Below are 72,089 nucleotides of genomic sequence, written 5' to 3'. Positions count from 1 at the left end.
AAGATTTATTTTTGGCCAAGTTATTTTATTTTTTAAAATACATAACTGATTCAACCCCCTCATTAATTGTATTGGTGGACTTTACTTTTTGAAAATTGGTCTTAGAGAACCAGGTCATTTATTAGGAAGCTTAACAAACTAAGGAGATCCATGGAATTCCAGAAGGAAATCCTAAATAATAATAGTTGGAAGGAGTAAATGAATACACATTTTACATGCATGGGGATTGACTACTAGTTGGTCGCAAAGGATATGAAAACTATGGTGGAAGGGAAAGATCTAGGATCGTGTTCTTCTTAATAGAAAGAACTATTCATGTTTAATATGTATGCAAGGGAAGCATTAATTAGTGGACTACCTAGATCATAAAAAATTCAGGTAAAGGGTTTACATCTTGCTCAGAATATTTTGATTAGTTTGATAACTCTTTTTGAAGGTGATTAGTATGCAAAGAAACCTAAACTATAGAACTAGAAGGATATGCTTTATAGTGCTAAAATATAGGAAGATGAAACTATAAGGTTACATTTTCAAAGAATAGCATAGATTGTTTTAGGAATCAAAATGTGATGGAATTATTATAGAGGATGAGGTAGTATGAAAATTTGTGAAGTCATTTCCACTTGCTTATGATACTTAGGTAATACTTTTGGAGGAAATCATTACTATCATATATAATTTTAATAGATATAACTATTGCTTTGAAAGATACAAGAATTTGAGAAAAGATTGAACAAAAATCATAATTACACAAGAATAGAGAATTCTTTCTGAACCAATTTGCATTTGGACAAAAGAGCCTTAGCTAGAAATAGAAGCACATATATAGACTATGCTAGATTGGGCTACTAAGAAAGAGGAAGATAGGAAGATAGATGAAGGAATTTCATTACTAATTAAGAGAGAATCTAGAAGTGTGCAATGTTTTTCTTATTAGTCTTGTAAATAATTTGGTCCTTTTTCATATCAATATCCTAAGAGAGAAAGGAAAGTTAAACCTAAGAAGCTCTACAAGAGAAAGATTAGAAAATATTTCTTCTTTGTTGATGAAGCTGATGAGCTTAATTTGAAAGAAATAAATCTCTTAGAAAATGATGATATAGATGATGAAATTGGATTTTTTGATATTAAGGAAGAAAGCCATGGAAAAGAAGGAGAAACATTATTATCACATGTAAACAAGAAAAGGTTAGATTGGATTATAAATAGTGGATGTTCACATCATATGACTAGTGACATGATTAAAATAATATACTTTAACAACTATAATAGAGGAGTAGTAAGAGTTAGTAACAATGCACCATGTCCTATTAAGGGAAAATGATCTATTACACTTGATGGGAAAACAAACACTAAAGATGTTTATGATGTTGATGGACTAAAACATTACTTATTAACTATGGAAAACTTGTTAGAAAGGGATATCTTATGCAATTCACTGAGGAGACATGCATAGTCAAAGACAAGGATGGTAAATTAATTGGAATAGTTACAAAGACTAAAAGTAATATTTTTTAATTGAATCCTACAAAGATGACATGTTTGATTGCTAAAGTAGATGATGATTGGTTGTGGCATAAGAGGTTTTGTCATATTTCTTTTATAATATTATGATTATTAGTACCAAAAATGCAATAAAATATTTACCTAAGATTGGGAAACCTTATAAAATATTTTTCAAGGAATATGTAGTCGCTAAACAAAGAAATAAGTCTTTTCTAAGAAAGACATTTATTAAATTAGTAAAACTGGAGATTGTGCACACATATTTATGTGGTCCTATAAGAACCCAAGTATATTATGGTAAAAGGTAAATTACTCTTTTTGTTTGTGATTTTACAAGGATTATATGTATAGCATTTATTAGAGAGAAATTTAAATTGTTTGAGAAATTTAAATTGTTAAAGAGTAGAGTAGAGAATGAATTGGGATTGAAGATACTTGATGTTTGAGATCAGAGTTCAATAACTTCTGTGAAGACAATGAGACTAAAAGGAAAATTTCAGCTCCTAAAAGACCACAATAGAATAGGATGGCATAAATGAGAAAAAAATTAGTGACATAGCTAGAGCTATTATGCTTGAAGTAAATGTCTCACATATCTATTGGAGAGAAGCATTGAAAATAAGAATATACACTATGAACAAAGTACATAAAAGAAAAGGTATTGGAAAGACACCTTATGAACATTGGCTTTGGAATGAACCTACTATGAAATACTTTAGAATATTTAATGGAAGAAAATTTTATATCAAAAGAGAGGTTGATATTGGAGATTTTTATCCTAGAAGTGATAAATGTATATTGATTGGATATTCATTGAAAGAAAAACATATAGATATTTTAATTAGAGATTGAGAACAATAGTTGAAAGCACTAATGTAAATGCTGATGAGAAATTCTAAATACAAGAAAGGATGCTTGATTATGATTTTGATGATGAAGAAAGTACTATTCAAATGCCTTAGAATCATAATCTGTAGGAACTTTTTTATGAAATTTATAATAATAAATAGATTGAAGAAAAAAGTGAGGAGCCAAGATTTGAAGTCAAAATGGAACAAGGAACACTTGATCAAAGAACACGAAGATATTTAGAAGGAATCACCCTAAGAAGAAAATTATTTGAAGTGAAAAGAAAGGTTTCTTGAGGAGAAATTAGGTAAGAGATTAAATCTATTTCATACCACAAGTTGACACTAAGACTATAAATGAAGCATGTAAACATGAATTTTGGATAAAGGGTATGAAAGAGGAACTTGGGAAAATTGCAAAGAACAAGACATGTGGATTGGATCCCTAGACCTAAAGAAAAAAATACCATTAGCACTAAGTGGCTTTTCAAGAACAAAATGAATGAACAAGGAGAAGTGGTTAGGAACAAAGAAATGTTAGTATGCAAAGGTTATTCATAATAAGAATAAATCTATTTTGAACAAAATTTTTCCCCTATTGCAAGACTTCAAGAAGTAAAAAAATTTTTGTCATATGCATCTAATAATAACTTCAAGGTATATTAGATGGATGTCAAATAATAATTTTTTATATGGAAAACTTGAAGAAGAGGTTCACATTGAACACCTTGATGGCTTTCTATTGATAGAGAATAAAGATATGGTTTGCAGACTAAAACAAGCACTATATAGATTAAAGCAAGAATGTAGAACTTGGTATGAAAGATTGGACAAACACTTCCAAATTTTGATATTCAATAAATATTTGCTATTGAGGCCAAATTTTTTATCATTGACTTAGAACTTAGCTAATTTATTGCATGCTACTGAGCTTATCATTTAGTTTTCAATGTTAAACAAGTGATTCAATTGTTCTTTAGGTAAGTAGTTAGTTTGTAGTGTCTACTAAGGTACATAGTGTTTACCAAGCTTCAAAGACAAAGTTTAGTAAAAATTGAGTAGAGAAGAAGCTATCGAGCTAGTAAGTGGAAGTGAAGGAGATCATAGTGTTAAATCAGCTTTGTAATGTTAACCAAGTCCAATAGTGTCTACTAAGATCACAAGGTTAATGAAGTGAATCTAGGGTTGATCGAGCCTTACTATGTCAAGCCAATAATCTAGTTGCTACCAAGTTACTCAAAGTTCACCATGTCACATAGTGTTGACCGAGTTCAAGCTACTTGGATGTAATTAGTATGGACTAAGCTTCAAGTTCAACTAAATGCCAAAGATTTCTGAGTGTTGATAATATTTTCCATGTTTTAGAACTAAAACAAATTTGTCTTCAGAACTCGAGTTATAATAGTTGGGCCAACTTTATGGATTATGATCTAATTGGTAAGGTAGCTAATTATAGTGAGTTTTAAATTGGATTGGCATACATATAATGTATTTTATCACGTCCATATATATGGAGAATATATGACGAGAAAAAGTAAAAATTAAAGAAGGCTACAAGTAGTATAAGTTACAGCAAAGTATTATCTATCACAATTAGGTGACCATTTTAATACAAGGAATCTCAACTAGAAAATCAAAGTTGTAGAACACAGATCAACCACTGGTTGATCCTAATTAACAGTTGTATTAGTCAAATACTTTAATAGGGTATACTTAATAGTCTTTGCTAAATCTCTTAACCAAGTGCATACTTCATTGTATTTTTGTAAATCCTTTTACAAGGTGGACCTCATAGTCCTTATTGCTTCTAAAAGGGAAAATCACTAGAAGTTGTCAATTCTAAGCCTGGTTAAATTTATACTATAATACTAAAGCTTGTGGGTATCATCCCCACCCCAATTTTACTTTCCAATTAGAAGGTTTTTGGGTCACAATATCTTGTGTCAAATTGTTATAAATGTTTTTTTTTTCATTCTTTAATGTATATAATTATATTAGAATATTAAATATGAAGGATTAGTTGGTGAAATGAGATAAAGTTTTATTGGTTCCTAATTCACCCCTCTCCTCTCAATAACAATGCCTACCTTATATTTCCAACAATCAGTATCAAAGCTTTTCAAGTTCTCACATCAGAAGTTTAACAACTTGAGAAAATATAATAAGCAATAGAGGTTTATAGGCTAGGTAAGGCTATTGATAATGAAAAGTTGGATCTTGAATTGGCCAAAGGGAAACTAAAGAAAGAAAAGAAATTTAGATGAAGCCAATGAAGTAATCAAAGATCTATTAGAAAATAATTCTAATCTTTAAGAAGAAATACAAAAAATGAAAACAAAACAAGAAATTCAATTAGTCAAACTATGTGAAGTCATTGAGGAAAAAGAAAAAGAAAAAGAAGAGATAGAGGAAAAGAACAATGAAATCCAACAATTATCTCTTCAAAAAGAAGACTTTATTGATCACATTACGAATTAAAATGAAGAGCTTATCAATCTAAGATTAGAGAAAGAAAGACTACAGAATGATCTCAACAATGAAAACAAATCTATTGAAGAATGATGAAATCTCAAGAAAGCATGAATCAATTGAATTAAAAAAGTTAGTGCAAACACAAAGTAAAAGCTAGAGTTATTGTGGAAAGATAGATCATACATCAAACAATTTTTTTAGTAATGGAAAAGAAAAATTTAATGCAAAGTGTTACAATTCCAATAAGCATGGTTATAGAGCAAGTGAATGCATAGAGAAATCTAATTTTGAAGGTTAATGTTATAATTTAAAGGAACAAGGAGACAAATCTTCAAAGTGAAAATCCAAGCAATGGAGCCTAGCAGAACAAATTGCAAAAGCAATATTTGGATGGGATTACAATACATGGTGTAGATGTCACCATTGTGGTGAATTTGGGTACATTGGAGAAAACTATGTGAAACATCATATGATGAAAAGAGACACTACAAAAAGTTGTTTTATTTGTATAGAACTTGGACATCTTGCTAAGAACTATATGAACATAGGTAGAATTGAAGATGAAAAGGAAGCCAAAGATTATAATATCATAACACAAATGAGGTAGCAATGGGTACCAAAATTTCCAAAGAATACAAACTAAGATCATGAAGTGAATGACACCCAAGTCAATGAATTGGGTGGTACAAACACTTTAAATGAGTTACCTATGGAGATCATTGGAGCTTGATTTTGGAAGAAGAAATATACCACTAGTTCCAGCTAGCAAATAGAACAATCCAATAAGCATTCAAGATGTACTAAGATCACTGAGGATAATAGAAAGCAAGAGACCTTACTAAGAAATTTTGGGTTGTAAGAACTTACTAAGCAAGGCTAGGTTACATATTGTTGCAGACTCAAGTTAGTAGATCCTACCAAGTTGTTAGTGACTCTACCAAGATGTGAATATATTGTGAGCATTAATAGCCAAATTGAGTAGAGGATAGCCTATCAATGAGTGGATATACATACTAAGAATTATGTTAGAAATATAAGAGGAGTAACCAAGAAGGGAGGGGTTAATAAGTTACCACAAAAATAAATCCTAGATCCCTTAGATGTTAATATAAATTGAAATTGAAATCTGTTGTAACTCGGTAAACACACAAGAAAAATGTTGTAACTCGATAAGCACTGAAATAGCTTGACAAATGCTTAACATAAAAATCTTAAGATATTATCTGTGATTGATGTTACTTTTATCATAGTTGCAAACACATAAAAAAATAGCATGAATATGATTGACATCAAGATTTTAACATTGAAAACCAATTTGGGAAAACCCACCAATTGTAACTATTTACAAGATTTTCACTCTTTTGAAGTGAGCCCTGTTAGGAGGAAACCTTGTTAAAGTTTACAAAGCATAGTATTAGGAGTGGCCTTGTCAGAGTTCTTTAGACAATTTAGTAGAAATGTCACCTTGTTAGAGGATTTACAAATAGCTATTTAGCCAACTCTGTTAAGAGATTTAGATCACTTCTATAATGGTTAGAGAGTAACAATGAGATGACCTAATTTTTGATGCAATTAAATTGTTGATTATAGATCTCAATTCTAACTTATATACTTGATCCTTCTAGATCAAATGTATCTTTGCATCTCAACAAGGATATTTTGCTTATCCTTCTAATTCACTTCCTCTAAGCATCATCAAATCTTTAATTTTATTCTATTTTTACTTCCCCTTCTAATCCTCAACATGACCTTATATTATTATGTTACACATTGTCAAGTAATATTGAATATAACTTACAATAATTAATATTCATCTGCTTAGTCACCTAGAACCAACAAATAATTCAATTGAACTCAATATGCTAAAACAAGAAAATCCTTTGTTAGATGACCTTGCTTGGTAGACACTAACTCAAAAATAATTTTCTTGTGTTTACCAATTGAACTCAGTTAACATGTATGTTCACAAAGTTCCTTTAGTAACCATTTGATTTTGGTTAACTCTAGTTCCATCCAACATTTCCTTAATTAATCAAGTGAGCTTAGTTAACACTCAATGTCTACAAACTTTCCTTTATCACTTGAGTAAACTTAGAAGAAATTGTCTTGTGAATTAGTAAAATACTCGAATACTTGGTAGACACACGAAACTATCTTCAATGCCTAAGTGAGCTTGGCATACAATGACTAGCAATGATATGACATTTTGTGTAACATCAAAGATCTCTTTGGCATTGATGGCAACCCAACATGTCATAGTACAATAAATTTTTAAAAGAAAGAATAAAGTAAGGAATATATCCTTAGTTTCATTATGATTGTCATCCATGAGAACTCCCTCTATCGGTGTGAATTCCCTCTACCTTCAGTTTCTCCCTTTGTCTGTAAACCTCTGCCTTTGATTTCTCCCTCTTTGTCATCTCTTGAAGTGATAAAATTTCTATGAGATATGAAAAAAAACTCAAAAAACTTCTCCCTCTTTGACATCTCATGTCAAAGACAATGTTAAGTAAGTATCGATGTACCTCATGTATTGATTCATTTGCATTATTCCTTTGTCAATACTGCATCAATTAATTCATCTTCAACATGCTCTAGTTGATGCATCACTAAACTTCATTTAGTGAGCATCAAATAGGGGAGTGACCCCTAACTTACCTCTTATATACATAAATGCATCCTTAGTTAATGGCTTATTGAATGTGTGTTCAATTTTTTCTTTTGTATTTACATATTTAAATCTTACCTCTTTACCTTCTACCAATTCTCTCAAAAAATGATATTTTATAGCAATTTTTTTTTGTTATGGTATGTATCATTAGATTTTTTGATATATTAATTTCACTAGTGTTATCGCAATATATAATGACTAAATTCTTGATCTCTATCTTCATACCTTCATACCAAACGTAGAATCTCAAAAAATTTACTCATTTCTTCTAAAAATGCCTTTCACAAGTCATCATTTCCTATCAATAAAAAGCCATACCCAAATATTTCAGCCAACACTATCTTCTTGTTTGGTCCTTCTTTGATATACAAACTATTGTTTCCATTTGTTCTTTGAAAACATATCTGTATCAAGTAATTATGAAGTCTTTCAAACCAATCTCTAGGAGCTTGCTTGAGACCATATAATGTTTTGTGTAATTTTTAGATGATATCTCTTTTGTTGGGATTTACAAAACCTTGAGGTTGCTCTATGTAGACTTTATCATCAAGAATTCCATTCAAGAATGTAGAGTTTACATCCATTTGATAAACTTTAAATCCTCTATGAGCTACATATGGTAGTAAACTTATAACACCTTCTAATCTTGCAATAGGAGCAAAAGTTTCATCATAATCAATACCTTATACTTGACAATAACCTTGCTTTGATTTTGGAAACTTCTCTATTTTCATTTAGCTTATTTCTAAATACCCACTTTGTGTCAGTTACATTTTTATCCTTGGTTCTAGGAAAAAGAGTCCAAGTTTTTCTCTTCTCTATCCATTCTATTTCCTCATTCATTGCTTCAATCCAAAGAATCTTTAACATTTCTAGGTTCAAATTTAGCAAGAAAACATGTACCTTTCAATCTATTTCTTGTTATTGTTCCATATGACTTGTCACTAATGATTTGATTAGGTGCATGATGCTTTCTAACATATCTTGCTAACATAGGTACTTTGGATTTAGATTTTATTTTAATGACTTCTTCATGATCTTCTATGTTAAGCTCAAGTCCCATTGTCTGTGACTCAGGTCCATTAAACTTAGTTGGATCAAGCAACAACTTGGTAGTTTTTTACTATGACTCAGGTCCTTCAAACTGTGACACAGGTTGCACTGATTGCAACTTAGTAGCTTTTGGGGATTTTGGGGACTCGAGAGGTGAGACCTTCCAACTTTGAAATAGATTTGGTACTATATTAGGTTTAGATTAAACAAATCTTTTGTAGTCCTCAAGTTCTTTGTTGCTCTCTCCTTCACTCTTTTCTATAAACTCATCAATTCTCACATGTGCACATTCTATGATTTTATGAGTTGAAAAATTCAAACATTTGTATGCTTTACTTCTATAAGAGTATCATAGGAATATGTCTTTATCACCTTTGACATCAAATTTACATTTCCTAGATTCTTTCAAGTAACTTACATTAAGTCTGTAGCCATACCATCATTTATAAGGAGTTTGATTTGAATATTTCTTCAATTGTACTCTATTCAAGGTATGCACTCCAATACTAATTGCTTCCTTCTAGTATATGATTGCAACATTCTTTTCTATCATCAATATTCTTGTTCAATCTATGATGGATCTATTCCTTCTTTTAGTTATACCATTTTTCTAAGGTGTACTAGGGGCTGATACTTAGCTCTTAATTCCTTTTTCAATACAAAATTCATTGAACTCATTGGAAATGAATTCACCACCTACATCTGATCTCAAACATTTCAGCTTCTTTCTATTTTCTTTCTATATTCTTGTCATATACCACATAAATTTTTGAAAAGCTTCAAATTTTTCTTTTAGGTACATTATAGTCATCATTCTAGAATAATCATCAACAAAAAGAATGGAAAAATTATCTCCACTATAACTCTCTACTCTAACCAATCCATGTAAGTCTATATGTATAAGTTCTAAGACTTCTTCTGAATGATAATTTTTGTTTTTGAAACTTGTTTTTTCCATCTTACCAATTTGACAATTTTTGTATAGATCCATATTAGGTTTTCTCAAGCTAGGAATACCTCTTACTCTTGTGTTTTTTTTTACCTTGACTAGATTATCAAAGTTTACATGACATAATCTTTTGTATTATAACCAACTTTATTCTACTTGAGCAAGAAAAAATGAACTGTCACTATAATCTAGATAGAATATATTACCTTTTATTTGTTTGCTAGATCCAATTGGATTTTCTTTACCATCTAGTAGTTTGTCCTTCACATACATAAATTATACCTTGAATCCAATGTTATTCAACTCTGCCACACTTAGTAGGTTATGATTTAGTCCTTCAACCCAATAATAATTGTCACATCTAAGTTCATTGGTTAATGAGATACAACCTTTTCCCTTTACACAACAAGGTTCATTGTTTCTGAATCTCACACTACAACCATCATAACATTTCATGTGTTAAAATTTTGTTTTATCACCAGTTATATGATGTGAGCAACCACTATTAATAATCCATGTATCATTTTTCCTAACATGAGAGATAAGTACCATTTTATCTCCTTCATCATTAGATTCACCTTTTACAACAATATATACTATTTCATCTTCAGTGTTATCAAAATCTTTAGCCATAATATAAGATTTCTTACCTTTGTCCTTGGAGTCCTTGTAGTTTTTGAATTCCTTCTTTCCTTTGAGCTTATTTCTTTTCTTTTCTTCTTTGTCTTCTCTATTTGGGCACCTAGCAGCAATGTGACCAATTTCTTCACAAGAAAAATAGATTAGAGGAATCTTACCTTTGTACTTTCCTCTACCTTTGGAATATTTCCTTTCAAGTAGAGCTTAAAAGACTTCAAGATCGTTGTCCAAACATTCTTCCTCTTCTTAATTTTTTGATTGAATGTGTTTTGATTTCTTACCCTTTTTCTTGAGTGTAAGCTTGGCTTTAAATATAGACTCAATACCTTTGGAACTATTGACATAGTTATCATAGTTATCTAACTTAAAAGCTATCAATCTCCCAACTAGAGAATCCAAAGTTATATTTCTATTTGGATCACATCTCATTTCTTGAATAGTAGATACTTTAATTGCATGGATAGCATGAAGGGTTTTGAGTACCTTACTTATAACTATTTTTTCATCAATGTCTCCTCTAGATGCTTTAATTGTGCTTCCACTTGCTTTAATTTTTTCAACGTATTTTGCAATGTTTTCATCTTCTCTCATCTTCATCTGATCAAACAATCCTCTAAGACTGTTGGCTTTAGCTCTTCTTACATTATCATCTCTTCCATAGATATCTTTTAGTTTGATCCACATATCATATACTATAGTGTAACTTTTGACTTCATCAAATTCAGCATAATTAAGAGCAGAATCAATGTCAATCATCATGATGTTATGATTTTTCTTTTCAGCAATTTCTTCAATTAATAATGTTCTAGTAGGAGTCTTGTATTCAATATCAAGATATTTACTTCTTGAATCACTGATAGTTTCCAAATGTAACCTCATAAGTCCTTTCCATGATGCAAAGTTGTCTTGGTTTAACTTGGGAAGCTCTCATTTGTAAGACATCCTGATCTTTAGCTTTGGTCCTTAAAAACCTTCTCTACAAGCACCAAAGCTCTAACACCAATTGTTAGAAATATAAGAGTAACTAAGAGGGGAGGGGTAAATTAGTTAGCAAAAAAAAAAAAAATCCTAGATCCCTTAGATGTCAATATAAATCAAAACTAAATTTTGTTGTAACTCAATAAATACACAAGAATTTAAATGTTGTAACTTCGTAAATAATGAAATGACTTACGAAATACTTAACATGAAAATATTTAGATATTTCTATGATTGATGTTACTTTTAACTTAATTGCAAACACATAAAATAAATAGCATGAACACAATTGACACCAAGATTTTTAACGTGGAAACCCAATTTGAGAAAAATCACCAATTGCAACTAGTTACAGATTTTAACTTTTCTAAAGTAAGTTAAAGGCTAAAAAACACACTATTAGGTGTGATCCTATTAGAGGATTTAATCACCCTATTAGGAGTGGCCTTGTTAAAGGTCTTTAGAAAATTCAATAAAAATGCCACCTTGTTAGAGGATTTACAACTAGATATTAAGCCAACTATGTTAATAGATTTAGATCACTATTAGAATGATTAAAGAATAACAAGGTGATGCCCTGATTTCTGATACAACTAAATTTCTAATTAGAGATCTCAATTTTGGATTGTATACTTGATCCTTCTAGATCAAATGTATATTTTCATTTCAACAAGGATATTCTTCTTATCCTTCTAATTCACTTCCTCTAAGCATCATGAAATCTTCAATTTTGTTCCACTTTTTCTTCTAATTGTCAACTTGACCTTATATTTATATCTTACGCATTGTCAATTTGGCTTAAATATAACTTATAGTAATCAATATTCATATCCTTAGTTGGCTAAAACCAACAAACAATTCAATTAAACTCAATATGCCAAAATAAGAAAATCCTTTGTTAGCCGACCCTACTCAGTAAACATTGACTCAGAAATGATTTTTCTATGTTAACCAAGTGAACTTGATTAACATTGCATATTCACAATGTTCCTTTGGTAACTGAGTAAGCTTTATTAACACTAGTTCCATCCAACATTTCCTTCATCAACCGAGTGATCTTAATTAACACTCAACTTTTGTACGCTTTCCTTTGTCGCTTGAGTGAACTCGATGGACATTGTCTTGTGAAGTAGGAAAACTCTGAAATGCTTGACAAACATAAGAAACTATCTTTAATGCCCAAGTGAGCTCGACATACACTAACTAATGATGATATGATATTTTGTGTAACATAAAAAATAATACACAATTAATCAATTGTTTCCAACACATTAATGACTATTGAAAAGGGGAAATTCATTAAAAAGAAGAAATCAAATGCATTTTTTCATTGCAAATTTCTAGATCTAGCTGAGAAGAGTGAATTCAAAGCCCTTGATAAATTTGAGTACTTTATGTTGAAGATATTCAATTTTTTTAGCAAACCCTACTAAGAAATGGCATCTTCCAACAAAAAAACAAGCCAGGATTTGAAATGTTAGTTTGAGGAGTTGATTGTAAAGCACCAAACTTCAAGTTGAGTCCAAAAATTATAGAAGAACTTGGTCTTGTTTACACAAAATTAAAAACACTTCCTAATGTATTATTAATGCATGAAATCTATTCCTTTTATCACTTCTCAATCTTAGAACTTGGAACCCTAGAAATGCATGAAGCATTTAGGGCTTGTTTGGTTGCAGGCATAGGAATTGAGTATTAGATTTGAAAATAAGAATGGGTATAGAAATAGGGAATGAGAATGGAAAATATGTATTCCAGTCTTGTTTGGTTCACTAGAATTTGTTTGAGAATATGTGGGAAGATTGCAACCTACATGCCTTGTGGTAGCTATGTAGATTACCCTTTTGAACATTATTTGAAGAGTATGGAGAAGGCTTTCAATTTTGAAAACAACCAAATACTATAGATTTATGGTTTTCGGCACTAGAAGTTGGGCTCAGCCAAAGTCAAGTGAACTACAAGTGAGTTTGCACTACCTCTTGAACAAAAAATATCTTCATATCTGACACTATGGTTCAATTTAACTGTTGATTATTTTAAAACCTTGCAAAATTGAGAAGACATCATAAATTTTGAAGAAACTATAGTAGAACAAAACCTAACAATTCCAAATAAATGCATATCCCTTGGCATTAAACTACAAAAAAAAGGTTGTAAATGCTAGTTGAAAGCATCTGCAATGATTACTATTTCTTTTAACTGTAAAAAGAAGAAGTAAAATTGCACAAATTCCTCACTTATACACAATGCATAAAGTAAAAGTTACTAATCTGTAAAAAATATTGAACTATGAAACTGAAAGAAGAGGTGAACCTTCCATAATTCTGAGTAACACATGAAATAAAGTATAGTTTATCTTGCATAAAGAAAATAGTAAATTAGGAAAATTATAAATATGTACAAGAAGTTCAGTGGTTCCACACAATGAATAAAAAGTATAAGGCCTGACAAAAAGATTAAGCAACCTTGTGAAAATACAATCTATATATTTGGGGAAAATGCCAGAAATACAACATTGTGATATTCCTTTCTCCAAATGCTATCTCAGAATGTTGTATAGTTCTCACACTATGTAAATAATCATATAGCCAACAATAAATGGCGGATAGAGAAATGGCAGAGATAATAAGGCAAACAAATGACAGAGTTCAAGAATGAGTAATAGTTCAATAATGAGTAAGAGTTCAATTGGTGCACCTTCAATAATGAGTAAGAGTTCAATTGTAATATTATTCTCCATTCCAATTACAAGTATTTTTAGGATTAGATAAAAGCTCATTTTAGGCTATAATGGGAATACATAATCCTATTCTCCATTCCAATTCTGCCAACCAAACAAAGAATTAAAAGTGTGTTCTAATTTTCAATACCTATTCCTGTGTTATTCTAGCAACCAAACGGGCCCTTAGAGAATTATGTATAGATGGTGCATTAAAAATTGAACATCAACATTTGGAAAATAAGGGCTTAACACACATATCTCATATGCCAAGAGACTTCTAGGTCAAATGGTTGAGATATATTTTGAGTTGTGTACATAATGGACAATTATGGTTGGAGCAACCTATTCAGATAACGAAGAAATTAATCCATAGAATCACTAGGCTCCCAATACTCAATAAATTAAAGACAACCAAAACCCTACGTTAGGTCAAACTAGAAAAGAAAAATCTTTCTAAGTTTAGCGGAAAAGGAATGAAGATTAGTAATGTAACTAAAATGGAACTAAAATTTTGTATTCATATCATTGCACATAAGATTTACAGTTCAAGTAGACTAAAAAATGTATGATGCTAAGTTGTTGATCTTTCTGTTGGAATTACTTTAGAATAATTTAGAGGGGGGATAAATTAGTTATTCAAGGTCCATATGTATAAAATATAACTTTTTCACAATTAAGTGAACCCATAAAATATTCATACCCATGCATGCATTAATTATGTATTTACTAAAACTTGTATGTCACTGTCAAATCAACTAGCAAAAATCTAAAGCATGAAACACAACACATTCATCAGCACATTTGACACAATGATTTAAGTGGAAACCCAATTTGAGAAAAACCACCAGTAACATGCTACTCCTTTTCACTCTTCTAAAGTGATTCCTTGTGAAAGGAAAACCCTCTTAAAAGTTACAATACACACTGCTAAATGTGACCCAGTTAAGGGATTTCAATCACCCTATTAAAAGTGAGCCTTGTTAGAGGACTTTAGGCCATTCAATTGGAATGCCATCCTATTAAAGGATTTTCAAATGATTGTCAGGTCAACCTTAATCCAAAAGATTTACTAGACTGATGTAATTGCTAGAGAGTAATAGTAGAGCTTTGATCTGATACAACTTACAACATCACTTGCAGATTATAGATCTATGTTCAGTCCTCAATTCTGCTTGAATTTCATTCTTTAGAGCTCTGACATCTTGTTCACCCTTCAAACATTCATCTCCTTAAGCCTTCTTTCTTGGTATGCCATTACAAACTCTTCTCTTGGGTCACTTGATGAAGAAAAACACTTAATTCCTTCTCCTCCTTAGGTTCTTGCACATGACACCAACCTCTCTAACCTTCTTGCTTCATGACCAAACATTTATGGTTAAAGGAAATTAGAATATTTTCCCACTCATTATCCATCATTCAAATTAGTTTTTTTTATGGATTAGGTAGGATACAAGGGTGGATGCACAAACTTTTGTCACCCTTCATGATACCAAAAGGTATTTTGGCCGTAAGTGTTTCGGCCAGAATAGTTTCGGCCAAACATATGTGGCGATTTCTTGCACCGATGTGGCACATACTATTTTGGCCGGAAGTATTTCAGCCAGAACAGTTTTGACCAAAACCCCCATGACATAATAAAACCATTGTAAATGTCTTGCGGCTATCATTTTCACTATTGTGGTTCCTAGGTTCTCGGAGAGTAGTTCAAGTGTTTTGGCCATAATGGGTTAGTGGTTTTTTTTTTCCCATTAAAAAAAAAATTTAACGTGTTTTTTGATTAGTAAATGTTAATCATACTTAAAGTAGTTATTTTTTACCTATTTTGGGAGTGAAACATTTAGAATTGTTTTTTTTTAATATATTTAAATTATTTTAAATAATTAAATTATTTTAATTAATTAAATTATTTTAATTAATTAAATTATTTTAATTAATTAAATTATTTTAAATTATTTTAGATTGTTTTAAAACGGTATCTAAATTAATGTGTTAGCAAGAATGTAGTTAAACATGAGGTAAAAATGTAGAAAAATAGTAGTTAAAAGTGTAGAAAAATATTAGGTAAACATATAGAAAATCAGTAGATAATAATGTCAAAAATATTAGTTAAAAAATGTAGAAAAACATGAGGTAAAAATGTACAAAAAGATTAGTTAAAAATGTAGCAAAACTTTAGGGCACATTGTTCAGTTTCTAACATAACCTGATGGATCTAGGTGAAACAATAATCTCTTATGGTGAAATTAATTTTGACATTAAATACACCTTCTAACATAACCCTATATCAACTACAATCATAACCTATACCACATTCTAACCACAACATAGGCACTTTACTAACCAAATGAACCACACTTAGATATTCACGATGTTCATTTTAACAACTAGTTATTGCTAGGTAATAATGAGTCTTACATTACCAAACAACACATAATAGGTATTTTTAGGTAATAATGAGTCTTACATTACCAAACAACACATTAAGATCACTTATGATACATTTTTAGGTATGTTATCCATACATGTGCGTCTTAAGAGGAAATAGGAGTTGTAATAGGTCATACTATTTTTTATAGGTTCTAATAAGTCTTAATATGTATTATGAGGATATAATAGGTCTTATTAGGTAATGATGATTTTTACATTACCAAATGACACATAACGACCTCTTATGATACATTTCTAGGTATTTTTATCCATAAATATATTAAGGGGACCTAGGGACTCCTACTAGTTCATAATGTATGTTATAGGTTCTAATAGGAATTCATATGTTTACTAGCACATAGATTACCAAAAAACACATTAAGATCACCTATGATACATTTTTAGGTACATTATCCATACATGTCTGTCTTAAGGGGACATAGGAGTCATAATAGGTCATACTACTTTTTATAGGTTCTAATAAGTCTTGATATGTATTATTAGGATATAATAGGTCTTATTAGGTAATGATGATTCTTAGATTACCAAATGACACATAACAATCTCTTATGATACATTTCTAGGTATTTTTATCCATATATATGTTAAGGGGACCTAGGGACTCCTACTAGGTCATTATGTATGTTATAGGTTCTAATAGGTATTCATATGTTTACTAGCACATAATAGGTATTGTTAGGTAATAATGAGTCTTACATTACCAAACAACACATTAAGATCACTTATGATATGTTTTTAGGTACATTATCCATACATGTGTGTCTTAAGGGGACATAGGAGTCGCAATAGGTCATACTATTTTTTATAGGTTCTAATAAGTCTTAATATGTATTATTAGGATATAATAGGTCTTATTAGGTAATTATGATTCTTACATTACCAAATGACACATAATGACCTCTTATGATACATTTCTAGGTATTTTTATCCATAAATATGTTAAGGGGGCCTAGGGACTCCTACTAGGTCATAATGTATGTTATAGGTTCTGATAGGTATTCATATGTTTACTAGCACATAATAGATATTGTTAGGTAATAATGAGTCTTACATTACCAAAAAACACATTAAGATCACTTATGATACATTTTTAAATACATGTTATCCATACATGTGTGTCTTAAGGGGACATAGGAGTTGCAATAGGTGATACTATTTTTTATAGGTTCTAATAAGTCTTAATATGTATTATTAGGATATAATAGGTCTTATTAGGTAATGATTATTCTTATATTACCAAACGATACATAACGACCTCTTATGATACATTTCTAGGTATTTTTATCCATATATATGTTAAGGGGACCTAGGGACTCCTACTAGGTCATTATGTCTATTGTAGGTTCTAATAGGTATTCATATGTTTACTAGCACATAATAGACCCTACTTACTATCAACCTTAATAAAACTATATCCCATTTACTTTATTAACATTCTTAACTCTAATTCAAACTACTAAATTAAGTCATGAGTTCTAAATTGTAAACTAACATTTGCTAACTAAACTCATTTACTTATCTAGTAAAAAATTTTTCTATCCCTATGTCCTACCTCTCAACTACACTCCCCATAATCATCAAAGCATTTACATAAAAATTGAGAATTTAGTCAAGAAATATATTCTTTTATTGCATATACATGTGTACACTTAGTTATCATTTAATCAAGAAATTTAATTTAATTTATTGCATATACACATGTACATGTACGAATATTTATTTTTCACATTTGCATGAGCACATTACAATGTACATTAGATATGGTCTCTAAGATAATTTTTAAAAATACATACATGTTACATGATTGAATAGAACCATACATTTAATGTTGTGTATTTATATGTACATATGTTTCAAATTAAATTTAACTTTTAATTATTTTAATTTAAATACACTTGTATGTTTATATTTGTATATATATATATATGCATGTGTAGATCTCTAGATATTTATCACTCTTGTAGCTTCACATTCATATCCTCATATTTATATTCATATATACATTATGGCATCTGGTTCTGGGGATCATACTCCTGCATCCTCAAGGGATGCCAGTGTCTGTGGTGGGGGTTAGAATACTGAGTCTAGTACAACACATAGATCAACCTCCTCCACTCACGATAGATAGTAGTTATTTAGAGATGTAGTTGCAATATTATCTCATGCTATGTAGGTTTTGGATATGTCACTTTTCTCTTATACCAACCTCCCTAATAGGGAGAAGGTCACAACAATGCGAGAGGAGTTATTTTGTATGATTCAAAACATTGAATCATACAACCCTTTTGATGATATGAGCATTGAGACATTTTATTCTTCTTTATCTCACAGTGTCACTAGCACTGTGAAGTACAGACATATTGACACTAAGGTTTGCATCGACATGGTGAAATCCATGTTTCCATCTTATATAGATCGTCACTTAGTTAGAGGCTATGATGCGACAAAGTGTACTGATCCACTTGTTGCACCATTGATGTATCCTCATTGGTTGGCCACTCATCATAGATGGCCACAAAAGGATGAGTTTGCTCTATATTTTTGCAAACAATTGTTTGCAAAATTTTATTTACACTACAATTTTGACTATAAAGATTATCCAAGACATGTTGGGTAGGGTTAGGGGAGACTTTTTGATAGATTTAGACCCATGGACACTCCTGAACCTGTTAACAAATGGGAAATGGTGGGTCCAAACCTTTTGGTTATGTCAAGAGGTACACAGATGGCTGTTGCAGGTGAGAGTGTTCCTGATGACATAATTAGGATGTAGATTTTTTTAAGAACTGCCACCATCACCACACAATTACACAAGATTTCTTCTAATTGGTGTGTTAGATATATGCTATGGTCTCGAGGTAGCACTCCCATAGCTACATTATCTAGAACACCTGTTGATGATGATTATGGAGTTGTAGACATACCTTCTCTAGTAGACATTTTTGTAGTCTTAGAGGTGGATGCATTGCATCATTTGGGATCATATTTAGCATTTGATCTTTTAGATGCATATCAAGCACTATCTACACTCACAAGGATTATACTTTGTGACATGAGCTCTCAGATTAGTTATATTTTTCCATGTACAGTAGTCCCAGAGGATTCACAGAGGCAGGAGGACATTCCTACACCTTCTACTGCTCCTGCTACTACATAGGCCCAAGCTACAACACCAGCCCTAGCTACTCAGGACCCTACAACACACCCCCCTACTCAGGATGTAAGTGCTAGATAGCCTAGTGTATTTACCTCCATGCTTTTAGATCAGGGCCACACTATTGACCTGGATGCTGATACTATTTTTTCATCGCATGATTCATATATCAGTTAGATCGGTAGAGCATTACATAATTCCATGGTAAATATCTCTATATGTTTAAATTTATTTTTATTATGGTAAATAATATGTGTATATGTTTAAATTTATATATATGTGTGTGTTTGTGTATGTGTTATAGGTTTTGAGTGATAGTATGTTATGTTTTGCTGATCTGCAGACATTGACAGATCCTACACATCATGAGTCCCATGTATGTTACAATTTAAATATATATATTCAATTTATATACATGTAGATCTTGATATAATTTGTCTATACACATAATTAAATGGTCCAAGTTATCATTTGACACAGGGTTCAGATGCAGCTGATAGACCCTTTTGGGCACAGGGCCCAGGATCAGGAGGGGGGATGTAGCTGATTATTATATGTGGCCTTCTATTTTATTACACACATGTTATGTCCAATACATGTTTATATGGAGACTTTGATGTTTTATATGTTATTTTCATATACATACATTTTATATGGACAGTTTGATGTTTTATATGTTATTTTCATATACATGTTTATATGGACACTTTGATGTTTTCTATGTTATTTCTAGATACATGTTTATATCATGGACACTAAATGATGTTTTATATGTTATTTCCAAATACATGTTTATATGGAGATTTTGATGTTTTATATATGTTATTTCCAAACATTTGATACATGATCTATTTTTATACATTTGATATGGGTACATTATATTCTCCAAATATATGTACATGTATGTTATTGATCTTTTAATGTACACATGTGTATCTTATTGATCTTTTAATGTCTTAATCTTTTATGTAACTTATGTATGTTTATGAACATGTTTCTGTATATGTTATTCATCTTAATGCCTTATATTCATGTTTTCAATATTCAAGTTTACATGTATATGTATAGTTATTCATCTTAATGCCTTAATCTAAGTGTAATTAACTAAATAATTTTAATGGTCCATGTAAATAAGAATATAACATATACATGTACATAAGAACATATGAAGACTATGATCACCTAGAAAGAATGCATGAACTACAACATTTAATTAATAAAAGGTAATACACATATGTACATGTTTTCAATATTCATGTTTATGTACATGTTACTATTTTTAATGCCAAGTAATTTAAGTTTAATTAACTATACTTAATGACATGTCTTAATATAAGTATAATTAAGTTCTATATATTTAATCTAAGTCTAATTAACTATATTTAATGTCTCATGTATTAACTATATTTAATGAGATGTGTCTAGTGAAATTAATAATATATTTAATCTAACTATAATTAACTATATTTAATGTCTTAATTAACTATATTTAATCTAAGTATAATTAACTATAATTAACAACATTTAATTAATAAAATATAATGTAGGTAATATGTAACATAGTTCATATAACATATACATGTAAGAACATATAAAGAGTATGACCTAAAGAATACATGTTACAATATTTAATTAATAAAAGTTAATACATGCAAGAACATAATGGTTATATACAAACATAAAGAATGTATCATATAAGAACATATAAAGATTATATGTACATAAATACATAACAACATTAACAATCATATGTAAGAAAACATAAAAAATGTACATATAAATACATACAAATACTAAAGGGGTTGTCTTAAGGAGAGGTTAGGTAAAAGGTGGTAATAAGGGGATGTTCTAATAGGTGGTCTTAAGGGGAGGTCCTAAGAGGTGGTCTTAAATGAGATATCCATGTTGAATTTAAATAAAAATAACAAAACATGTCTAATTTTTCATAACCAAGATAAATGATCCAATGTATAAAAATTTATAAAACAAATATCCTATCAATATTAAATATGAAAGTATAAGAGCTATATAGGAATAGCTCAACTAGAGTTCCACAATAAGTACATAGGTAAACTAGAGCTCCACAAACAATGTATTGTTAGGATCCTCTCTACTTTTTATTATCTCTAGAAGTTTTTTATTTTCTTCAATAGGCAATTTCTGATGACATGAAGAAATAGAAGTCTTATTGGCCCTTTTTGTGAACATTTGTCTATAACATACTAAACTTTATCACCTTTTAGTATAAATGTTCTGAACATTTGATGTATATAGTATAGACATAAGGCATAAAATGATAATCATAGTTATATCTAAAAAGGGGTTCATTTTGTGGTAAAAATCTTTCTTCATGAATGTTTGATATGGGTAGATCTTCCTGCAGCTAAAGAGATTGCAAAAACTATCAGTTGAATAATTAATGTCTTTTCTTTATAAACTAATAAATGTAAATAAATGTTTGCAGGAAGTCTTGTGTGTATTAAATGTTGATCATAGGAATACAAGCTAAGAAAGAGGTAATAAAAAATAAATTGTAAAGGAATAGTGCTAAGGCATTGATGGTATTAAAGAGAAGCATTATGACACCGTTGTAGCTAGAAGACTTGGCGGCAAAGTCAGAAGGGACCTATTTTAATGAATAAAAAAGTGGGACTTGATAAAGTGGCTAAGCAAGGAAGCGAGCATCAAAGTGATCGGTTAAACATGCAAGCACGATACTTGGATTCTTAGAAGTTGTTTAAAGTTAGATAAAAGAGCGGATCTACCATTTTCTATGATCTATATTTGTGGGGAATTTAGGGGATAACTAATGTCTTTACAATTGCATGCTTGCAACCTTAAGTTGTAACTGACTTTCCTTCATGAGGAAGTCATAGTTATAGGAGTTTTTTGTTTTTCCTTCCTTTTAAATAATACCTTGTCTATATCTATGAGGTTAAGTAGAGAGTAGACAGACAGAGTTGATAGACATCTTGTTGTTTTTCCCAAGTTATTGTAATACTACATATCTGAATGAATACATGACTTTGTTGAGTTCCTACACTTTTATCTGAGCTTATCTTTCTTTAATTATTTCATGGGAGCCCACGCAAAAGGTGGAGTTTACTTTTGTAAGTAGGAGTTAGACTCAATTTTCTAAGTTAAGATTAGAACTTCTATTCCTGCAGTAGTAGGTGCATAGATTTGTGGTTAAATAATTAGAGTTTCCTTCCAAGTACTTGATAGTTGTCCTTCCTTTGGATAAACTAGATTTCCTTAATGGTTATTGCACTCAAGATAGTAGTGACTTTTAGCGAAAACTAGAGCATATACTTTTCAGACATCATCTCAAGTTCACGCTCCCAGATTGACATTTAATGAAAATTAGCATAGTACTTTGGTAGTAAGGGATGTCCAATCGTGTAACTAAAAACATGTTATATTGATTAGACATATTTTTTGTGCCATTGCCAGGGATGGTGTCAATTTAGTATTCACTATTGAGTCACTTAGTTTCATTTTTAGCATTCTTGCATGCATAGGAGAAGAGACCACCTTGGAAGATTTCTTCCCAATATCAATTAAGAAGATCCTTTTTATCCTAACCCTGAAGAAAGAGAAGAGAGACAAGAAATAAAACAAGAACAAGAACTATTTGAGAATGTATTTGCAGAAGTACCAGAACAAGTACAATCACCAACCACATCTGGAGAATCCTTCCATTAGAATAATTTTTTTGCTAAGCTAGAATATCAAGATAATCCATTAGCTCTAGTCATTTATCAGCCACCACTAGGACATCCACAAATGGCAGCAGCTCAACCTACCTTTCTCTTTCCAATTCCTCCTCAGCAAGGTAATCAAAATCTAAAAAATATACCCTTAGCTACCCTACCTAAATTCTATGGCCTTATAAATGAAGATCCAAAAACTTTTCTCTTTGAGTTTGACATCCTTTGTCGAAGTTATGGCTACACAACTAATGCCCATAAGCTGAAATTGTTTCCATCAACTCTCAAAGAAGCCGCTTTGAGATGGTTCATCAATTTAGGTGCCAATGCTTTAATAGATTGGCCAACTATGAGTAACCCGTTCCTTAATAACATAAGGAATATTGTAGAGGCCATGATTTGAAAGGAGATGATATTTTTAAAATGTCACAAAAGGAGGATGAGACTTTGGAGGACTATGTTGCCTAGTTCATGTTTAACATACAATGCAACACACAACATCAGTTGAATGAGGAGTCCCAAAAGCATCTCTTTCTAAAAGGAGTGCATGATAGGAGTATGGAAGCTTTAGACTTAATGGCTAGAGCTGACATTACAGAGAAGACGTGGGCTGAAATCTAGAATATTTGTTTGAACTATACCAGAGCAACAACGAAAAAAGGATGAGCTTTGAGGGATTTACTCCAAAAAAATCCTGGGACAGGAGTATCTAAGACAGAACTATCAAACCTCTTGTCAGATTTCAAGCAAGACATCATTAATTATGTTGCTACAAAATTGGACACCATACAAGCATGAAGGAAGGAGGATGCTGATAGTATATTGGTAGAATATTGCCCCCATTATAGAGAAAAGAAAGGCAACTGCTGATGTAAGCCTATTGCTAGTTTTGAATCACAGCATGTGCCTACTGAGTTCAAGGAAGTTGATGAAGATGGGAAAGTCCTCTATGTTGCTCAACGAAGATCGTGGGCTCCAAGATTAGGTATTCCTCAAGACCCAATCCATACTTATAGTGGTAATAGCAAATGGCAACAACAACATGGTAATTATAATAATTTCTAGCAACCTAACCAAGGGTGGCAACAACCTAACCAAGGGTGGGAGCAACCTAACCATGGTTGGCACCAACCTCAGCAGGGTTGGCAGCAAACCCAGAACTGGTAGCAGCACTAACATCAATCAACCTTGACTCGACCTCCTCAACAGCAAGCCTTAATGCCTCTTGCAGCCAATACAACCCCTCTAAAATAGCCACAGTTGCCTACACAACCTGTGCCTAATCCTAATAGTGCAAAACCTTCAGCCCAGCAACTAAGTTATTCCATCACCCTCAATGATATCCATCTACAATCTAGAAAAATGCTTGCCCCACCTCAACAAAAAATTATAACAGAAATAGATGATACAAATGTTGAGTCAGTTCAAGAACCTACCACCACTATTTCTCTTGCAGCCAAGACACCACCATTTCCTAGTAGGTTAACAGAGCAAGTTCTGCCAAGTGCAAATTAAGCTACACTAGATTTGTTTGGGCAACTCAAGAAAATGATGGTAAAAATTCCCTTGTTGGATGCAATAAAGGATGTACCTATATATTCAAAAGCCATCAAAGAAGCCTATATTAAAAATTCAGGAAGGAAAAAGAAAGACCCAAAGACTATCCATGTCCTTGGGCAACTTTCTAATCTTATGCTTGATAACTACAAAATGCCCAAGTATGCAGACCCTAGAAGCCTAGTAGTGACCCTCACCATTCAAGGAGTGTAAGTGCAGAATGTCTTAATAGACTTAGGAGCATCCATCAATGTAATGACCAAGGAAGTAGTGTCCAAATTAAGCATCATTGGTCTTAGGTAAACCCCAACAATCTTACAACTAGCAGATAGTTCTACCATCATTCCTGATGGTATGCTCGAAGATGCCATTGTAACATTACATTCATGGGAGTATCTAGTTGATTTTGTCATACTTTCTCCAAAAACAAGTACTGGGGGATATCCTATCATTCTAGGATGACCATGGTTAGCAACAAAAAATGCTTATATTGCATGTCGATAAGGAAAAATGACTATTTCAAATGGAAAAAATACTAAAAATTTAACCTTGTATTCTCTTTCTCAACCCTTGCTATAGGATGATCAAGTTGTCTAGCCAAATATGGATGACTCTGATATGGACATAGATTCTATTCAACAATTGATGATGATCTCACAGGACTCATTTATAAACATTAAAAAAGAAGATGATGTTATTTCTTCTATCATACTGAATGAGTATGGAATACAACCTGAGACATCTCCTAAACAAGAGTGTGTCTTAGAAAGCATTCTGCCTTTATCTATTGAACTTCATTATTTTGAGTCTGCACAAGCTTATGCATTCACTTTTTCCATATGAGATAGATTCAAAACCAATTGTGAAAATTCCAATGACTGAAAAAGTGGTCAAAACAACAATCATTCCAGGAAGAGAATTAAATATAAGCAAGTCCTTATCTCAAGCACAACATCACAATACCCTGCAACTATTACAAAGGCACCAGGATGCTTTTTCTTGGGAGTATATAGATATGAAAGGGTTAGATCTTGCACTCTATACCCATAGGATTTATATTAGTCTAGATTGTCAACCTGTGAGACAACCTCAGTGTAGGATAAACCCAACATTAAGGGATATTATCAAAAATGAATTACAAAAGCTACTCAATGCTGGCTTCATATATCCTATTTCAGATAGCCAATGGGTGTCACCATTGATTATTGTTCCCAAAAAAGGGGGAAAATGGCAAGTCTACATAGATTATAGAGAACTTAACTCGTCTACTATGAAGGATCATTTTTCATTGCATTTTGTCGATCAAGTTCTTGACAATCTTGAAGGAAAAGATTACTTTTCATTCTTGGATGGGTTTAGTGGCTACAATCAAATCTAGATAGCATGAAAGGATTAGGAAAATACCACATTCACGTGTCCATGGGGAACATTTTCTTATGTTTTTGTACCATTTGGTATGTGCGATGCACCTGCAACTTTCCAAAGAGCTATTATTAGCATTTTTTCTGACATATCTACAGATTGTTTGGAAGTGTATATGGATGACTTCACCACATATGTAAAAACATTTGAAGAAGCCAAGGAGAACTTGGAAAAGGTTTTACAAAGATGCAAAGATTACAATTTGTCTTTAAACAGTGAAAAGTGTTTTATGATGGTGCAAGAAGGAGTGGTGTTGGGACACTTTTTTTCCCCTAAAGGAATTGAACTAGATCCAGCAAAAATAGAAGTCATACACACATTGGCTATACTAGCTAAATTGAAAGAAGTTAGGAGTTTTCTAGAACATGTAAGATATTATCAGCATTTTATCAAAGATTTCAGTCAAATTGTAGCACCTTTATATAAATTGCTTCGAAAAGATGCAGAGTTTTTATGGGATTCAGAGTGTACAAAAGCTTTCCTACAGCTTAAGGAAGTCCTCTCAACAACACCAATGCTCTGAGGACCCAATTGGGAGTTACCTTTTCATAAACACACAGATTCTTTAGATCATGCCATTGGAGTGGTACTTGGCCAAAAGATAGATTCAGTAGAACATGCAATTTACTATATCAGCAAAAATCTTCAAGGAGCCAAGTATAACTACACTGTGACAGAGAAAGAACTGCTTGCTATAATTTATGCTCTAAATAAATTCAGACAGTACATTATAGGATACCAAATATTTGTACATATAGATCACTCTACTATCAAATATCTAATGAATAAGCTAGTAATCTCGAGACAATTGGCTTGATGGTTGTTACTAATGCAAGAATTTGACATCACCATTATTGACAAGCTAGGTAAAGAAAATGTTGTAGCTGATTTCTTATCTCATCTTCAAACACTTGATGATCCTGTAGCCATTGAAGATAGATTTTTTGATGAACATCTCTTTTTTTATCAACACAAAACCCTTGGTATGCTGACATTGCCAACTATCTAACTATTGGCAAAACTCCCCCACATTTCTCTGCAAAAGAAAAATGATTTTTGGCAGAAAACATTTTTAATTTCTCATAGATCTTCGGATTCATGTTTTATACTAGACCAAACTAGGTCACATGAAGATGTCTCAGAGAGGATGAAACATATGATGTTCTTCATGCTTGTCATGACGAGCCCTATGGTGGTCACTTTGATAACAAACTGACTGCATTAAAGATCCTGAATACAGGTTATTATTGACCTACACTTCACAAGGATGCAGCTCAGTATACAAAAAAAATGTGATAAATGTCAAAGAATGGGTCAACTAACAAAAATGGGTGAAATGCCCCTACAGCCACAGATAGTAGTAGAACCATTTGATAAATGGGGAATTGATTTTGTTGGCCCTATTGAAACACCATTAGAAGGGAAATGTTACATATTGGTTTGCACTAATTATGTTACTAAGTGGGTAGAAGCAAAACTCATGAAGCATCCTCGTGACAATAATGTTGCAAAGTTTCTATACAAATGTATCTTTACCAAGTTTGGTGTTCCAAGAGAATTACAATCAGATCAAGGGGCTCAGTTTACATCTAATTTGATAGCAGGACTCATGGAGGAGTATAAAATTTGGCATGGCAAATCTTCTCTGTATCATCCACAGGCCAATGGACATTTAGAAGTGACAAATAGAGAGCTGCAAAATGCACTCACTAAAATAGTGTCTTTGCATCAGAAAGATTGGGCAACTAGATTTTCTAAATCCTTATGAGCATATAGAACAACATGGAAATTGACTACTAGGTTTATGCCTTTTCAACTCCTATATGGGAAGATAGCTGTTATGCCCATTGAATTTGAACATAAAACTCTGTGGATAGTTTTGAAACTTGATATCACCCTTCCTATAGCACAACATGATCACATTTTGCATCTCAATGAATTGAATGAATGGCAAAAGTCATCCCTTCATAACATACAACTAATTTAGAGTCAAAGAAAGCAATGGGATGACAAATTCATTAAAGACAGAGAATTCTCTATTGGTGATTGGGCGCTCCTGTATGATTCATGATATCAGCATCAACGAGGAAAATTTCAGACTTGATGGCTTGGTCCCTATGAAATCATTACAATTTTTAATAATGGAGCAGTTCAACTATTAACAATTGTTTCGGTCAAATTCAAACTCCTAGTTAATGGGCATTGCCTGAAGTTATATCATAAACCAACAGCTTGAGAAGAATTTCTTCAACAATTCACCACAATAGAAACATCTCTTCCTACAAAAATTTTGTTTGAGTCTCCCACTCAGATGCCTATAGCCCCTTGAATTTATTTTCAAGGCCTTCATAATAAAAATTTTGCAATCATGCGAAATTCATTTCTTTTCCGCCTCATTCCATCCCACCTTCTTGTCTTTCCATCATCATGCCATCTCACTTTCTCTTGTATGATACTACTCAGACCATCCTTCCTATCACACCTCAGGTCAGTCACACTCGACCCCTTTACATTTATTTAATTTATTATTTATTTAGAAAATCATGTTATTTTGATTTTTGGTATTTGCAATCTTTATGGTCTAGTGGGACCCAGTCTCTGCTAGGTTGGGGGAGAGAAAATCGAAAACATGTATGCAAATCAAGGAATTCTTAAGTTGGCATGTAGGATGTATGGGGAAGGGTCATTTCAATAATGAGTTGGCACTCCTTTGTACTTCCAAAATGTGTGAAATAATGTAAAGAAGGCTAACCATTAAATCATGATTTCACATAACCCCTCATTAATATGGCGTATGTTTTTTAGCACGATCTTTATCCTCATTATGGTTTGGTGACTAAAATGCCATCATGAAGTACTAAAGGATGTGATGTTTGGAAAGTATTAAAGTATTTCTTTTTTAAATTTCCCTTTGTTGAAACCCCTATAGCCATCACCACCCATACTCTCAAAATCACATGTAGTGAATTTTCTTGTAATAGCATTTTTTTTTCAAAAAATATGGGTGGAGAACCTCGGTGGCATGAACCAATAGACCACAGAGTCTTACTAGCAGACCCATCAACATGTAGTTTGTTTTAACAATGAGGTTGGTTGGCTTACTATCTCAGTTTGAAGTAGTTTGATCAGGAAATTGGGCTCATTCAGATAGAATTCACCAAAGAAGTGGTGGCAGAATTGTCTAGTTTTCCCACAAATGGAGAACATTGGATAGAGGACATGGATGCACGATGAGCAAAAGAGCGATTCTCAGTACCTAGAGATTCTCGGCTAGAGGAAAACAAAAAGCAAAGTACATTACGATTATCTCTCCCTCTACAATTCATCCACCCTGCTGAATTTATCATAAGATATTTTACCTGTGAAGGAAGGTATTCCTATTTGCATGTTGTTCATTTCAAAATTTTGAGTGGTTTGTAGCATGTTGATTGTCTTATAAATCTCCTGAGTTTCCTTTATAATATTATTAAAAGGCAAGCTACCTATGTACAACAAGGCAAAACCTAGTCGGTATCCCACCATTATTTAATCAGGGCTATAATTGAAAGGGAGTTGACTAGGAAACACTTGGGAACATGGGAGGATTTTGTAAAACTAAGGATAGAGGGACCTAAAAGGGGTGGACCTAAAGGGAAAGGAATGGGGACAAGAGAGAAAATTGTTGTAGGAGTTAGGAAAGTAGTATATAGAATGGCTCAAGAAGCTTCAGCTTCTGCCTCTTTACCTAAAACTAAAAAAATGAAAACTCCACCCACAAAAGCCTCAACTTCTAGAAAGAGAAAATCACACACAGTTTCCATAGAGGAAGGTTCAGAAGAAGTATCTCTAGTATCACAAGAACCTACACTCAACCTGAATAAAGGGAAATCTGTCAATAAGGGAAAAAAACCAATTTCTACCCCAACTTCTACTCCACGATGAGTCACTAGAATTTCTTAGGTAAATTTGAGAACTGAACCTCCTGTGCCACCTGCCGAACCTCCTATAAAACCGATTGATGTTGAAACTCCAGTATCCACACTTGTACAATCACCAGAGCACACAACACCTACTCCTGAACATGAAAATGATCTTGAGGAAATTCTCACAAAGCCAAATAGACCTATTAATGTTGGTAGTAACACAGAGTCCTCAGAGGAAATAGTGTCCAGGTTTGAACAACTAGTTGAGGAAACTGATAATCTACCACTAGAGGAATATCCATCTATTGCAAAAGAAATGGTTCAAGAAATTGTTGAAACATTTCAAGTTAAAATGACTATTGTACCCTATCCTACAATTGTTGCCCCTTCAGAAAAAGTTGATAACGTTGTTTCCTATCAAAATAATAGCTTTGTTGAACATCAATATTCTTAGGACAATAATAGTGCTGACCACCATCATCCTGAGCACCACCTTGAAGATTATAGACCTATTGTCCATCGTCATACAACAATTGACATTTCTACTCCATTAACAATCAACTTTAGTTTGTACCAACAATTTTAATGGGAAAAAGAAAATTGGGACATATAAAGGAAGCAATTTCTTAGAACTATCAGGGAACAAGCATAGAAAATTGAAGAGAAGGATAGTGAAATTAGGCTCCTGCAGCAACATGTCATGAAGATTATAGAGCTCATTCCAAGGCTTCTAAATTGTAGGTCACCATCTCGAGTTTACACACTATTCCTAAAGGAGCAAATGATTAATTTTCAATTGTCTTGAATTACTCAGGGACTAAACCCTTCCTTATACACTCCCTAGGAATTCTATACAACATTCAAATCAGTTTTGATGGCTCTACAGAATATCCTCTGTGAGTTATATGTTCATAATCTTGCTATTCCAGATGATAAAGATTGGAATTCATTATTATATGTGGGAGATGTATAATTTAGGGCAGTTATGTCATGGATGCAGAATGAGATTAGTTGAGAGAACCAGGCTACTCCTTATAGGGAAAAGGAAGTGTTTGAACCATTGTACATTTAGCCAGAGGTGCAAAACACTCACAGAGTATTCTTTGATTGGTTTTCTATTAACAATAATCAAAGTGTTGCTGCCAAAATTCACCCTATCGACAAAAAAGAATTTCTGGATTAGAAGCAAAATTGTTCTACAAATGCCCCTAATGCTATACAAGCCTCCCTTCAAAGATGGATCTGATTGCTAGAAGATCTGAAAACAAGGAAGTTGCACTCTCCTCAAAATCTGGAGTTGGGCATCAGCAAGATGCCTAGGTATATGATGTTAGGTAGAAGTCAGAAAAATTATTGGGTACCTCTTCGTTTCCAACCGCCAATACTCTTGCATCCTATGCTTGGAAAGTATGATTCATTTGATGAATATAACATGATTGCTGAAGAACAAAAATGGGAAAAGTTGAAACAAAATTATGGATATTTTAATTACAGAGCTCATGAATTAGGGGAGAAACTTTCCAATGATCTCATGCTGCGGATGAGGATCAGAAACCTATAGATGCTAAAGGGACCAGCCTCAGGACGGTTGGGGGGAAAAATGATGACATGAAGAAATAGAAGTCTTATTGGCCCTTTTTGTGAACATTTTTCTACAACATACTAGACTTTATCATATTTTAGTATAAATTTTTTGAACTTTTGATGTATAAAGTATAGACATAGGGCATAAAATGATAATTAGAGTTATATCTAAAAAGGGGTTCATTTTGTGGTAAAAATCTTTCTTCGTGAATGTTTGATATAGGTAGATCTTCCTACAGCTAAAGAGATTGCAAAAATTGTTAGTTGAATAATTAATGCCTTTTCTTTATAAACTAATAAATGTAAATAATTTTTTGCAGGAAGTCTTGTGTGTATTAAATGTTGATCACAAGAATACAAGTTGAGCAAGAGTTAATAAAAAACAAACTACAAAGGAATAGTGGTAAGGCATTGATGGTATTAAAGAGAAGCGTTATGACACCATTGTAGTTGGAAGACTTGGCGACAAAGTCAAAAGGGACCTATTTTAATGAATAACAAAGTGGGACTTGATAAAGTGGCTGAGCAAGGAAGTGAGCATCAAAGTGATCGGTTAAACATACAAGCACAATACATGTATTCCTGGAAGTTGTTTAAAGTCAGATAAAATAGCAGATCTAGCATTTGCTATGATCTACATTTGTGGGGAATTTAAGGGATAACTAATGTCTTCACAATTGCATGCTTGCAGCCTTAAGTTGTAATTGAATTTCCTTCATGAGGAAGTCATCATTATAGGATTTTGTTTTTTTTCCTTCCTTTTAAATAATATCTAATCTGTATCTATGAGGTTAAGTAGTGAGTAGATAGACAGAGTTGATAGACATCTCGTTGTTTTTCCAAAGTTATTGTAATACTACATATTTGAATGAATACATGACTTTGCTAAGTTCCTACACTTTTATCTGAGCTTATCTTTCCTTCATTCTTCCATGGGGGCCCATGTGGAAGTTGGAGTTTACTTTAGTAAGTAGGAGTTAGACTCAGTTTTCTAAGTTAAGATTAGAACTATTGTTCCTACAGTAGTAGGTGCATAGATGTATGGTTAAATAATCAGAGTTTCCTTCCAAGTACTTGATAGTTTTCTTTCCTTTGGATAAACTAGATTTTCTTAATGGTTATTTCATTCAAGGTAGTAGTGACTTTTAGCGAAAACTAGAGCATATACTGTGTAGACATCATTTGAAGTTCACACTCCCGGATTAACATTTAATGAAAATCAGCATAGTACTATGGTAGTAATGGATGTCCAATCCTGTAACTAAAAAGGTGTTATATTGATTGGACAATTTGCACTTTTGATTTCCATGATGTCCTCTTCTTTGTATTGCTTCAAATTGTAATTTGGTTGCTATAACATGGTTACTGTAATGTAAAACCTGTCCTCTAGGCTTGTATTCAATAAATTCAATACCACTATCAATTACCCTTGTTTGTTGATAATATGTTCTTTCAATAAAGAATAATCCAATTGGATATGACTGTTGAATAGCATCTATAGTTCCTTCTAGAAACTTGTGTTTTTCTTTTGTGCATCTTAAAAGATAATAGTCCACATTTTTTGCATTATTTGGTAAGGCTTCAACTGCAAAAATATCTCTTGCATGTATATAAAAATATAGATAAATATAAATTAATTTTAAAATGAATATACATATATATTAATTTATATATATGTATATATGCACACAAACCTGCCATAACTAAATCAGAAATGCACTCATAATCAGCTAAATATACAAGATCATGAATGTCAATGTCAATGTCAACATCTTCAAAAGGAAGCTTTCTAACTATCTCCTTCAAATCCCAATGTAAAACATATCCATTCACAATATTTTCAAATGCACTCACTAGATTGTCCTTAATGCAGTCATCACAAAAACATGTTTTCTCTCTTACTTTAATTACTAGAGGTTTATGGTTTCCTATAGTCATCACTTGATGTAAACTTCTAATACTAGGAATCGTTTGACAATTGTAAGGATTAGATTGATCTATATTTATTACAAATACAAAAAATAATTGTCATATTTCAAAATAAATATTTAATTAAAAAGTCAGCTTGATTTGAAAAATACATTAAAAATAAATATAACTTAGTTCACCTTTCATCTCCCAAAAGTAACACTTATTGTATTCATTATCTCGAGTAGAAAAATGAACTTTACACCATTCAACAATTTGATTTGTGCTCTCTATCCTATTCCCTGTATGTACATACAATATGCATGTCTATATAAAATTTAAGATATATGCTACTAGAGTATTAAGCATGCACATAAAAAATGAATATATTTACCTACAAGTTTATGTTGTTGAAGCACACATTTTATACATGCTTCTGCTCCATCATGCTCCCCTTTTTCATGTCCACTTTCAAAGAAATTCCATAAAAACCTAACATTGGTTCTCACATGTTGCATTGCTAACCAATTAAATGCTTTTGCTGATTTGAATTGTCCTATGAACATGAAACATGATAAGTATCTACAATTATCCGTGTACATATATCAAATAGAAATAGACATGTCCAAATAAATATAAGTTAAAATAAAGTTAAATAAATGTGTTACTTCATGTATACTAACCTGCACATCCATCAGACCAAATCCAGTGCTCTGAAACATTTATTCCACGATTTTTGAGATCTTCAGAGAACATTGCAAAACAATGAGACACATAACTCCTATCATGAACTCTATCATCACTAATATAGAAATGAACCTCTTTGATGATGATGCATTCATTTTCATCCAATCTTTCTATCTGATCCACCTCAAATTGTGCATGTCTATAGGTCACTTGCACAAATATTGCAACTTGTTTAGAATGATAATATTGGCCTTGAAGCTTTGTATGAGGTGCAAATGTATAATTCTCAGAAAAATCTAAAACTGAAAGTATACAACCAGGTAGAAAACAATTTTTGGAATCACAAAATTGTTTAGCTTTCCATCATGCACCATGACAATGTTGGATATGTGGATATATCAATGGACAGAGCTTGGGCATGAACTCAACATAATGCAATTCACTCTCCTTCAATACATTTTTTCTAGATTCATCTCCTCTCTTATTTTGGTATGTCTCATATTCATATCTCATCAATGAAGCTGGTGTGGATTCATTAATATTCTCAACTTGCATAATTTCAAAAAATTTGCATAAACCTCCACAATCTTCACACTAGTTTTTGATGGATTGCACTTTGAATTCATTTGAATCTTCTAATTTATCACATAATATAGACTTCACAAATTGTGTTGTATTGGTAGGGATGACCAAATTAGGATCAAGTACTGCCATAACTTTTTTAAACGATTGCAAGTGTAGACCAAATTCAACATGATTTCTACAACAACAAGTTTCACACATCTTATTTATGCATACAAAGGAAGGATGTAAACTCTCAAACATTCTCTAACATATTTTAACGTTTAAAAATTCTTGTTTGAATGTTTGATATAATTCACTTATAGTTATATCTATGAAATGTTTTGGATGTTCAATTTTTGCCCTTGTTTCTTGATCTTTAATTTGTATAGTATCACACCTATTGGAAGAAACACAAGAATGTGTGGTCCAAAATTCAATAACTTGTCTTTTTACATCTTCAAAAATTTTGTCTTTTTGAGGAACTCTACAAATATTCACCCAGTTATTCTCAATGTTATCATCTAGCATGTTTCTCCTCTTGATGTATCTCTGGACAGTTCTTCTAGATATATGTAATACATCAGAAATTGCATGTACCTATTTTCTATGTGTCAATTTTCTACTAGCTATAGTAGTCATCAATGCTCTACATGCATTACTCAAATCACCTCCTTGAGTTGTGTTGTCAATTTTGTTATAAGCATTTTGGAAGTTTTCAACTATTTTTTTATTAATATTATGCACATGGATTTTCCTGTTATCAACACCCAACAACTCCAAAACAAGTCTCATATCTTTTCTCCTAAATAACTTGACAAATAATTGTGCTTATCCAAATATACTTTTATCCTTGAAATATTCATCCCACATGTTCTGACAATGCTTTCTAATAGTGTTATAATTTATCATATCTTTAGATGGAATTTGGTTTAAAAGTAGTTCTTCATCCAAATCCATCAAATTTTTATGCCTTCTAATTTGTCTTTATCAGTAGAACTGCCAATTTCTTCCTCTTTATTACTTTCATTTTCTTCATGAATCTCATCCTGTTAAGAAATTTTAGTAGGTTGTTTTGATTATGTTTTGTATGACCTTTCATTTCGTCATCTCTTATTGTATCATATTTCTTTGATCTTTTCATTTTACTTCCCATTGAATACTTCAATCTATAGAAAGAAATATAAATAAATTTAGATTTCACTAAATATCAGCTAATGGTTCAATATAGAATATATAAAAATAAAAATAAGTAGATGAGAAAAAAAGCACCTTCAAAATATTCTATCCTTTGCAATATTGATTAAATCCACAGAATAGCTGCTGAGAATTGCTTGAAAATTAATTGTCTTTCAAAAATCTTCTTCCAATTTTTGTTGTTCTGTATATTTATTTATTTTAAAAGAAAAAAAAAACTTTATTTTATTTCAAACAATGGCATTAACCGCTGGTGGTTTAATCGATCGATAGGGATTTTGGCTAGAACAGTTTTGGCCAAAATAGTTATGGCCAAAATCATTCCAGCTGAAATAGTCTGTGTGGCATCCTATGTGGCAGCCAACCAAGCAAAAATTAGAACTTCTGTAAGCATCTCACTTTGAAGGCCAATTTGACCTACTAAATTAAAGTTTTTTTTAAAATGAAAGATATACTTTTGTAGGTCTCGGAGTTATGATTATGAACATTTTTTTTTTTTTTTTTTTGATTATGGATAATATGTTATAATTTGAAAATATTACAAGTAGGTATCTTAAGATTTAGGAAGATGTCTATTCAAAAATAAGAAAAAAATAGTAAATCATGTTAAAAATTTATTTCTTTTTAATGCTACACTAGAGGAGAGAGTCTTCTTCAAGAATATGTAATTTTAAAAAAAAAATCTAGATTTGATGGAAAAAGTTTGACAGGAGTAAAAAATTGTCAATTTCTGATAACTTTAACTTTGACCAGTTATAACTTCAAAAATATTAGCTGAATTTCAATTTTTATTTTTTGGTGCACTAGGTATACATGTCAACTCTAAAATATTCCAAAATAAAACCAAAATATGAACATTTTCATATATTTGTTTGACGGGAAAAAAACTCTATATTTTTAGTATTTTTAAAAAATTAAAAAATACACTTTAAAAATTCAAAAATAAATTAAATTTTCACTCAATTTTTTAAAAAAAAATTCTAACATAAACTTCATCTAATTTTACACATTTTGCTAGTTTACATCATCTTCAAATTTTAAACACAAATGCCACTTTTATGTCGTTAAAGTTGAAGAGTTTAAATTCTGATATCACTTTTCCTTTATAAAAGGTGACACAGGTTTGTGCTTTTACCCACAATGTATCTACCCCATATCTTTTCTTTTCTAAAAATTTTTTCTAGAATCCATTTGAATTTGCCTAAAAATAGTTTACATCAAATTTTGTGCCACTAGCTCATCAACCTTATCTTCCTCCTGGTTTACAAGTTCTAAGAAAACAAACTTGTCAGCTTAGATTTGGTGAATCTTGGATCTTTATCATAATGCAATAGCTCAGCATTATCAATTTTCTAATGCTCGACACATACTATGTTACTCAACATTAACTATAAATTCACTTGGCATCAACTCGATTTTACTTGTGCTTGACATCAACTAAAATTTACTCTGCATCAACTGTCTTTCTTGGCATCCACTAGAATTTTCTTTCACTCTACTCCAACTAACTTTCTGTTTGGCTTGCACTAACTTTTCTTGGGACCTACTATCCACTTGTTCAAGCTTGGTAGAAAAAAATTATTTAACTTATTCTTCTAAACTTTCTAAGTGTAGCCAACCATTTTGTAACCTTAATTAGATCATCAATACATCATGTCATCACTATCTTAACTATTCCTCATACTTCATTACATAATCATAACTCAACCTTTGCTCTAGGTGTTTTTGTTACATCTCATTGATAAAATCATCTTCATCAATCAACTAAGTGATAGTAGTTGAATATTATAAGCAATTGTCTTACCAACAAATAACAAGTTTGACATTAGTGACAAAACAATGATTGAAACACATAATCTTCTTCAAGAATCTCTTTTCCAATGTTCTTTTCAATCAGATTTCAACAATCTCCCTCTGTGACATTAATGAAAAACCAAACTAATCAACCAAGTCAATCAAATGATGAACATCTTGTTCAACCAATTTGACTAGGTTAAGACAATGAGGCAATAGCAAAGAAAGAACTTGTATTCCTCTATCATCAACTTCAATCTTCTAGTTAGGTTACAAAATATCTTACTTAAAACTCTCTTTGAGTTCCTTCTTGTATCTCCCTCTTCCTAGGTAGATTAGGATTTCTCCCTCTTTCTTTCTGGATTTTTTATCAATGGATCCCTCTCTTGTTCTAACTTGATTCTTGATTTTTCTCCCTCTTTGATCAATAGATCAGTTTAGGATTTTATCCCATTTATCTCTTGCACCTGATTAGTAAAAATCTTCTTTTGATGATGATCGGTTTAATGTACTTTCTCCCTCTTTGAAAAAATGCCAATGACCTATACCAAAAGTTTTTCATCCTTAAAATATGCAGATATAAGCTTTGCAAATTCCTCATTTTTTCCGTTTGTCACCTTGCTTGTGACTAATTTGAAGTTTCAACTTTATGATTACTTTAGGCAATTCCTAAAGTAAGATCCACTATATCAATTTGTATTATATGAACATCAATGTGTTTGATAAAAGGCACTTCTTCTATTTATTACATAGCCTTTGATAGGGGTATCACTCCTAGTTTACCTCTTAGATACTCATAAGAATCCTTAGGTAATAGTTTTGTGAAGATATCAACAATTTTCTCCTTTGAGTTAACATATTCCATCTTCACCTCTTTGTCTTGAACTAACTCTCTTAGATAATGATACTTGATTGCAATGTACTTTGTCTTTGTATGCATCACTGGGTTCTTTGATATATTGATAGCAGTTGTATTATCATAATAAAGTATCACTGGTTCTAGGATTTCTTCCTTCATTCCTTCGAGTAGCTATTTGATCCATACAATGTTTGTGTAGTTTACAACAACATCAACATATTTTGCTTCAACAATAGATTGGGAAGTACAACTTTTTTTCTTTCTTGTCCATGTAACTAGTCTTTTGCCTAAGAAAAATGGTCCTCCATTGGTGCTCTTTTTGTCATCAATGTTTCCAGCCCTATCAACATTAGTGTAGGCTCTCAAATCAAACCTTTCATTCTTCTTCTAGTATAGACCAAAATTTTCCGTTCCTTTCAAATATCTCATTATCATTTTCATAACCATTAAGTGATTCTCCCTGGGATTAGTAAAGAATCTTGCAACTATCCCTATAGCTAATACAATATTAGGTCTACTATGTACTACATATTGTAATTTTCCAATCATAGACTTGTACAATGTTTGATTCACCTCATCTGAATCATCATTCTTTGAGAACTTGTGTCCTATGACAATAGGTGTATTTACTAATTTGGAATCCTCTAGTCCAAATGTCTTTAATATCACTTTGGCATACTTTGACTGAGTGATGTATATACCATACTTCATCTGATATAATTGCAATCCCACAAAAAAAATGATTTCTCCAACCATAGACATTTCAAATTCTTGCTTCATTTTATTTGAAAAATGTTTACATAAAGAATCTTGTCCTCCAAATATGATATCATCAACAAATATTTTAGATAGAAAAATACCTTTTTTCTTTTTCAGCCTTTATGTATAGATTGTATTTATCATCAGTCTTTACAAATCCAATCTTCACAAGATATGTATGAAGTCACTCATACTATTCTCTTAGTCCTTTCTTCAATTCATATAAGCATTTGTGTAGTCTAAATACCATGTTCTTGTTGTTTTCATCAAAAAATCCTTCTAGCTATTCTATGTAGACTTTCTCTTCTAGTATGCCATTTTGAAATTTAGATTTAACATCCATCTGATAAACTTTGAAACCTTTGTAAGCAACATAAGCTAGTAGAGTTCTTACTCCTTCCATTCTTGCAATAGGGGAAAATATCTCACAATAGTCAATTCCTTCTTCTTGTCATATTCTTTGCAAACTAATTTTTCTTTGTTTCTTGTCACTTCACCATTCCCATCTAGTTTGTTTTTGAATACCCACTTGATGCTAATCACATTCTTGTCCTTTGGTCTATGAACTAAACTTCATGTTTTGTTCTTCTCTATCTGCTAAATCTTTTGTTCTATGGACTTGTACTAGTCATCATCTTCTAACGTATCTTTTACTATAACATGATTCACTTCTCAACCTATTTATTTTCATTGAACTAGCAACTTTGTTTCCAATGATTTGATCAGTAGGATGATGCCTTTTGACATATTTAGACAATCTTGGCTTAACTCTTGTTTCTACATTTTGTCTTTCAGCTTCAAAGACACTGTGTACATCTTTGTTAGGTATCTCAAAATCAAAATGTGCATTTTCTTCATTCTAGAACTTGGCATCTAAATGTAGCTCAATTCCTAAATGTGACTTGGCATTCACAGGATGTGACTCAACAGTTCCTAAAACTTGTTGTTGATTTGTAACTTGATTTATAGCATATTTTTTGGCAAGAATTCTTTCATAAAAGTATACAAATTATTTGTATTCTTCTAGTTCTTTCATAGGCTTATCCTCATGTACTTTTGTAAATTCATCAAAATTCACATTTGCACTTTCCATAGTTTTGTTAGTGTTAGTATTTAAAAACTTATAAGCTTTGCTTCTTGTGGAGTATCCAAAGAATATACCTTCTTCACTTTTTGCATCAAACTTTCCATTCCTAACATATTTAAGAATATAAATTTTACTTCTAAATACCTTAAAGTATTTTATATTAGGTGGATATCCATACCATAGTTCAAAAAGTGTTGAATGAGTACCTTTCTTGACTTGTACATGATTCAAGGTATATACAATAGTACTTACAACTTCTCTCCAGTATTTTGGAGCAACATTCTTCTCCATCATAAGTGTTCTAACACATTCCATTATAGACCTATTTCTCCTTTCAAGAATTCAACTTTGTTTAGGGGTCTCAGGTTTATATGTTTGTCTTTTGATTCCTCTATCATTATAGAACATCTCAAACTCATTTGCAATACATTCTTCTACTCTTTTTGATCTCAAGCATTTTAGAATCTTACCTATTTCTTTCTCAATTCTTGCCAAATACTACTTAAACATTTGACAAGCATCAAATTTATGTTTTAGAAACATGACTATCACCATCCTAGAGTAATCATCAACAAATAACATTATTTACTTATCTCCTCTATAGCTTTACACTTCAATTGGTCCACATAAGTCAGTATGAACAATCTCTAGTATCTCTTTAGAGGTATAAGCTTTACTCTTAAAGCTTGACTTTGACATTTTTCCTAGCTGAAATTGTTTGTATATTATATTATTAGGTTTCTTCAACTTAGGAAATCCTCTAACTCTTTTCATGTTACTGATACTAATCAATTATCAAAATTAACATGACATAATCTTTTGTGCCAAAGCCATACATCATCAAGTTTTTCAATAAGACAAGTAGTATCCACTATATCTAGATAGAACAAATTACTTCTAGTTTGATCACCTTTGGCCATTTTTGGCCCCCATTCAGCCCATCATTGATAACCGATCTGAGTGATCTTCAATGGGTTGGATTCTTTGATGTGGGTTAACATGCTTTTTGGTTGGGTTAACATCTCGTGTTAACTCAGGTTCTTCATATAATCAGCTAGTTCAATTCCTTCACGTGCCAAGCCAGTTCAATCCCTTCATTAATTGAGTTTTCCCATTTTTCCTTAATGTGTTGAGTTGGAGGTTAACACATGTTTTTTGTCGGTGTTAACATTCTACGTTAATATTTTTTTTCTATTTCAAGAAGTGACTTTCCTTGCTTCTAAAAAATCATGAAATTCTATGTTGCCTCTTTGACTGTGTATTGGGAAATGTGTCAACAAATGAATGCCAAGTGGTGTGCTAGTTCCTTTAGTGCATTTACTCACTGTTAAATTAAGGATCATCTATGGTTGTCACTATGTCACTATGCAAAGTTGCAAGGTAGTTATTTGATGCGACATAGTGAACACTTGCCAAGTTGGCTCATTTTTCTTTCATGTGTCAATTTGCAAGTTAACACATTTTTATGCGCCGAGTTAACATTCTGCATGAACCATTTTTACCATTTTGGCCAGCAACCTTTTTTCTCTTTCTAGGATTGTGAAATCATTGTTGCCCCTTCAACCAAACATTTAAGAAATGTGCCAACAAATAGTTTCATGCCATGTGGAAAATCTTTGGATATTTTATGAGTCCATCTTAGCGGTCTGTGTGGTTAGGTGGAGATCTTGATTGAGGGCTATGTTTTAATCAAGCATTGGGGATTTTCTTGCAATCTAAGTCATCCAATTCAAACAAGGACATCTACATCATCAGTTCATACATTTCTTGGGTAAATTAGATCTTTTCCATATGGTCATTCTGTAATTTTAACGATGTGTTAATTTGCATGTTATCCCATCCCATGTTATCTTTGACAATGGTGTGGATTTATTCGTGGTAGCCATGGAAAGTTGCAAGGATCATTTCTTCAAGGAAAACCAAAATTTTGGGGCTTGTTGCATGTCGTTAATGCATCTCCATTACTCTTTATTACATTTAATGATCAAATCCATTTGGGTAGATACATTGATTTTTGGTTTCTTCCTATTATTGTTACATCTGGAGTTGTTCCATGATCAAATTTTCTTCTAAATTTGTAGTAACTACTAGGTGTAGTAATTGAGTTTGGTTTAGGGTAGAAGATATCTTAGTTATGCCTAAGCTATAAAATTAAATTTTGTAAAGGTCAAACCCTCTCTATTTATGTAGCATTACTCTAAGTTGCTACTATAAATCCCCTTTACCTCTAAATTATATGACATTCTACCTTATCTCCTTCAACCATTGATGTGTAGTAGAAGACCTATTTTCCTCTCATTGGTGTATTGTGAATATCTACAATTTAGCATAACTATGTCTCTTTGGCCTATGAATGATATATAAGTGAATCTCATTTTCCTTGCATAATTTATTTTTGTTTTCTAATCTGCATGTGATTGTTGGATTAAAACAAGTCTAGATGTATATATCTTTTGGTGTTATTATGGTTCAAAAGTGCATATATGGGTAGAGATTGGTTTGAACACTCTATTTTGGTGCATCACCTACTTAGAATTGATTAGGTAGATTTTGTTTCTTACATCTCTTTCTACCATTTCCTCTCAAGAGTAGTTAGGTGCATCCTAATAGCAAAGGAAGTTGGCCTTCTCTAGAGACTCAATGTCATAGTTCAAGTTCCACATCTTGGAGGCTGTTTCCATGTTTCACAAGGTTTTCTTTAGGTAAAAACTTTGGACAAGGGTGCAAAATTTTGTGATAATAGTTTTTTTCACGCCCAATGGGACAATATTCAAAAAAATTCAAGTCTACTAGTGTCAAAAGGAATATTTCAAGATTAATGTTGAGAATATAGTGCTGCTCTTAGTATTGCAAGGCTTCAAGAGGTTCATCCCACAAAGCACTTGGCAACTCTACACCCTTCACATTTAGTTCAGATCGAGTTGTAGTGATTTATGCCCAAAGCTAAAACAAGGGCATCTTCTAGAAGTAAATTTTAGTATCAAGAGATTTCATTTTTTAATCCTAGAAGAAGAAGAAATAGAGTAACTTTATCACCATTAGGAGTAAAACAATAAAAAAAACACATGCAAGATCCATCTCTACTCCTTGCATTGTTAGATCTCAACCTAGGTTTCCATCTACTCATATAAATAGATCATTATTCCATATGGAACAGCCTAGAGCTCAAGATCTTACAACCTTTATGTTGGTCTCAGATTGGTTTTGACAATTGAGTGTCAACACACTTAACCACTTTTCATATAGAAGCTGAGTACACTATATGTGCTAAGCCAAAATTCAAATAGGTGTTAAGTGATCTTCATGTGCCAAGCAATCTTTAGATGCTAAGTGAAGATGAAGTGTTGAGTGATATAAAGGTGCCAAGTCATAGTTGATGTCGAGCAAGTTAGAATGTTTCATGTGCCAAGTGGGCCAAAACTATGCATGTGCTGAGCAAGATAGAATGTAATAGGTGCCGAGAAAACTAGGATCAAACATGTGTTGAGCACCAGTAATCCAGTATGTGCTAAGTAACATAGAAATCAGCATATGAGTTTGTGCCTTCACAAACTCAAATGTAAAATATTTTTTGAGCGAACATAGAAGGATCTCAAAGGATGATAAGGATAAGAATAATTTTTTTCTATTTCCTATGCAATCAGCATGCAACCAATAAGAAAAATAGAGAAGGCATGCAACCAATGAGAAAAGTGCAAGGAATGAGTGGGAATTAAAGATTCAATATGGATCGTCGATCCACACCTAACCCGAAGTCTTCATGATCTTTAAAAGGAGGACAAAAACCCCATTGTAGATGTGGATGAGAATAGAGTATGGGTAAACTATAATGAAATTCAATGGAAAGTGTGAAATACTTAGAGGAACAAAGAAACAATTGCATATCCAATTGATCATAATAGAACAAGGGAAATGAACAGATATCAGATCAAGTAAGGATCACATCAGAATGAGTAGATTAAGTGCCTAAAATTAGCATTTTGAGATTGTAAGAAATCAGGTTTATGAATCTAATACTCTCTAGAAATTGTATTAGAAGGAAAATCCTATGTTGATAGGTTAACTTAATAGCTAGGTTGTAGATCCTTTGAAGAGGTGATAAAATCCTTTAACAGGGTGACACTTCATGTAAAGTGTTTATAAATCCTATAACTAGGTCACTATTGACACAGTGTAAAGCCTTTAATAGGGTAGACCATTAGAAGTGGTCAAACAATTATTACTGTAGTGATTTTGTGGGTATCATCCCCACCCTAGTTTTACCCTCTTGTTCCTAGAGGGTTTTTGGGTTACCAAATTTCTGATGTTATGTGTGTTGATGCATGTGTTTACTTTATGTTTATTTAATTTGTTTACATGCATGCAGTTTAGGATTTGAAAAGGTTAAAGTGTTCTACTTCTGATTCAACACCCCTCCCCCCCCCCCCCCCCCCCACCCAAACCCTTCTCAGAATGACTCTTCCCATTTGAATATTCCAACAATTGGTATCAAAGCCAAGTACTCAGAAAGATATCATAATAGCTAAGAGAAAAGATCTCAAGATGAAAGTCTTCAAACTTAGGAAGATCATAGACAATCAAGTGATTGATGTGCACCTAATTCTACAATAATTGGAAGAAGCCATAGAAGAATTGAGAAAATCCTTGAAAATGACATACACTACATAGAGATTGACACCACGCAAGTTTTTTCCAATGGAGATTCCAAGGAATTTGATGCAGCAATAGCTGAATTGATGTAAAAGAATAGAGATCAAGTAGAAGAGATAAGGTCTCTTAAAATTGAGCAAGAGTCACAAGCCATGATGTTGTGTGAGATAACTAAACAAAAGAAAAGAGTCATTGATGATAGGGCAATGCTTGAGGATGACAAAAGAAACCTTGCAAATAGACTAGAGGAAAAATCTATAGAGCTTGCAAAAGTCTCCAACATGTAGATGGATACCCATAGCCAAATGATGAATGCTCATCATAAGCTATACATGAAGGACATTGTGATCTCCACCTTGAGAATGAAAAATGAACAATTGCAGAATGAATTAAGGAGAGAGAAGGAGATAGCAGAAAGCTTCAAAAAACCTAATGAGGCTATCAAGTACTTTGAGCAACTACTAAAATTGCCAAGGGCTAGTAATGATACTTCAAGACTTGGTTACACCCGCACTGAACAAGGAGAATCATCCAAGACTACAGAAGAAAGGAGTAATAAAGGTAAGAGCACTAAACCTACTTGTAATTTATGTGGTAAAAAGGGACACACTACTAATGTATGTAGGAGTAAGAAGAACAATCAGCACAATAAACCTAATAATGCAAGCTACTATCATCAGTGCAACAAGTAGGGACATCAAGAACATGAATGAAGGACTAGAACTATAAGGACACCAAAATTTGTAGGTCACTACTACAATTGCAAGAAGTATGGACATAGAGCATTTGAGTGTAGATCAAAGCCTATGTGGACACCTAATCAGCTTGCAAGGAGAAACAACCATGCACACCACTACAACTAGGATTACAATATCAGGAGGAGCTTTCATTACTGTTAGGAGTATGCACATGTTCCTGAGAACTATATAAGAACACATTTTAGAGGAAACTACAATAGGTGGTTAAGTCAAACGACATGTTTTAGTTGCTTGAAGACTGGTCATATCAGCAGGTATTGCCCAACAAGGTCCAAGACACTCAAATCAAAAGTTAACAAAGGAAAAGAGAAGGTAAATGTTGAACAAATCATAGGGCAAATGAACAAGACTTGGAAGATGAAATATGAGTGTACCACATCAAATGAAGGGATCACTTCACCCAAAAGGTCAAGTGATCACACCTCATCCAACTAAGCATGAATAAGTATATGGGACTAATATACAAAGTTATATCATACATAAATCCCAATACAAAGAAATACTGCGAAGAATAAATCAACATGAGAAATAATGCCAAGTCAAAATTTGAAGTTTTTGCAAATACTATCGAGTTGTCCTTAGATGTTAAGTTGCTAGTAGTGACTGAGTTAATAGTTAGTGTTGAGTTAAGAAATGTCAATAGAAGCCAAGTGAAGTGGAAATCTAGTGGAAGCTAAGTGAACGAAATCCAATGGAAGCCAAGTCATGTTGAAACCTTCAAGTGTTGAGAGTACAGTTGTATGCACTAAGAATTTAATGCTAGTCTTTGAAAGGTATTAGATCAAAATTTGATCATTTTTATGCCATTGAAACACAGAGAAAAGATGAGAAGAGTGTAGAAAAGATCAAAGAGAAACCTTGAAACCTTTTACACCGATTTCAAAAAAAATTCAACATAATTTCATTGATCTAAAGGTACTTATCAAGTGTCGAGCTACATAGTGTTAAAGTTTTAATATATTGAAACCCTAGATAAGTATAATGGCTTCTAGTTCTAAGAACCCCATAGGAAAGGAAAGTCATGAGGTCCAACTGGTTAGTAATGAAGTAAAACAACCTGAGTTTAGACCCATTCCTGAGGTAGCCTATAAAAATGATCCTACTGGCACATTGTCCATAATTCCACCCAAGGTTTTCATGGTGTAGGATGTAAGGAAGTGTTACAACTGCAAGATAGGGGCTATACATGACCTTGAGATGTTTCAAGCATATGATAAACTATGTGATAACACAATACTCAAGGATGAATTTCAAATAGTCAAGAAGAAGGGTTTAATTCATGTCCTAGTTGATCCCACAGGTTTCAAAATAGAATGGATATTGATTGTCTTGAGCAGAATACACAATGGTTTTTTGTGGGTGGAAGGACGACCCATGAAGATAATAAAGAGGATATTACATAGGGTTATGGGTTTCCCAACCCTAGATTGGCCTAAGACTCTAAGAAGTGATTCAAAAGAGGTCACTGAAAAGAACATAGGGGCTAAGTGGAATAAGAGCGGTATGATAATTGATAATGTAATAGATCCTCTTCTAGATTTTGCAATAAGAGTGATATCTCACAAATTTTACCAATCTAGCATATTAAAAGATGCACCATGCATTGTTGTTAATGTAGCCTATAAGATTGTAAAGAAAGATCATACATATGATCTAGTAGAACTGATGCTTCAACAGATAAATGAGAACTTAGGAATGATAAGGAGGTCAAAAGGAGCTCAATGCAAGTTTGGTTTAGCTCTTGTGTTCATATTTTTCTTTCATGGAAGAGTTTCCATCAATTGGAAAGGTAAACTGGAATCCAAACAAAACTACAATCACTTAAATCAATGAGTAAATTGAATAGATGGGTGACAACTTTGAAGCCCAAATGACAAGCTATTTTGAGGATTTTAAGAAATTCATGAAGAAAAGGTTGAGGATACCAGTTTCCCTAGTTGAACAACATGATAATGATATCTATTTATTAGTGGACATTTACTACACCTACATACAAGCAGCAATTCCAAGGGTAAGATGGCTTAGACCATTAGGTTATGAATTGGATATTGATTAAGCATCAAAAACAATCACTACATTGCTTGCAAAAGAAATAGACAAGATTGCCAAACATTTTGGCACATATGATGTTTTCAAAATCTAAATTTGAAACAGAGTTAAAGACAACCTCTATAATTAAGAGGAAAGATAAACTAGTGAAGAAGATAAAGAAGAAATTTGGTGCAGAAATTTAAGGGGTAGCAGGTACAAAAGAGGAAGAAGAAGAAGAACAAGGGCAAGGCCCAATGGAATTGACCTATGTCTTAGGAGAAGATAAGGAGGAAGGTGTTAAGGAAGAAGAAGCTAAGGAAGCACCTTCAAAAGCCAAGTCAATGAAGAGAAAGGCTAAAACTTAGCCTCTAGCCTAGCCAAAAGAGAAAAAGATGGCTACAAAAACAACTCAAGCAAAGTCAACACCAATAACAAGAGCTACCACAAGGGTCTCTACTCAAAAGGCCAAGGAGCAAGTAAAAGAGAAGAAAAAGGCCACTGAACAGACTAGTGAAGTACAAAAGAAAAGAAGAAAGTATTTAGCACAACCAGACATTGATAATGAGGAGAGAACATAATCAGAAGATATCAGCCAATTTAGAGTGGTAAGCCATCCTCCCAAATCTACCATAGATAAAATTTGTGAAAATATTAAGAATGCAGATTTGATTGATTTGAAAAGCTTTGAATTTAACAAGTTTATTAGAGAAGAAAAAAAAAAATAGAGTAATTTGTATATGCCATGATGGCTAAATTGAAGAACACACCCCTAGAGCTAGACAATACCATGCCTAGGGAGTTATATGAGATAGTTGAAAACAAATGGCATTATTGTCTCAAAATGGAGAAGGAAATAAGAGAATCAACACTAGCACAAGTGATGCTTGATCTAACAAGAGGTTAAATTACCAAGGCTACTAAGAAACATGGTGGCAAATTTGCACCAAAATATAGAGCCTTCAATATTCTACAAAATAAAATATAAGATGTAGTGAATAATTCCACACAATTGTGAAAGTCAATATACAAATTGACTAATGATAAGGATGAAGAAGAAAATAAGGTGAAAGCCAGTGAGAAGAAAAAGGAAGCCAAAGTAGTGGAGGAGGAAAAGAAAATAGAAGAGAAGGTAGAAGAGGAGACAACAAAAAAGGAAGAAGAAGAGAAGAAAGGAGAAGAAGAGAAAAAAGAAGAAGAAGATAAGGAAAAAGGAGAGGAGGAAACACAAAAGGGAGAAGACATGGAAATAGTTGAGGAGTAGCAGTAAGAGGAACAGAGTGTGCAAGACACACAATTTCCACCTCCTAGCCCTCCTCATGTAACCATAACACCTGCACACTATAAAAATCAAGGATGTTACTGACACTCCTACTCAGAACATCAATTCTCTAATTGTAGAGGATCTCTCCAAGATCCTTCTCCAATCCACTCTACAGGCACAATTATGCACAAATCCTATATTGGAGAGTGTGGATGAGTTGAAAAAAGAAGTAGCAGCACTAATAAGGGACAAGATGAAACCACAAGAACCACCTTCCACCATCTTTACAGCTACTAGTGGTCAACTCCTAATGCTTCCACCACCTTTTCCAATAGTTGATACATCTACAATAGTTGATACCATAGTGCAACAAAAGTCAAGTTTAGAGGCAGAGAAAGACACAAAGTAAACAAGATAGATTGATACATCTAATCCTACAATACAACTCCAAGGTATACCCCAAGTAATTTCTATTAATCAAGGGAAGTATGATGAAGAAAAGGAAGATAAATCAAAAGAAGAGGAGCAAGCCACAATACAAAAAATGATAGAGTTGCCAAAAATAGGCACTCCTACCAAAACTCTTCAAAAGCTAGGTATTGAAACCATATCTTTGCAAATCTCCACACTAGACTCGATTTCTACAAAGGTGTCCAAGGTACTTCACTATGGAGACCCTGAGTTAGATGAGAAAATTGTCATACCTACATATGATTCAAAGAATATCACCATTGAATTGATTACAGAGATGCAAGATGCATTAAGTAGAAGGACAAGATAAGAAATACTCAGAAAAGAATATAAGCACAAGAAAGCACTACTTCAAATAAAGGACATCTTTATGGATGCCTTCAGTTTACTGTCACCAGATGAGTCAAAGCCTATAATGGAACAATTATCAAATATAGTTGACTAGGTGACAAGTGAAGACCAGGACACCAACGTCAAACTTATGGAGTGGTCTAAAAAGAAGTTTCAAGGGAAATTAAATGAGAAAATATCTACTGGCATAGCACTTGCATAGGTAGAATTGGCCAAGAAGATTGAAAAGGTCAAAACTGTACTTGAGAACATTTTCTCACTATACAAAAAGCTATGTGATTTTTCCAATTTCACACAAGAGACAAGCCAAAGGATATTGACCTTGGAGATAAATCTTAAGATTTTTAGCATGCAATTACCAAGAGATCTAGCTCAAAGTGAGAAGCATTTTTCCCAATTGCTTCACACTCAAAAGGAGTTAGCTACACTAGCAAGTGAAGAGGCCAATATAAAGGCCAAATTGATGCAAATACAATCCTCCATTACCCCACATCTAGAGGTCCTCCACAAAGAGCAAGCCTATGCAAAGAATGTTCTAAAGAAAGATCCTAATCTTTCTACATTAGATGGGCTTGTACATAATGCTATAGAGACTGCCATCTAGCATAAGTCACTAGAAATTGTTCTGGAGAATTGGGATGCAGCTCTCAAGATGATAATGGAGTTAAACAACACATTTTTGGCAAGATATGGTATTACTCCTTAGCACCCTTTGACATAAGTATCAAAAAGGGGGAGATAGATATAATTTTTAGGAGGAGAAAGAAAATAAAGAGGGAAATATAACTAAGGGGGAGAATACTAAGTATTATGGTGATTACAGTATTTCATTCATTCTTTTGGATAATAAAAAGGGAAAAGATTGTAGATAGCCAAAAGGGGAGAGATAAGACATAATGTGTAAATAGTATAGGGGAGAAATAATGTTTTGGGAGAGATATGAATAAAATCTGTAAGTGCAGACAGAGTTAACATAATAGACAAAATAGCTCAACAAGAAGGCATAAGAAACATGAATTGGGCAAAGGAAAAGATTATCAAATACATCAGCACAAGAATTTTGGTCGCAAGAATGAAATGGCACAATCATCTCAGGGGCAGTTATAAGAATTTCAAGGTATATTGTTCCCTACAAAATTTTGAACAATTTTTTGAATAGATTGGATAATGTACTCATAAGATCAAGCATAAAGCTTAGGTAATTTTTTTTGACACTCGTGTCAAAGGGAAAGATTGTTGGTCTTAGATTGGTTTTGACAATTGAGTGTCAACACACTTAACCACTTTTCATATAGAAGCTGAGTACTCTATATGTGCTGAGCCAAAATTCCAATAGGTGCTGAGTGATCTTCATGTGCTGGGCAATATTTAGATGTTGAGTGAAGATCAAGTGCCAAGTGATAAATAGGTGGCAAGTCATAGTTGATGCTGAGAAAGTTAGAATGCTTCATGTGTCAAGTGAGCCAAAACTATGCATGTGTTTAGAAAGATAGAATGTAATAGGTGTCAAACAATCCAGGATCAAACAAATGTCGAGCACCAGTAATCCAGTATGTGCCGTGTAACACAAAAATCAACATATGATTTTATACCTTCACAAACTTAGATGTAAACCATTTTTTGAGCTAACATAGAAGGATCTTGAAGGATAATAAGGATAAGAACAAATATTTTCTATTTCCTATGCAATCAACATGTACCCAATAAGAAAAATAGAGAAGGCATGCAACCAATGAGAAAAGTGCAAGGAATGAGAAAGAATTAAAGATTCAATATGGATTGTAGATCCATACCTAACCTTAAGGCTTTGTAATCTTTAAAAGGAGGATGAAAACCCCATTGCAGATGTGGATGAGAACAAAGTATGGGTAAACTATAGTGAAATTCAATGTGAAGTGTGAAAGACTTAGAGGAATAGAGCAACAATTGCATATCCATTTTGTCAAAAAAAAACAAGGGCTATGACTAGATATCACATCAAGCAAGGATCACATTAGAATGAGTATATCAAGTGCCTAAAATCAGCAATTTGTGATTATACATAATCAAGTTTATGAATCTAATACTCTATAGCAATTGTATTAGAAGGAAAATCTTATATTGATAGGTTAGATTAATAGCTAGGTTGTAGATCCTTTGAAGAGGTCATAAAATCCTTTAACAAGGTAAAACTTTATGTAAAGTGTTTGTAAATCCTCTAGCCAGGTCACTATTGACATAGTGTTAAGCCTTTAACAAGGTAGGCCTTTAACAGGGTAGACCATCAGAAGTGGTCAAACAATTATTGCTGTAGTGATTTTGTGGTATCATCCCCACCCCAGTTTTACCTTCTTATTCTTGGAGAGTTTTTGGGTTACCAAATTTCTGGTGTTATGTGTGTTGATGCATGTGTTTACTTTATATTAATTTAATATGTTTACATGCATGTAGTTTACTTTTAGTTATTTATTTGAAAGGATTTGAAAAGGTTAAAGTGCGCTACTTTTGATTCATCCTCCCCCCCCTCCCCCCCCTCTCAAAAGTACTCTTCCCATTTGAATATTCCAATGCCTTTAATGGTGGAAGTCCTCTCCTATTTGGCTCAAAGACATGATATACCAGTATCAGCCCTCAAAAGTATACCTAAATTTACTAGTGAAACTTCCATTTCTCCCTTAGAACATATCCAAGAAGTTTCAAATGTCTGCAATATACATGGTATCACAGAAGATGATGTTGTTGCTAGGCTTATAGCTTCATCCTTAAAAGAGAAGGCCTTGCAATGGTATAGAGGTTTGGCTCATAACTCTATTACTGATTGGGATGGGTTGAGAGCTAGATTATGTAAGCACTTTGAAGATAAAAGTGATCACCTATCACTCTTGGAGTAGTTAACGACTATCAAGAGAGCCCCCATTGAATATATGACTAATTTTAATTATATATTCCAAAAGACATGGGATAGAATACCCACTATAGTCAAGCCTTCTTCTGATAATGGTTTTTTGTATTACCTCAAATCCTTTAACAATGATATTGCTGCCACTCAACAATCTATGGGAGGAGACACCTTACTTGATGCCTATGAAATTTCCATTAGGATAGAGAATATATTGATAGAAGGAGGAAAATTGGCTCCAAGGCCTCCTATGCCCTTCTTCCTAGATTCCTAATCATAGACCTCCAATAACCCCTATCCCTACTACATCTACATGAAAACCTCTTGCTATAGACCTAAAAGCTTCTACATATTACAATGAGGTAGATAAGATCAAGGCCATGATATAAATAATCATGCAAGAAAAAGACAAGAAGCTGCAAGATCAAAGTTCTAATCTAAAAAATAAGTTGCAAGACCAAAGTTCTAATCTAGGAAGGAAGCTAGAGGACAATCTCTTAGTGGTCCAAAAAATGGGTAACAAGATGGTGACTATGGAAAGATAACAAGCTCAAAATTTTAGGCCTCCCCAACCTTCTTCTCAAAACCCTACTAATAATAGGCCTATTAGCAATACCACTGCAACAAATACAAACCCAAATCCAGTGAGGGCATTGCTTTCCCAAAATAATTATGCTAAAGAGTAGACCTTTTGTCCCTCTTGTAGATATTCATGTAGTTGTTCCATGTGCCAAAAGGTAGAATCATTCCTAGAATTGACCACACAAGAGCCATATATTGGATAGCAACACAATAACTGTCAGTCTACTAATGCTGCCCATTTGCAACAACCAATGGATTGATCTTTTATGAACTATCAAGTGGAGGAATATTGCAATGTAAACCAAGATTCCATTTCTCACAATACTAGGAGAAAGAGAAGAACCATTGAAGATGTTATACCCCCCTCTCCTAATCAAGCCTCAACTTCAAATACAATACCTCATATACAAGTAGTAAATGATCAATCAAATGCCTTTTTGCAATAGAGGCAAAATAATAATAGAAAAGATGTGAGTGATCCTTAGGTTGTTCCATCTCAATCTCCTACTAATGTAGCTCCTAAAATTTCTACTAGAGCACATAATGCATCATTCAATGTGGTAGATTAGATGAAGAAGACAAATGTAAAAATTTCTATGTGGGATGTTGTTACTACTATACTAATGTAGAATAGGTTACTACAACAAGAATTGGAGAGCATTGAACCAAAGGATCAGCCATCAAGAGAAGAAAGTACCACAAGTCTAATACAACCATCAAGGGAGGTAGAAACAAGTAAAAATATTAGACCACCTCCATTTTATGTTTCTCTAATTATAGGGGATAAGATAGTCCATAATTGTATGATTGATTTAGGGGCTAGTAGTTCAATGATGCCCAGGTCTATTGTTGATGCTTTAGAAATGAAATATGAGCCCATTGTTAGGGATGTATTACAACTAGATTGTAGTACTATCAAAATCGTAGGAATCCTTAGAAATGTAGAGATGGCCCTACATGCATGCCCTAGTTTTACTATAGTCCAAGATATATCAATTTTTGAAATCAAGCCACACTTTTCCATCTATCTTTCAAGAGATTTCACTACCTAAATAGGTGTCTATATATCTTCTGATCGGTCATACATGTTTTTAAGAACCAGATATAGAACCAATGCTTCAATTAGAGTAGAACCTTTAGCCCTCCATCACATTGAGTCCTATACCCCTAGTCCTATAAATATGAATTTCACCATCTATGAAGAAGAGGAAAGAGACATAGTAAATGAACCTGCTACTTCTCTAGAAGAGATACTTGATATTCTCTTAGATGAATGGGCTAATGCATACCAATTTGATCCTATATCATACATCCTTGAGATAGGCCTTGGCACATATTGCATATTAGAAAAGGATGTTCTTGTCCCTAGCCTTATGAAGACCAAAGATGATATGAGTGGAATATGGAGCATTTATTTTGATGGATCAATAAATAAATATAGATCAGGGGCTAGTGTGATGTTAATTTCTCCTACACTAGAAAGGTACTACTTCTCCTTTAGGCTCCAATTCAGTTGTACTAATAATGTGGCCAAGTATGAATCCTTGATTTAGGGTCTCCTACTTGCTCAAAAAGAAGGATTTCAAGCCTTAAGTGTATATGGAGATAGTGAGCTGGTGGTTAACCAAGTGAGAAATTAGAATATCACTAAGAATGGTTTGTTCATGTCTTATAAACATAGATTATGGGATTTTCTTGAATTTTCAATGCATTTAATATTCAAAGTATCCCTAGAAAAGAAAATAGATATGTTGATAGAATTACAATAGTGCATGTATATTATGATGTTCCAAAGAACCTTGAAGCTAAAAAGAAACAATAGATTAAGGTGGTGATTAGGCCTACTATCCTAGACAAGAACACCAATTGGAAAGTATTTGAATCTGATGAACAAATTGTAAGCTTCTTGCAGCATGAAGAAGCATTTTTTGATAGAAACTAGTCAAGACTATAGGATCACTATGTTGATGAGTTCATTAATCTCAATTCCAAAAAGTTTCTTAAGGGTCTTATTATCTCAGAGAGTGTCTTCAATCCTGATAACCATGCAAGAGATAGAGACATGAACCTTGTTGCAAGAAAGGATGATCACAAACTAGTCATGGTTGTTGATGGAAAATCCTTAACCATGGGAAAGGTATGTTTGAAATTGAGCAAGAAATTTTTATTCATCTATGTCAAGAATTCAATGATTTATTTGCTTGTACATATGGTGATTTGAAAGGTTTTGACCCAAGTTTATTTCCTAATGGGGACACAACCCAAGAATAGAATGAACACAACAGAAAAGGGAAATTGTATTAACTGAAAAATAAGCTAGTACATTTAGTACAGAGAAAATAAACTTCAAAACATTCCATAAGGGCTTACAATAGCATAAAATGTGGAGATAATTTCTCCTTTCAATACCTCCTCTCAAACTCCACTCCAAACTGTGTTTTACAATGCCAAAAATCTCCTTAAATAGACCCTGAAGGGTTAAGGACTAGGAGTACATTCTAGAAAGTGCTAGTAGGCATCTACCGACCAAATAGAAGGTTCTAGAAGCTGTGTTAGAAGTCGACCCAAATCTAGAAGAATCCAAAAATGGTAATCAAACTTTCGGGAGGCATAACTTTTGAACTGTAGCTTTGATTGACAAACTGTTTACATTTTTGGAAAGCTCTCAAAGTGCTCTATAGCCCTATGGATGAGCTTTGCTCATCCCCCATTTTCAACCCTTTTTGAGGTCATTTAATGCCCCTAACCTAACTTTGAAGCATTCTTAGGAGGTCTCTAAAACTCGAAAAACTACAATAACTTTCAAACAATGGGGCCTTTTCACCTGATTCTTTTTTTGGAATGTTCTAAATCAAAATTACATTCATTGAGACGATTCACACCTTCTAGTTTACCAAAATGATGGCTCAATTACATACTCCTACTTTTTCAAGATTTACATGAAAATTGATAGTGGAACTATGAGAGTTGGAACCTTTATTTGACCCAAATGGGTATCCAAAAATGAAATAACATGAAATAGAAACTAAGTCTAAGTACATTTTTTTGGGTGACACAGGATTGCCCTTATACCTCTGGATGCTCCTACATCATTTCCATATACCATAGATTCAATTGATAATGTCAAACCAATAAGACAAAGATAGAGGCCAGTGAATCCTAATATTGAACTCTTAATGAGAAAAGAGCTATCCAGATTGATTGAGGCCAATATAATTTTCCATATCAAGCACTCATTATGGGTAGAAAACCTTGTTCCTATTAGGAAGAAGAATGGAGAAATTAGATTGTGTGTGGACTTTAGGGACCTTAACCAAGCTTCCCTTAATGATCATCATCTTGTCCCTTCCATGGAAAAAATATTATCTAAAGTTGGTGGTTCTAAGAGGTTCTCATTTCTTGATGGATTCTTTGGTTATAACCAAGTCTTGGTCAGAGAGGCTGACAGATACAAGATTGCATTCACTATAAAGTGGGGCACCTATGCTTACAGTAAAATGCCCTTTGGATTAACTAATGTAGGTGCCACTTTTCATAAGGCAATGGAGATGGCCTTCAAGAGTATGATTAAAAAATTTGTATTGGTCTATCTTGATGATATTATAGTATACTTTAGGAGCATGATAGATCATTTTGGCCATCTCAGACAGGTCTTTATAAAATGTAGAGAGTTTGGTGTGTCCTTAAATCCAAGCAAGTGTGTGTCTACCACTAATCAAGGAAAATTGTTAGGACACATTGTATCCAAAGATGGTTTAACCATTGATCTAGAGAGAACAAAGGAAATACTCTCTCTCTCCCTCTCTCTCTCTCTCTCTCTCTTTCTCTCTCTCGCCCCCCCTCCCCCCCCCCCCCCCCCCCCCCCCACCTAATAAACATAAGAATGGGCTACAAGGTTTTCTTAGTAGAATAAATTCTATGAGAAGATTTATTCCTAATCTTGCTACCATGGTGAAACCCCTTACAACTATGCTCAAGAAGAATATGGTCTTTACATGGACCAAGGAAGGGAAATAAAGTTTTAAAGATATCAAGGAAGCCATAGCATCAGCCCCCACTCTCACTAATTCCACTTTTGAAAAGGATTTCATTATTTATACCTTAGGTGGTGAGTCAAGCATTTCTATTGTCTTGACTCAAGAAAATAATAAAGATGAAGAACAACCCATAGCCTTCTTTAGTGAAGATCTTAAAGAGTATGAAGACAAATTTAGCTATGTGGAGAAGCAAACCCTTGTAGTTATAAGAGCTTTGAAGAAGTTTGGACACCTTTTGTCGCACAACAAGATCCATCTGCTAGTACCTCATGCAAGTGTGAAGGACTTTCTATTGAGAAAAGACATTAGTGAGAAGAGAGATGAATGGGTCACTAAGGTAATGGAATATGATGTTGACATATAGATCACCAAGTTGGTAAGAGGAAAGGGATTGTGCAAATAGATGATCTCATCTCAAGAATCAGATGAGGAAGTTGCTATGATACTAACTAAGAAACAAGAAGCAAGAAATGATAATCCAAGGAATTGGATGGATGATATGATGACTTTCTTGTCAGGAAATGGATATCATCAAGGATAGGATAGAACTAAAAGAAGACAATACATGTTGCAGTCAATTCCTTATGCCATAGTTGATGGTATCCTTTTTAGGAGGGACTTCAATGGAGCTCTATTGAGATGCATTGATATAGACCAAGCTGGAAGAATAATCAAACAGCTCCATGATGGTCTTGATGTTGACCACTTTTCAGCAAGAACAGCTACCATGAAGATATTGAGAGCTGGTTAATACTAGCAATCCTTGTTCCATCATTGTCATCAACATGTGAGAAGCTGTGAAAAATGTACTTTCTTTTTTGGTAAAAAAAAGCTTGTAGCTTTTCCTCTCCACCCTATTTAGGCTAATTTTCCTTTTTCTCAATGGGGATTAGATTTCATAGGCCCCATCAATCCTTCTTCTTACTCTGGTCATAAATGGATTCTAGCTGCTATAGATTACTTCACCAGATGGATAGAGGTGATTGCTTTGAAGGATGCCACAAAATCTTTAGTTCTTAAATTCCTTGACTGAATTGTAACCAGATTTGGCACCCCTTCAACCATTATTTTAGATAATGCAAAATCTTTTTTTGGAGCTCAGATTTGTGCATGGGTGGTTGATCATAATATCTACTTGAGCACATCCTCCAACTACTATCCTTAGGGAAATGAATTAGTTGAGTCATCCAACAAAAATCAAATTAGGATTATGAAAAGGATTATAGAAAATAACCAGAGTTGTTGGTATTAGAAATTTAAAATAGCACTATGGGCTGATAGAATAATGCCTTAAAGAGCCATAGGAAATTCCCCTTTTATGTTGGTATATGGTAGAGAACCTAGGCTTCCTATTTCATTGGAATTTCCTACTCTTGAACTAGCTCATGGATTGGAATTGATTGAAAATAGTGCTATGTCTATAAAAATAGAAAAATTGATGGAGTTAGAGGAGAAAAGAAATCAAGCCATGCAAACCTTGGGAGCACATCAGCAATAGGTGAATAAATCCTTTGATAGGAGGGCTAAGTTCAAAATTTTTAGGGAGGGTGATCTTGTGCTGAAATGGGATGTTGATAGGGAAAAACTAGGGAGGCACTCAAAATTTGATGCACTATGGAGTGGTCCCTATGTGGTTATTAGTTGCAAGTAGACCAATGCTTTCCAGTTAAGCAAGCCTAATGGTGAAATTTTTCCTATCCTAGTCAATGGGATCTATCTTAAACCATGCTTCTGAAGAAGGTTAAATTTTCCATGTACATAAGTAGTTTAGTCTTCTTTCTATTTTCTCCTACTTTCCAAGAAGTGCACGAGTACATTTTCTCCTTTTCCAAAGTTAATCTAAGCTTTTCAAAGCTCCATGGAGGCTTTTTGTTCTCTGCTAGTTGTAGATTTTTTGCTGGTCATATGTGGGATAACAAGTCAATTCTTGGTAGTGAAACTATGCCCAATGGATTTCTTAAAGCCACTAGTCTATGCTTAGTAGGAAACCATCCCCTCTAAGTTGCCAAGATTTTTTGCCATTTTTGGTCCCCATTTAGCCCATCATTGACAACCAATCTAAGAGATCTTCAATGGGCCAAATTCTTTAATGTGTGTTAACACACTTTTTAGTTGGGTTAACATCTCATGTTAACTTGGGTTCTTCATATGCCGAGCTAGTTCAATTAATTCATGTTCTAAGCTAGTTCAGTCCCTTCATTGATCAAGTTGGCCATTTTTCCTTCATGTGTTGAGTTGTAGGTTAAGATGCAATTTTTTTCAGGTTTAACATTCTGTGTTAATCACTTTTTGCTATTTTGAAAAGTGACTTTTCTTACTTTTGTGAAATCACAAAATTGTATGTTGCATCTTCAACCACATATTGGGAAATGTATTGAGAAATGAATGCCAAATGGTGGGCTAGTTCCTTTAGTGCATTTACCCACCATTAGATTAGGGATCATCTATGATTGTCACTATGTAAACTTGCAAGGTAGTTATTTCATGTGACATAGTGAACACTTGCTAAGTTGGCTCATTTTTCCTTCATGTGTCAAGTTGCATGTTAAAATGCATTTTCACATTTGGTTAAAATTTTGTGTGAACCATTTTTTTCCATTTCAGGGAGTGACCTTTTTTCTCTTTCTTAAATCAAAAAATCATTGTTGCCTCTTCAACAAAACATTTAAGAAATGTGCCAACCAATAGTTTCATGCCACATGGTGAATATTTGGATATTTTATGAGTGCATCTCATCCATCTATGTGGTTAGGTGGAGATCTTGATTGAGGGCTATGTTTTAATCAAGCATTGAGGATTTTTCTTGTAGCATCTAAGCCATCCAATTCAAACAAGGAGATCTACATCAATGGTTCATATGTTTTCTGGGCAGATTAGAACTTTTCCACATGGCCACTCTATAATTTTCATGGCAAGTTAACTTGTGTGTTATCCCATCTTGTGTTTTCTTTGACAACATTGAATATTTATTTGTTACAGCCGTGGCAAGTTGCAAGGATCGTTTCTGCAAGGAAAATTGACATTTTTGAGCTTTTTCTATGGCATTAATGTATCTTGATGCCTCTTTATTACATTTAATGATCAAATCTTTTGGATCTAATCTCTTACAACTAGATACATTAATTTTTGGTTTCTTCCTATTATTGTTACATTTGGAGTTGTTTCATGATTAGATTTTCTTCCAGATTTGCAATAACTACTAGGTGTAGTGGCTAAGTTTGGTTTAGGGTAGAAAATATCTTAGTTATGCTTGAGCTATAAAGGAAGATTTTGGAAATTTTGTAAAGGTTGAACCCTCTCTATTTCTATGGCATTTCTCTAGCTTGCTACTATAAATCCCATTTTCCTTTGAACTATGTGACATTCTCCCTTATCTCCTTCAACCATTGATGTATAGTGCAAGATCTATTTGTCTCTCATTGGTGTATTATGAATATCTAAAATTTTGCATCGCTGTATCTCTCTGGCCTATGAATGAGATATAAGTGAATCTCATTTTCCTTGCATCATTTATTTTGGTTTTTTGATTTGCATGTGATTTTTGGATTAAAACAAGTTTTGATGTGTATATTTTTTAGTGTTATTATAGTTTAAAAGTGCATATATGGGAAGAGATTGGTTTGAACACTCTATTTTGGTGCATCACCTCCTTAGAATAGATTAGGTAGATTTTATTTCTTGCATCTCTTTGTCCCTTTTTCTCTCAAGAGTAGTTAGGTGCATCCTGATAGAAAAGGAAGCTAGCCTTCTCTAGAGACTCACCCTCACAATTCGAGTCCTACAACTTGGAGGTTATTTCCATGTTTCACAAGCTTATCCTTAGGTAAAAATTTTGGACAAGGGTGCAAAATTTTGTGACAACAATCACCTTTTCCAATTAGTTTCCCATTTGTGTCATATATCTTGGTAGTTTTGTTTTTAAATTCAACCTTGCATCCAAAATTATTCAATTGTGACACACTTAACAAGTTATAATTTAATCATTCAACATAGTAAGCATTGTCACATAAAATCTTGTCTGTGAGTTTGATAGACCCTTTTCCTTTTATCAAAAATGGTGCATCATTAGTAAACCTTAGACTATTTCCATCATAACAAGTTAAGGTAATGAACTTACTTTTGTTTCTAGTCATATTATGTGAGCATCCACTATCAATGATCCATCTATCATTCTTGTTTACACAAGTCACAAGTGCAGTTGCCTCATCTTCATCAGATTCATCCTTCATTGCAACATATGCCACTTCATCAACATTGTCATTAGAGTCGTGTTCATCAACAATGTGGCATGACTTCTTGCCTTTGTCTTTGTAATCTCTACTATCATCCTCTCTTCTATTTTTGTTCTAGTTTCCTTGTCTGTAGTTCTTCTTCTATGTACATATTGCAGCAATGTGACCAACTTCATTGCAATTGAAAAAAATGATGGCTAACTTACCTCTAAACTTTCCTTTAGCTCTATGAAATCTCCTTGCCAGTAGTACTTCCAATTGTTCAATGTCTTCCTCATCTATATTGTTTTCACTAGATGCATATTTTATCTTTCTCTTCTTCTTCTTTTTCTTGACCTCCTCAAAATCATTCAATAACAACTTAGCTTTAAAAGTAGATTCAAGACTCTTTGGTTTTTAATTGTCAAAGTTAGATAGCTCAAAAGCATTGAGTCTACCTACTCAACTTCAGGAGCTAGATCATTTCCTATAATACATCTCAACTCTTGGATTGCATAAACTCTAATAGCATAGATAGGTAGTAATGTTCTCAAAACTTTCCTTAGGATAGTATCATCATCTATATGACCAGTGGCTCCTCTTATTGCACTAACAACTTCTTTTATCCTTGCAACATACTAAGCAATATTTTCACCTTCTTCCATTCTCATATCATCAAACCTACCTCTGAGGCTCTTAGATTTGGCTCTTTGAAATTTTTTGTCTCCTCCATAGATGGTGGTCAGGACATCCCACATCTTCTTTGTAGTTTTGCATCCTTTGATATCATCAAATATGGCATAGCTTAGAGTAGAGGCAATGTCCAACATCCCCTAATCATGTTCCTTTTTCTTGTTCATATCTTTAGTAGTTAGGGCTTCTATTGGATCAACATGTTCCACTGTAATGGTAGATTGTGCATGATCTCCAAGTCCTCCAAGGTGTAGCTTCATCAAACTTTACCATGCAAGAAAGTTATCTCTATTGAGCTTTGGTACTTCTCTTTTAGACATCTTGATCTTTGTGCTTCTATTACCTTAAAACTAGCCCTCTTAAGCAGATGGCTCTTATATCTATTGTTGGCATTACTTTAGAATAACTAAGAGGGGGGATGAATTAGCTATTCAAGGTCCAGATGTATAAAATAAAACTTTTTCACAATTCAATGAACTCATAAACATGCTTACACATGCATGAATTCATTATGTATTTACTAAAATGTGTATTTCAATGTCAAATCAACTTGCTGAAATGTAAAGCATGAAACACAACATATTCATCAACACATTTGACACAATGATTTACATGGGAACCCAATTAGGGAAAAACCACCAGTAACATGCTACTCCCTTTTACTCTTCTAAAGTGATGTCTTGTGAAAGGCCAGTCGTGTTAAACGTTACAATATACACTATTAAATGTGACCCAATTAAGGGATTTCAATCACCTTGTTAAAAGTGAGCCTTGTTAGAGGACTTTAGGCCATTCACTTAAAATTTCACCTTGTTAAAAGATTTTCCAATGACTATTAGGTCAACCTGAATGGAAAGGATTTACCCTAGATTGATATAATTGTTAGAGAGTAATAGTAGAGCTTTGATCTGATACAACTTACAACATCACTTACAGATTATAGATCTCTATTTAGTCCTCAATTCTACTTGAATTTCATACTTTTCAGCTCTAACAGCTTGTTCACCCTTCAAGAATTCATCTCCTTAAGCCTTCTTGCTTGGTATGTCATTCTAGACTCTTCTCTTGGGTCACTTGATGAAGCAAAACTCGTAACTCCTTGTCCTCCTTAGGATCTCACACATGACACAACCTCTCTAACATTTTTGCTTCATGAGAAAACATTTTTATTTAAAGGAAATTACAATACTTTCCTACTCATTATCTATTGTTCAAATTAGGTTTTTAGATGGATTAGGTAAGATACAATGTATCTACCCCATATCTTGTCTTTTCTAGAAACTTCTCCTAGAATATATTTGAATTTTCTTTAAAATGTTTTATATCAAATTATGTACCACTAGTTCATCAACCTTATCTTCCTCCTAGTTCAAAAATTCCAAGAAAAAAAACTTGTAGCTTAGATTTGGTGAATCTTCAATCTTTTTCATAATGCAATAGCTCAACATTATTAATCTTTTGATGCTTGACATATACTGCATTACTTGGCATCAGCTTTAAAATCACTCAAAACCAACTAGATTTTACTGGTGCTCAACATCAACTAAAATTTACTTGGCATCAACTATCTTGCTTGGCATCCAATAGAATTTTCTTTTGCTCAGGTCCAACTAACTTTCTACTCGACTTGCACTACCTTTGCTTGGCAACTACTATCCACTTGGTTAAGCTTGGTAGACAAACTTTATTTAACTTATTCTTCTAAACTTTCTAAGAGTAGCCATCCATTTTGTAACCTTAAGTAGATCATCAATACATCATGTCATTACTATCTTAGTTGATCCTTGTACTTTGTTACATAATCATAACTCAACCTTTCCTCTAGGTGCTTTTGTTACATCTCATTGATCAATTCCTCTTCATCAATCAACTAAGTGATGGTACTTGAATCTTTCAAGAAATTATCTTACTAGCAAATAGTAAGTTTGACATCAGTGACAAAATAATGATTGAAAAACATAATTTTCTTCAACAATCTCTTTTCCAATGATCTTTTCAATCATATTTCAACACTCTCTTACAAGGTCATGAAGAACAACCTATCCTTCAACCTTATCAAGTTACTATTGAACTAGTTCAACAAGAATATGGAGAGCATCATAGGATCAAATAATAAACTATGTAAGTTTGGATCCCTTCTTACATGTTTATTTTTTTTGTTCATAAATTCTTCCCTTCCAAAGGTACAATAGTTTGGAGGAAAGATGTTCATGTTTTATATCAAATTAATGAGTATATAGAAGAGATGGGTGAAAAAAATTTAAGTATCATGGATAAATACTTTAAAACATTCAAAGAAAATATGAATAATAGACTTAGTATTCCTAATAAATTTGTAGAAGACTACAAGGATGATATCTATGTCATGGTAGACTATGACAAAGTGTACATTCAAGTAGTCAGACCTAGAATGGCATGGGTAAAACTTGTAGAGTATGAGGTTAACATTGATGACACCAAGGATGTCATAGAGGCTATGCTAAATGATTTTGTGGATCCTAAAGATACATAATTCAATGCCTATGATGAGGCTAAAGTAAGAATAGAGCTTGATATTAAGTTACCTCAAGTAGTCAATAAAGGGAAAAAAAGAGTAGAAAAGCTACTAAAAGGCACTAAGAAAGTAGGTTCCCCTCTAATTATTACCAAGGGAAAAGGTGATGACATTGAAGAAGATGATGCAAAGGATGATGAAGAAGAAGAAAAATATAAGGAAGAAGATCCTCTAAGGAAGAAAGGAAAGATAATCATAACTAGACTTTACAAGTCATCCCTTAATGTGTTCACTAGAAGGGCAGCCAAGTCAAGGAAGAAATTGAAGTAAATTGAAGATGAAGCCAAGCAAATAATCCTCAAGAGATCTCCACCTACACTCCAAAAAAGACTAAAGAAAATGGAGGAAGCAGCTAGGATGGAGAACTTTAAATTTTTCAAATATAGGATAAGGAATAAAGATGAAATATGATAGATTGAAGATGTTGTTATGACCAAGATAGGAAAATGGAGATACTCACTTGATGAGATTACATAGAAGATTCCTACTAAACTTATGTAGGTAATCAAGCCTAGATGGGATCATGCAAAGAAGCAAGTTAAGGATATCTTTGAGTAGACCTTGATACAACTCATGCCTAATCTTAGTAAGAAGGAGGTAAAGAATTCTTGAATTAAAATTAGAAGAAATTCACTCTCATAATGAACACATGTATGATAATGATAGACTATATTGAATATGTAGTGAAGGATAAAACAACTACATGGAAAAAAAATTACAAATTGCATCAACCTAGTGACCTTATTGTACATGTTGATGACAAAGATGATGATGAAGATGAGGAAGAGGATATAGATATAAAAGATGATGAGATTGATGATGTCAATCTAGATTACGAGGAGGAAGGATAGGAAGCTATTGGAGGAAATCTTCCAGAGATACAAAGTATTGAGGAGACTAACGTACAGAAAATTGCAGCAACAGTTATGGCATTATTTCTTCAATCTTCGAGCAAAGCCTTAGTGCAATCTGGCTCAAAGATAGCTTTTACCAAGTCTTTTGTGGTTAGAACTGCTCCACCAAGCACCTAACCAAGATTTTAATCTATTTAGCTAAAGGTATCAATGATGGAAGTTCCTAGCACTTCATCTGCTAAGCACATGGTCCTTCATCATGAAGCTTGATCAACCAACAACAAGGTATTCATGTTTTTAGTGCTATTTCAGCTATTATTGCTATTCCATTATTTTCCTTAATTACTTCTATTCCAAGTATATCTATAGCTAGTACAATGATAGTTGAGAACCAATCTCAACCACATAATGAAGTCATAGACAAAGGGAAAAAAATTATTTCCACCATTCTAAAGGAAAAGGGAAAAGAAGTAGAAAAAATTGACCGAGATGAGGATATAGTTATTCTAAATTAGGATATTTCTACTCTCACTCTTAATCAAATGAACACCATCGGTGAATTAATGATGAAGAGAGCTAAGTAAAAAAAGCTTTGAGTATTGAGTATTGAGGTTGATGGAACATAACTTATTTTGGATGAATTAATAGATATTGTCTACAAGTTCAATGAAGACTTGAATGGATAGGAAAAGGTACTTTAGAGAGCAGAAAAGTAAATTTGAAAACAAAGTGTTAGAACAAGTTGCACAAATAATTGCAATAGACCAAGTAGAATTAGCTACTATTCTTGGTACATTAGAAATGTCTATTAAAAATGTTATATCATTATTTATCAAGTTATGTGGAACATCTATCTTTACCAAGGATATCAAGGAGAATTTGTCCAAGATAGATGAAGAGATGAAGGAAAGTGCACACCAGCTGTCACTTGACCCAAGTCATAGTTTTGCACATTATTCAAAGTTTAGATATTTGAAAAACTTGCAAGAAGAATTATTGAAGGAAAATTTCTGCATTTCTTACAAATGCTTTAGAATAATTGAGAGGGGGGGGGTGTGTGAATTAGTTATTCAAGGTCCAAATGTCCTAATAAAACTTTTTTAGTAAGTATAGTGAGACCATTTAAACTAACCATACATCCAAGCTAAACATTCTTCTCAGCAAGTTACTGATAAATCAACATGCAAAAATAAGACATGTAAGATCAACACATAACATAGTGATTTACATCAAAATCCAATTTAGAAAAAACCACTAGTAACATGCTACTCCTTTCTCACTCTTTTGAAGTGATGACCTATGAAAGGCCTACCCTTTAAAGGCTACAACACATTGTTAAATGTGACCTAGTTAAAGGATTTCAACCACCCTATTAGAAGTGGGCCTAGTTAAATGACTTTAGAACATTCACTTTGAATATCACCTAGTTAAAGCATTTACAAAATGGCTGTTAAACCAACCTAAGTCCATAAGATTTTTCCTTAATTGATACAATTGCTAGAGAGTAACAATAAGGGCTTTTGATCCGATATGACTCACAACATAACTTGCATATTTCAGATCTCAATTTTGTTCACAAGTATTTTTTGGCTTTCAATCTCTATAGCTCTAATAGCTTTTCCTCCTTTCAAGCTTTGTCTCCTTGAGTCTCCATGCTCATTGTGACAATGCAATCACCTCTGTTGTCACCTATTGAAGTAGGGTCTTTGTACTCTATTCATCCCTCTTGATGCCTTCACCTTAATACCACACACTCTCTCCAACCACTTTACTTCGTGACCTGTATCTCCTTAAATAGATGTTTGGAATACTTTTCCTGCTCTATTCTTCCCACTCTTATTTTGGTTTGAATGGATTAGATTAGATACAATGTATCTATCCCTAATCTTGTTTTTTCTAGAAACGTCATGTAGAATCCACTTGTATTTGCCTAAAAATGGTTAACCTAGAATTCTATGCCACCAGCTCAACATTCTTATCTTTCATCTAGCTCACAAAATTCAAGGTAACAAACTTCTCATCTCAGATCTAGAAAATCTTTGATTTTTCAAATAATGTAGCAACTTGACACTATTGACTTTCTAATGCTCGACACTTACTATGTTACTTGGCACCTACTATGGATTCACTTGACATTAACTAAGTTTTACTGATGCTCAACATCTATTACATTTTGTCTAGCTTGGCACCTTCTATTTCACTTGGCACATACTAGATTTTGCATTTTCTCAGCATTTATTAATAATCTATTTAGCATGAACTAACTTTCTCAGCACTCACTAATGATTTTAGTCAAGCTTTGGAAACAACTTATTCTTCTAGAGTTTTTAAGTGTAGCCAACCTCTATATTTTCAAGTGTATTTTCAATACATCATTTTACCATTGTCTTAAATGATCCATGTACTTCATTGCAAAATCATAACTCAACCTTTCCCTTAGGTTCTTTTGTTGTACCTTATTGATTAAATCCTCTTCATCAATCAATTAAGTGATAGTAATTGGATCTTATAAGCAATTATCATTCTAGAAAATAGAAGGTTGGACATCAGTGACAAAATAATGATTTAAAACATTCTTTATCAATAATCTCCCTTCAATCTCCCTTCTTTAACAATGATCTTTTCAACCAAATTTCAATAGGATCGGGGCTAGACTTATAGAAATCCAAGGCTTGATTCTTGTGAACATGGATGCATTGTAGAAAAATATTACACATGCAAAGACACTCATCCATGATAAAAACTTCTTAATAGTTCATCACATGATGGAATTATTAGCAGAAGTTTAGATTGTATTACATGCAAGCAAGGTGCTACAAGAAAATTGGGACAAGACAATGGTATTTATTCTAAAGGTAAATTTTGAATTCTTAACACATTTTGGTATTAACATATAGATATTATACACCTTTGGCATTTATGTCAAAAGGTGGGAGAAGTGTATATAGGGGATAAGTAATATGTAAAGGAGGAGAAGTATATTATATTCCATATGTATGTATATAAGGGAGATATATGTATGGGAGAGAAATATAATGTAGTATGAATATAAGCAAAAAATTCTTTTACAAAAGAAATTTTGAAAAATTAGAAAAATAGAGTATGTGATCTAGGAGCATCTTGAGTTTGCTCGATGACTACTATGGAGTTCATGGGAGGAGGCTTAGTAGTTTCTTTGGAGTGTTCTTGGACTAGTGCTCAACATGCTTTGGGAGCTCTAAATGTTCTATGGAGCTTGATATGGTTTAATGGTCTTGGAGCTCAACATGGTCTTTGATCTTAGCATGTTCTATTGTTCTTAGCATGTATTGGGAGTTCGATGATTCTTGGGAGTTTGTTGTCACTCAGTAGTCTATTGGTGTTGATTTTAGTTCTTGGTGCATTTAATGCATGTATCATGTGATCATTATGTGGATCGATCTAAAATTTTGTGTGGACCTATGTGTGTTCTTGGTCATGTATTCTATGTGCATTTAAATTTGTATTGTAAACTTGGGCCTTGTCCTAAGTATTTTTGTGTCATTATCATGTGTTAACTAAGGGTTAATATTTTTGTATCTAATGTATGTTGTGAGCTGACTTGTGGCTTAAATATTCATTTAATGCAAGGAGCTTATTTAATTTATAATTTCTAGGATGACTTATGCCTTAGTTGGGTATAATTAGGGGGTCTTGTGGATTTTTTTTAGGCATTCATTCATGGAGTGATTCATTGATTTTAGAGGAGTGAGTTTGGAGAGTAGTTGAAGGACAATTTTTCTTGGTTCTATGGATAGAGTACTAAATTTGAGGAAGTTTATAGTAGGATTTTGGTGGAGTTGCAAGTTTGCAGAAGAGCTAGTGGCTTTAGTTTAGAAACAAGGAGGTTTCTTGGTGGCTTGCAAGCACAAGTTGAGATCTTGGAGGTTTCTACTAGATTTCTAATGTGTTATAGATTTGGATTAGCTAGGTTTTAGATTGAATCTTGAGGGATCTTGTAAAATTGTTATTCTAATTGCTATTGTATTGGGTCATAGACCAAAAGGCTTTACAACCAAGCATATTGCATGTAAATAGTTATTTTATATGAATAAAGAGTTGTGATTTGGTATCAAATCTTACATTATTGTTATCTTGTTGTGTTTCTACTATATAGATATTTTTTTGGGGCTAGGACATCTCCTTTGGTGATTCTCTGACCTTGCATTGTGTTAAGTGGTATCAAAGTGAAGGTTGTTCCTGAGTGTGTAGACAGATCGTTGAAGTTGAGTCAATTTGCACTAAGACTTGAGTTGGAGAAGTAGGTTTGAGAAGATCTTGATCTAGTGGTGGATTTTTCTCTTTGGATTCCTAGATCTCTTGGTTGTGAGGTGGTAGATTGTCATTTTGACTTGCAATTATAGAGGTCTTGTAGATGGATCAATGGATACAAAGATTGAAGACTAATCTTGTTGAGGCACAATCATAGAGAGATTGTGTATTACAGATCTGGTTCTTAGACTTGTGGTTTGGTTCCTAATTGTTTGTGTCAGGTGGTAGGTTGTGATCTGACTTGAAAAAAATTTAGTTTTATCACAAGGAGTATGAGAAAGACTTGTTGTAGAGGGTTTTCAAAGATCTTGGGAGATGTCTCTATGAGGATTGGTCCCTAAGATGATTGTGAATCTTTGTGATGTGGTGGATAGGAGGTTTTTTGAGATGTCTTCTTGGTTTGAAGCTAGCTTGGTTGACCGAGTTTGGGGTGAGGAAGGAATTCCATGGATGTTTGTGGAGTTGAAGTCTACTGATCTAGAAGAGAGTTGTTTGGCCAGTTAAAAGAATTGTTCGTGAGAGAAGATGACATGGAAAGATCAAAGTGGAAGAGGTTGGTTTTTTTGATTAGTCTATGGATTTTTATATAGAACCTAAAGAGAAACTTGAGATTATTGCTAAGGATATCCCTAACCTTGTTGATGTTGGGATAGAGATTTGTTTTCATAATCAGTTGGGTGAGTCTGACATGGATATTGTAGATCACTTGGCCATGGATGAACTAGTTGTTGTTGGTAGTGAATTATGTGTTGTAGAGCATCTTTTTGTGAGCAATGAGATTGTCAATGTTGTGAGTTTGGCATGTGTTGATTGAGATCTACATATTGCTACTGATATGGAGTTTGTTTTGCTAGCATGGATTCACTAGTTATTGTTGTGGATGAGGATTTGATGTTGAAGCATTATGTTAATTTTATTCCTAGGAGTGAGCATGATGATTGGATGGTTGAGATTACAGTGTTTGACAGAATGATGCAGATGTGGATGTTGTGCAGATTGGTTTTATTGTCTCTATTGGAGTAGAAGCCTTTGGTGAAGATGAAGATGGTTATTGATCTTTCTTTGGGTATCAAAGTGTGGGACACACTTTTCTATTTACCCAGAGAGTCTAATGTAGGAGCATCTTGGGTTTTCTCTTTGACTACTTTAGATTTCATGGGAGGAGGCTCAATACTTTCTTTGGAGGGTGCTTTAACTAGTACTCAGTTGAAGAAGGAACAATGCTTGACATGCTTTGTGAGCTCATCATAGTCTATGCATCTTGGCATGGTCTTGGAGCTTGGCATGGTCTTGGAGCTTAGCAGGGTCTATTGTGCTTGGAATTTATTGGGAGTTTGGCGATGCTTGGAAGTTTGCTATCACTTGACATTATGTTGGTGTTGACTAGATTTCTTGGTGTATTTAATGCATGTAGCATGTGATCATGATGTGGATCAATTTGAGAGTTTGTGTAGACCTATGTATAGTCTTGGTCATCTCTTTTATGTGCATTTAAATCTATATTTTAAACTTGGGGCTTGTCCTAAGTATTTTTGTGTAGTTATCACATGTTAACTGAGAGTTAACATGACGGGTAACATTTTTATATTTAATGTTTGTTGTGAGCTGACTTGTGGCTTAAATATGAATTTAATGCAAGAGATTTATTTAATTTGTAATTTTTAAGCTAACTTGTGGCTTAGTTGGGTATAATTTTGGGGTCTTTTGGAATCTTTTAGGCATTCATTCATGGAGTGATTCATTCATTTTAGACGAGTAATTATGGAGAGTAGCTGAAGGGATATTTTTCCTAAGTCTATGGACAAAGTGCTTAATGTGAGGTAGTTTATAGCAAGATTATGGTAGAGTTGTGAGTTTGGAGAAGAGATAATGGTTGTGGTTTAGAAACAAGGAGGTTTATTGGTGGCTTGTGAGAACAAGTTGAGATCTAGACTAGATAGTATTTGGATTGGATCTTGAGGGATCTTGCAGAACTATTATTGTAATTGTTGTTGCATTTGG

Source organism: Cupressus sempervirens, chromosome 2, assembly GCF_028749045.1.
Source record: "Cupressus sempervirens isolate cs-2001-9-10 chromosome 2, ASM2874904v1, whole genome shotgun sequence".
NCBI classification, from domain to species: Eukaryota; Viridiplantae; Streptophyta; class Pinopsida; order Cupressales; family Cupressaceae; genus Cupressus; species Cupressus sempervirens.
This window is presented reverse-complemented; position numbering follows the sequence as displayed.